The sequence below is a fragment of the Nicotiana tabacum genome, chromosome 6 (assembly GCF_000715075.1).
Source record: "Nicotiana tabacum cultivar K326 chromosome 6, ASM71507v2, whole genome shotgun sequence".
In the NCBI taxonomy this organism is placed as follows: Eukaryota; Viridiplantae; Streptophyta; class Magnoliopsida; order Solanales; family Solanaceae; genus Nicotiana; species Nicotiana tabacum.
In genome coordinates, this window is record NC_134085.1 from 183,656,099 (window position 1) to 183,728,187 (window position 72,089).

The window sequence follows — 72,089 nt, forward strand, 5'->3', positions numbered from 1 at the left end:
TACCCTTAGTTCCAGATTTCCAATGGTTACTTACCTCAAACCGGATGAAATACTACTCTGCAACGCCTTTGCCTCTCTCCCCGGCCTCAACTCGCGCCGAATCTACCCAAAATCAGAATCATAACATTAGAATATGCTAGGGATCAAAGCCCAAGCAAAAATAATCAAATTATACCAAAAATCCCAAAATTGGTCCAACCCGACCCTCGGGCCCACATCTCAAAATTCGATAAAAATCACATCAATGGAATTCTTATCATCCCACGAGTTCATACATACCAAGAATACCAAAATCTGACCACAAATGTCCCCTCAAATCCCTAGATTAAAATCTCAAGTTTCCAAGCCCTAACTCCCCAATTTAGGCTTCAAATCGCCCAAATTTCATATTTAATTAGGTAGAAATCACAATAGGATCGAGTATTAAGTCCAAAATTCTTACCTCCAATAAGTTCTCTTTGATTCCCTTTTCAATCTCTCTCAAAAAGCTCCAAAACCGAGTCAAAAATGGTGAACTTAGGCCAAAAATCGCGAAAATGGCCTTTTAAACATTCTGCCCAGCGATCCTTCTTCGCGAACGTGGTCAAAGCCTCGTGAACGCGACCACCCCTTCGCGAACGCGATGCCTCAGTAGCTCAAACCATCGCAAACGCGTCTGCCATCTCGCAAACGCGATGCTTCCTAACTCAAAATTTTCGCGAACGCGGGACCTCCCTCGCGAACGCGAAGGCCAAATTTCTAGGCTCTCATCCTAACCCTTCGCGAACGCGAGGGCCCAATCGCGAACGCGAAGGTCAAAAGTCTGCAACAACTGAAGCCAAAAATCTGCAACTTCTCAACTATGCATTTGGTTAGTTTAACCACCCGAAACTCACCCGAGGCCCTCAGGACCTCAACTAAATATGCCAACATATCCCATAACATCATTCAAATTTGTTCCAACCTTCGGAACATTCAAAATAACATCAAAACACTAAATTTGCATCGGATTTAAGCCTAAGAATTCCAAAATCATCCAAATTCCGCTTTCGATCAAAACGTTTATCAAACCACGTCCGAATGACCTGAAATTTTGTACACACACCCCAAATGACACAACGGACCTACGAAAACTCCCAAAATTCCATTACGACCCCTATATCAAAATCTCGCCTATCAACCGGAAAACGCCAAAATTCCAATTTCTCCAATTCGAGCCTAAATCTACTCTGAACCTCCAAAACGCATTTCGATCACGCTCATAAGTCCCAAATCACCTCCCGAAGCTATCTGAGCCCTTTAACACATAAGTCAACATCCGGTTGACTTTTCCAACTTAAGCCTACTCAAAAGAGACTAAGTATCTCAAACCTTACCAAAACTTCTCCGAACCAGAACCAATCAACCCGATAACATATAATACAGCTGAATAGAACAATAAGAAACAGAAATGGGGAAAACGAAGCGGTAATTCATGAAACGACCGGTCGGGTCGTTACATTTATAATTTCAAACACACCTTTCATCAATTTGGTTCTCTCAAATAGTAGTCAAAATATTACAAGTTTGTAGCTTAGATTGTCCAATCTCTATGGGACGATATCATAAACTATACTAGAATTTGACAGAGTACGAGCAGAAATTAATCCTATACACACAAGCTTCTTCACACGCCCCACCCTACATAGCATCAACACTCGCGTTCACTCGCCCCGCATCAACACCTGCATCCACCCGCCCCGCCCCGCCCCACTATGCAAAAAATTTCCTTTATTATTTCTTTCAATTTGTAATATTTTATTTAATTTTATTTTCAATTGTATTCATATATGTACTGCCAATCTGAAGTTCCTGTTGGAATCCTAATTGCAAACCAACGAAGGCCAATTTTGAATAGTCATAACTATAAATCCTACGGAATGCAATCAGTTTTAATTTTTAACTGTGTTCGGTTTTAAAGTTTTAAATATGCTTATTTTTTATTTTAAATGCATCAGTATTGGAATTCAATTGATATATCAATATGTCATTTCTAATGATTCAGATGTATCGTACAAGGTAACGAGATCAGATACATGAAAATTGAGTCAATTAATTATCTACTTGACCCACATAAAGTAACTATACAGTTAAAGTAAGACTTTAAAACACTACAAAAATGTAATAGAATATTTTCTTCCTAGAGATGCAAATAACAAAAAAAATATGTATTTACAGTCAACTAAACAAATGTCCAAAATGAAATAAATACCTCGTAAAAACCAAATTAGTTTGAGACTAAAATAATTAATGTATAGGAGAAAGGAACCACAAGTTCAAAATTGAAAAAGGAAATATTCCCATGTTGTAATAATATTTGCAATAGTTGAAATATTATAATTTTATAAGAAGTTAAAACTCGAACCCGCACCGTATCCACAAAGAATTTTTATAAAATTATTTTCACCCGTACCGCGCAACTTGTACCACCCTACACCCACACCGCCCTATTGTCATCCCTAATTTATGCATCATGTCATACACAGAATCACTAGAAGGCTTAATATGACACCTCTTCATTATGGGAATTTGGTCCGGAGTACTCTAAAAAACTTGTAGTCGTTGTAATTTAGTTTTCAACGATTAAAGCCAGATTTAGAATTTTTAAAATATGGGTAAACCACTAAAGAAATGAGCAAAAAGAAAGTAGTAAGTGGAACTTGTTCCTTTGGGTGAATAACTAAATATTCAACCGGGTGTGTCATTCAACGTTATTGGAATATTAAGGCGTGCTGACAGATAATATTATCTCAATTTTAAAAAATAAGTATATAAAGTACCTAGTTTGATGGGACAACGAGTCCACGTACACCATAATTTGGGGATAAATCCGCCCCGCCCCCATCCTAGCTTGGTCAATGTGATTTTTTTTTCACAGGACTTAGCTAGCTTTGTAAATTGAACTTCATTGCTTATTTGATTTATTGATTTAATTCTTTTATTTTGATGCTAGAGTGATTGAGTATTACATTAATGAGTGCATATACAAACAACCTTTCAAACTTATCAATAAATTTTATGTAGACACATTAAAAGAAACTATGACTTATTCGTCACACGTGGTATATATCCAATATGTTCTTATTAGATACGAGATCGAGAGACGGTAAAAGAACACATGTATTTCACATTGTAGGGGGAGCCTAATTAGGATGGGCACATTGGGTGTTGGAATCGAAATGGCCATTAAATTCAAGGCTAGTAATATGAAAACAAGCAGATTTAAGCAACAAAATACTAATTCATCAAGGGAGAATTAACCTAAATAGTCGCTTATAAAACTTGTATAATTTTTGTATATAACATACAAAATATATATATATATATATATATATATATATATATATATATATATATATATATATATATATATATATATATTGACTATAAAAATTAAACAACAAATCTGACCAGTTATTTATATAAAGATCCCATACATCAATCGGGCATGAGGAGATATTTACAATACTACTCCAGTATTAGGGGTGTACATAAGTCGGGTTGATTCGGATTTTTCAATTACCAAACCAAACTAATTGTCTTGGATTTTCAAATTTATAAACCAAACCAACAAAAGTTGGGTTTTTCAATCATGATTTTTCTCAGATTTTTCGGTTTTCTTGGATTTTTCGGATTTTTCGAAATTGTTTTGACAAAATCTTCATAGCATAAAATTTATAATTTGTACTCTAATATTTCTTAGGTCCTAATAGGATAAAATTATATAAGATGTTACCTAATAAAATAATACAAAACAATAGGAGATGAGTCATGATTATACTAAAATACTCAACAAATTGCATAAGATAAATATTGCTAATTAATAAGTCATAATAAAAATAAACATAATCTAAAAGTTCTAAGTCATGTTAAAATAAGTGTGATGACTCAAAAGGTCATCACTTGATTTGCAAGTAAATTATGTGTTTCGAGGCCTTAGAAGCCTCCTTTTTCTTCACCTCGATTTACATGCACGGTCCGAGCGTATATCTGGAACACTTTTATGTGAAAATTTGATGAAAATATTAATTTGGCCTTTAAAATTTAATTTAAGTTGACTTCGGTCAACATTTTGAGTAAACGAATCCGAACCCATGATTTGACAGTCCCGTAGGGTCCGTAGAAAAATATGGGACTTGGGCGTATGCCCGGAATTGAATTCCGAGGTCCCAAGCCCGAGAAATGAATTTTTGAAGAAAATTATTTAATTGAAATTTCAAGAGTTTTTGGAAATTTGAATGTACTTGAAATTGATGGTATCGGACCCGTATCTTGGTTCCGGAGCCCGGTACAAGTCTTATATGGTGTTTAGATTGAGCCTGTAAAATTTGGTAAGAAACGGACTTGAAATGACGTGAATCGGACCCTCGGTTGTGAAATTTGAAACTTAAGTGTTCTTGAGATTTTTCTTTGATTTTGATGCTAAATTCGTTGTTAAAGCTGTTAATTTGGCGATTTGATCACACGAGTAAGTCCATATGATGTTTTTGAATTAGTATGCATGTTTGGTTTGGAGTCCTGAGGGCTCGAGTGAGATTCGGATAGGTTTAGGAAGGTTTTTATACTTAGGAAAAGTTGCAGGTTTTCAGTTTCTGGTATTCTGGAGTTTTGTTCTTCGCGTTCAAAGAAGGACTCTCGCGAACGCAAAGGGTAAGTCATGCTGAAGGACAATTCCTTCTACTCGAATGCGAGAAACAGGACGCAAACGCGAAACCTTGGGTGTGCTACCCTTCGCGAACGCGGACCTGCTATCGCGAACGCGAAGGCCTTTTGGCCGGGACAGGGGAAAGGGATTTTTGTTCTACGCGAAGGCAACTGGGCCTGACCCTTCGCGAACGCGACAGGCCCTTTGTGAATGCGAAGAAGGCCTGTCCAGTGAATTAAGAACAGTAGCAAATCGGGATTGAGTCCATAACTTCATATTTTCAAAACTAGAGAGCATTGAGGTGATTTTCAAAGAAAAAGTTCTTCCCCAAAGCATTGGTATATGATTCTAAACCTTTTTCTTTCGATTTCCCATTGCATTTCATTAATTTTCATCCAAAAATCTAGGGTTTTTATGGTAGAAATTAGGAATTTGGGTAGAGTTAGGGCTTTTTGAATAATTGGAATTTAGACCTCGTTTTGGGGTCGAATTTCGAAACTAATTGCATATTTGGGCTTGTAGGTGAATGGGTGATCTAGTTTTGGTCCGAACCTCGAGTTTCGACCAAGCAGGCCCGGGATCGATTTTTGACTTTTGGGAGAAAATGATAGAAAACCTATAATTAAGCATTGGGTATGAATTCTTTAGCATTTATTGATATTGTTAAATTAATTTGGGATAGATACAAGTAATTTGGAGGCGAATTCTAAAGGAAAAGCGGTGTTTGAGGCTTGAGTTGGCCGTGGAAGTTTGAGGTAAGTGTTTGGTCTAACCTTACCTTGAAGGATTAGGAGTTGTGTCTTAATTGCTATGTGTAAATAGTGGAGTACGATGTATAGGCATGGTGACGAGTATCTATACGTCGGTGTCAAGCATGCCTGTGAGTTTAGTATTCTAATTGTTGTGACTCTGTTGTGATTTATTCATGCCTAATATGATGACTATCATTGTTGGTTCCCTTGTCGGGATGTTATTGTTTATGAAATTGTCTCCCTTGTCGGGATGTTTTTGATTATGATATTGTCTCCCTTGCCGGGATGTTATTGTTTATGATATTGTCTCCCTTGCGGGGATGTTGTTGTTATACTTTTGTTCCCTTGCCGGAATCCTTTTATAACTGATGTTGAATTGTAGATGGGAGCGGGTTGCACGCCTGCAATGAGAAATATGAAATGGGATCGGGTTGCACGCCTACAACAAGATATATGAAATGGGATCGGGTTGCACGCCTGCAACAAGATATATGAAATGGGATCGGGTTGCACGCCTGCAACAAGATATATGAGATGGGAGCGGATTGCACGCCTGTAACGAGATATATGAAATGGGAGCGGGTTGCACACCTGCAACGAGATATATGAAATGGGATCGGGTTGCACGCCTGCAACAAGAAAGAAATAAAAGTGAATATTGTGTTTGTTTTCCTCATTATTGTTGGCAATTAAATTCTGGTTTCTTTACATTCCTCTTTGGTATTTTGTTGTTATTTGATACTCCCCGTAGTATGCTTTCCCTCCCCATCTTTAAATGTGAATATCTACTTTTATTTTTCGTTTTATATGATTTATCTGCACAGGTCTATTTGGTAGTCTGGTCCTAGCCTCGTCACTACGTTGTCGAGGTTAGAATAGGCACTTACCAGCACATGAGTCGGTTGTGCTGATACTACACTCTGCATTGTATGTAGATACTGGTACCGGAGCGTTTGGACCACAGTGAGGTTGCTGCCTTCATTCCAACAGGCGACCCGAGGTAGTCCTGCAGGCGTCCGCGGGCCTTGGTGTCTCCTTCTATCATTTCTTTTCTATTTTTTTACTTATTCAGAGACAGATTCATGTATTTCTATTCAGACTTTATTTGTAGTATTCTTAGACAGTCTGTGAAATTGTGACACCAAATTTTGGGTAGAGTTGTATTTAGACTTCCACAGTTTGTATTAAGTTAAATCATCAGATTTTGTCTTCCGCTTTGTTATTGATATTATTATTTTCGATATTTGATATGTTGTTTTGAAATTATAAGGACTTAAAGACTTGAAAAGGGTAATTAAATCAGAATAGTTGGCTTGCCTAGATTTCACGGGTATACAACATCATGACTCCCGAGGGTGGAAAATCCGGGTCGTGACAAGTTGGTATTAGAGGTCTAGGTTACTTAGGTCTCACAATTCACGGACAAGCTTAGTAGAGTTTGAGGGATCGGTATGGAGATGTCTGTATTTATCCCCCAGAGGCTACAGAGTTAGGAAAAAACTTCACATCTATTCTTTCCTGTCGTGCGGTTTGGTTTCTCAATGCTAATTGATTTTCTACTCTGTTCTTTCGCAGATGGCGAGAACACGCGCTTCCTCATCCGCTGATCAGCAACCCAAGTTCCTAGGAGCAGCTCCCACGAGGGGCAGAGGGCGAGGGCGAGGCCGTGCTAGAGGCCGAGGTAGAGGTAAAGCTCAGCCCAGAGCAGCAGCACCAGCGACAGAGCCTCAGGTTAAGTTTGATGATGAGGTTCCATCCTAGGCAGTTCCGGTGGGCCCAGCTCAGGTCCTAGAGGGGTTCATTGCTACCCTAGTACTCCATGATGCTCTGGTCCATCTAGTAGGCCTTATGGAGAGTGTCACCCAGGCAGGCTTGCTTCCTGTAGCACCAGCCGTCTCTTAGGCTGGAAGAGGAGCCCAGACTCCTGCTACCCGCACTCCGGAGCAGATGGCACCCCAGTTTCAGACTTCAGCAACTCACAGTTGGAGCAGTTCAGCCGGGTGTGGTAGCTCAGACCGGTGATGGAGAAGCTATGTCTGCTGATGCTTTGTGGAGATTAGATAGGTTCACCAAGCTCTTCACTACCACTTTCAGCGGTGCATCTTCTGAGGATTCTCAGGATTATTTAGACAGATGTCATGAGGTTCTCCAAAACATAGGGATAGTGGAGACTAATGGGGTCAACTTTGCTTCTTTTCGCTTATCTGGATCCACCAAGACTTGGTGGAGATATTATTGTTTGGCTAGACCAGCTGGGTCACCAGCTTTGACTTGGGATCAATTTTCTCAGCTATTTCTGGAGAAGTTTCTTCCTATCACTCAGAGGGAGAACTATCAGAGGCAGTTTGAGCGTCTCTAGCAGGGTTCTATGACTATTACTCAGTACAAGACCAGATTTATTGACTTGGCCCGTCATTCTCTTCTTATACTTCCCACTGAGAGAGAAAGTGATGAGGTTCATTGAGGGACTCATTCAGCCTATTCGATTGCAGATGGCTAAGGAGACATGGAGTGAGATTTCTTTTTAGGAGGCGGCCAATGTGGTTAGGAGAATTGAGATGGTTCTATCACATAGGGGTGGTCAGGGGTCAGACAAGAGACCTCGTCATTCTGGTAGGTTCAGTGGTGCCTCGTTTGGAGGTAGGGATTCTTTTGGTAGGGGCCATCCTCCCAGGACATTTCATTCAGCACACAGGTTTCTCACGGTGCCCAGCAGTCTTATAGTGTATCGCCAACTCCAATCAGTGCACCTCCGCTTCAGAGTTTTCAGGGTCGTCAGTCCCAGCAGTCGAGGGCTTGTTTTACTTGTGGCGACACGAGGCATATTTCTAGATTTTTCCCTCGATCATCGAGTAGTTCTCAGCACCAGGGTTCCCGTGCCATGGTTCAAGCACTGAGTGTTCCATAGCCCGCTCAGCCAGCTAGAGGTGGAGGTAGAGGTATTAGAGGTGGAGCTCAGTCCGCTAGAGGTGGAGGCCAGCCAGCAGGAGGTCGTCCCAAAAATGTAGTTTAGAGTGGTGGGGCCTAGCCCCGATGTTATGCTCTTCCAGCCAGGCCTAAGGCTGAGGCTTCCAATGCAATCATCATAGGTACTGTTCTAGTCTGTAGTAGGGATGCTTCAGTGATATTTGATCCAGGGTCTACATACTCTTATGTGTTATCTTATTTTGCACCGTATTTGATCATGCCTAGTAATTCTTTGAGCGCTCTTGTATATGTGTCTACACGGGTGGATGATTCTATTGTGGTAGATCGTGTTCATCGTTCTTGTATAGTTGTGATTGGGGGCCTTGATACCCGAGTAGACTTGTTACTTTTGGATATGGTTTATTTTGATGTCATATTGGGGATGGACTAGTTATCACCTTACCACGCTATCTTGGACTATCATGCCAAGACTGTAACCTTAGCCTTGTCGGGGTTGCCTCATTTGGAGTGGAGAGGGACTCCTGGTCATTCTACCCGTAGTGTTATATCATATATCAAGGCTAAGCATATGGTTGAGAAGGTGTGTTTGGCCTATTTGGCATATGTTCGTGATTCTAGTGCTGAGGTTCCTTCTATGGATTTTGTGCCTATTGTTCGTGAGTTTCCTGAGGTATTTCCTTTAGACCTGCCGGCTATGCCACCCGACAGGGATATTGACTTCTGCAATGATTTGGCTCTGGGCACTCAGCCCATTTCTATTCTGTCGTATCGTATGGCCCCGCCTGAGTTGAAAGAATTGAAGGAGCAGTTGCAAGACTTTCTTGATAAGGGCTTTATTAGAACTAGTGTCTCGCCTTGGGGTGCACCGGTGTTGTTTGTTAAGAAGAAGGACGGATTGATGAGAATGTGTATAGATTACCAGCAGTTGAACAAGGTTACAATCAAGAATAAATATCCATTGCCGAGGATTGATGATTTGTTTGATCAGCTTTAGGGTGCCAAGGTATTTTCGAAGGTTAACTTGAGATCTGGCTACCATCAGTTGAGGATTAGGGCATCCGATGTCCCTAAGACAGCTTTTCGCACTCGATACGGGCATTATGAGTTCTTGGTGATGTTATTTGGGTTGACAAATGCCCCAGTAACTTTTATGGATTTGATGAACCGAGTGTTCAAGCCTTACTTGGATTCGTTCGTGATAGTCTTCATTGGTGATATTTTGATTTATTCTCGCGGCCGAGAGGAGCATGAGTTGCATCTGAGAGTGGTTCTTCGGACTTTGATAGATAGTCAATTGTATTATAAGTTTTCGAAGTGTGAGTTCTGGTTGAGTTCAGTTGCTTTCTTGGGTCACGTTGTATCAGTAGAGGGTATTCAAGTAGATCCGAAGAAGATAGAGGCAGTCAAGGACTGGGCTAGACCCGCATCAACGACAGAGATCCGGAGTTTCTTGGGTTTGGCAAGCCATTACCGTCAGTTTGTGGAGGGATTTTCAACTATTGCAGCCCCATTGACCAGGTTAACCTAGAAGGGAGACCAGTTCAGGTGGTCGGACGAGTGTGAGGCGAGCTTTCAGAAGCTCAAGATGGCTTTGACTATGGCACCGGTGTTAGTTTTGCCCACAGGTTTAGGGCCATGTACAGTTTATTGTGATGCATCTCGTATTGGACTTGGTGCGGTGTTGATGCAGGAAGGCAAGGTCATTGCTTATGATTCGCGTTAGTTGAAGATTCATGAGAAGAACTATCTGGTTCATGATTTGGAGTTAGCAGCCATTTTTCGCGCATTAAAGATTTGGAGGCATTATCTGTATGGCGTGGCATGTGAGGTGTTCACGGATCACAAGAGTCTTCAGTATTTGTTCAAGCAGAAGGAGCTAAATTTGAGGCAGAGAAGGTGGTTGGAGATATTGAAAGACTATGATATCACCATCTTATACCATCCGGGAAAGGCCAATGTGGTGGTCGATGCTATAAGTAGAAAGTCAGCCAGTATGGACAGTCTTGTGTATATTCCGGTCGGTGAGAGATCGCTTGCTTTGGATATTCAGGCTTTGGCCAATCAATTCGTGAGGTAGGATTTTCCTGAGCCCAGCCGTGTATTAGCTTGCACAGTCGCCCGTTCTTCTTTATTGGAGTGTATCCGAGATCGGCAGTATAGTGATCCTCATTTGTGTGTCCTTAGGGACATGGTGCTGCACGATGGTGCCAAGCAGGTTACATTAGGAGATGATGGGGTTTTGAGGCTGCAGGGTCGAGTTTGTATGCCTAATGTGGATAGACTCTGAGTGTTGATTTTAGAGGAGGCCCATAGTTCCCAGTACTCTATCCATTCGGACGCCGCTAATATGTATTAGGATTTGCGGCAGCATTATTGGTGGAGGAGGATGAAGAAGGATATTGTTGCATATGTGGCTCGGTGTTTGAACTGTCAGCAGGTAAAGTACGAGCATCAGAGGCCTGGTGGTTTGTTTCAGAGGATTGAGCTTCCCGAGTGGAAGTGGGAGTGTATCACTATGGACTTCGTTGTTGGACTCCCACGGACTCAGAGGAAGTTCGATGCAGTGTGGGTTATTGTTGATAGGTTGACCAAGTCAGCACATTTCATTCATGTGGCAGTCTCTTATTCTTCCGAGATGTTAGTTGAGATTTATATCCGGGAGATTGTCCGTCTTCATGGTATGCCCGTGTCTATCATTTCGGACCGAGGTACGAAGTTTTCCTCACATTTCTGGAGAGCAGCTCAGCGTGAGTTGGGCACGCAGGTCGAGTTGAGAACAGCATTTCATCCTTAGATGGACGGCCAGTCCGAGCGCATTATTCAGATTTTGGAGGATATGCTCCGAGCCTGTGTCATTGACTTTGGAGGATCGTGGGATCAGTTTTTGCCTTTAGCGGAGTTCGCCTACAACAACAGTTACCAATCGTGCATCCAGATGACTCTTTATGAGGCTTTATATGGTAGGTAGTGTCGGTCGCCGGTTGGATGGTTTGAGCCGGGAGAGGCTCGGTTATTGGGTACGGATCTAGTACATGATGCCTTGGACAAGGTCAGGATTATTCAGGATAGGCTTCGTACAACTCAGTCCAGGCAAAAGAGTTATGCCGACCGTAAGGTTCATGATATGGCATTCATGGTCGGCGAGCGAGTGTTGCTTCGGGTGTCGTCTATGAAGGGCGTGATGAGATTTGGAAAGAAGGGCAAGCTTAGCCCTAAGTTCATTGGCCCGTTTGAGATTCTTGATCGAGTGGGGGAGGTGGCTTACAGACTTGCGTTGCTGCCGAGTTTATCAGTCGTGCATCCAGTGTTTCATGTGTCCATGCTTCGGAAGTATCACGGTGATCCATCCCACATGTTAGACTTTAGCACTGTCCAGTTGGACAAGGACTTGTCCTATGAGGTGGAGTCGGTAGCTATTCTACACCGGTAGGTGCGTTAGTTGAGATCGAAGAGTTTCCCTTCTGTTCGTGTTCAGTGGAGAGGTCAGCCTGCGAAGGCATCGACTCGGGAGTCCGAGTCCGATATGCAGAGCCGTTATCCCCATCTTTTCCCCTGCTCAGGTACTTCTTTCTTATGTTCGTTCGAGGACGAATGGTTGTTTTAGAGGTGCAAGTAAATTCTTTGTTTCGAGGCCTTATAAGCCTCCTTTTTCCTCACCTTGATTTGCGTGCATGGTCCGGGCGTATATCCGGAACGCTTTTATGTGGAAATTTGATGAAAATGTTAATTTGGCCTTTAAAATTTAATTTAAGTTGACTTCGGTCAACATTTTAGGTAAACGAACCCAGACCCGTGATTTGACAGCCCTAGAGGATCCATAGGAAAATATGGGACTTGGGCGTATACCCGGAATTGAATTCCGAGGTCCCAATCCCGAGAAATGAATTTTTGAAGAAAATTGTTTAACTAAAATTTCAAGAGTTTTTGAAAATTTGAATGTACTTGAAATTGATGGTATCAGGCCCATATCTTGGTTACGGAGCCCGGTACAAGTCTTATATGGTGTTTAGATTGAGCCTGTAAAATTTGGTAAGAAACGGACTTGAAATGACATGAAGCGAACCCTCGGTTGTGAAATTTGAAACTTAAGTGTTCTTGAGATTTTTCTTTGATTTTGATGCTAAATTCGTTGTTAAAGCTGTTGATTTGATTTAATCGCACGAGTAAGTCCATATGATGTTTTGAGTTAGTATGCATGTTTGGTTTGGAGCCTCGAGGGCTCGGGTGAGTTTCGGATAGGTTTCGGAAGGTTTTTATACTTAGGAAATGTTGCAGGTTTTCAGTTTCTGGTATTCTGGAGTTTCGTTCTTCGCGTTCGTAGAAGGACTCTCGCGAACGCGAAGGGTAATTCAGGCTGAAGGACAACTCCTTCTACGCGAACGCGAGAAACAGGACGTGAACGCGAAGCCTTGGGGGTGCTACCCTTCGCGAACGCGGACCTGCTATCGCGAACGCAAAGGCCTTTTGGCCGGGACAGGGGGAAAGGGATTTTTGTTCTACGCGAAGGCAACTGGGCCTGACCCTTCGCGAACGCGACAAGCCCTTCGTGAATGCGAAGAAGGCCTGTCCAGTGAATTAAGAACAGTAGCAAATCGGGATTGAGTCCATAACTTCATATTTTCAAAACTAGAGAGCATTGAGGTGATTTTCAAAGAACAAGTTCATCCCCAAAGCATTGGTATATGATTCTAAACCTTTTTCTTTCGATTTCCAATTGCATTTCATCAATTTTCATCCAAAAATCTAGGTTTTTTATGGTAGAAATTAGGAATTTGGGTAGATTTAGGGCTTTTTGAATAATTGGAATTTAGACCTCATTTTGGGGTCGTATTTCGAAACTAATTGCATATTTGGGCTCGTGGGTGAATGGGTGATCGGATTTTGGTCCGAACCTCGAGTTTCGACCAAGCTGGCCTGGGGTCGATTTTTGACTTTTTGGGGAAAATGATAGAAAACCTATAATTAAGCACTGGGTATGAATTCTTTATCATTTATTGATGTTAAATTAATTTGGGCTAGATACAAGGCGAATTCTAAAGGAAAAGCGGTGTTTGAGGCTTGAGTTGGCCGTGGAAGTTTAAGGTAAGTGTTTGGTCTAACCTTAGCTTGAGGGATTAGGAGTTGTGTCTTAATTGCTATGTGTTAATTGTGGAGTACGATGTATAGGCATGGTGATGAGTATCTATATGTCGGTGTCAAGCATGCCCGTGAGTCTAGAATTGTAATTGTTGTGACTCCGTTGTGATTTATTCATGCCTAATATGATGACTATCATTGTTGGTTCACTTGCCGGGATGTTATTGTTTATGAATTTGTCGCTTATGCCAGAATGTTTTTTATTATGATATTGTCTCCCTTGTCGGGATGTTTTGTTTATGATATTGTCTCCCTTGCCGGGATGTTGTTGTTATACTCTTGTTCCCTTATCGGGATCCTTTTATGACTGATGTTGAATTGTAAATGGGAGCGGGTTGCACGCCTACAACGAGAAATATGAAATGGCATCGGGTTGCACGCCTGCAACAAGATATATGAAAATGGGATCGGGTTCCACGCCTGCAACAAAAATATTTGAAATGGGATCGGGTTGCACGCGTGCAACAAGATATATGAGATGGGAGCGGGTTTCACGCCTGCAACGAGATATATGAAATGGGAGCGGCTTGCACGCCTGCAACGCGATATATAAAATGGGATCGGGTTGTATGCCTGCAACAAGAAAGAAATGAAAGTGAATATTGTGTTTGTTTTCCTCATTGTTGTTGGCAATTAAATTCTGGTTTTTTTACATTCCTCTTTGGTATTTTGTTGTCATGTGATACTACCCGTAGCATGTTTTCCCCTCCACATCTTTAACTGTGAATATCTACTTTTATTTTCCGTTGTATATGATTTATTTGCACAGGTCTATTTGGTAGTCTGGTCCTAGCATCGTCACTACTTTGTCGAGGTTAGGCTAGGCACTTACCAGCACATGGGGTCGGTTGTGCTGATACTACACTCTGCATTGTATGTAGATACTAGTACCGGAGCGTTTGGACCGCAGTGAGGTTGCTGCTTTCAGTCCAACAGGCGACCCGAGGTAGTCCTACAGGCGTTCGCGGGCCTTGGCGTCTCCTTCTATCATTTCTTTTCTGTTTTTTTTTTACTTATTCAGAGACAGATTCGTGTATTTCTATTCAGACTTTATTTGTGGTATTCTTAGACAGTATGTGAAATTGTGACACTAAATTCTGGGTAGAGTTGTATTTAGACTTCCGCAATTTGTATTAAGTTAAATCATCAGATTTCGTCTTCAGCTTTGTTATTGATATTATTATTTCCGTTGTTTGATACGTTGTTTTGAAATTATAAGGACTTAAAGACTTGAAAATGGTAATTAAATCGAAATAGTTGGCTTGCGTAGCTTTCACGAGTAGGCGCCATCACGACTCCCGAGGGTGAAAAATCTGGGTCGTGACAATAAGTACGACTAATAAGTACTAAGTATTTATTATATGACTAAATAATATTAAAAGTGAATTATACATTTTCACTATCTAAATAAATGCAAAACTAAAAAAATAAATATCCAATACTATTGTCATTTCGAGTATTGAATTGAATTTTTTTTGTTAGCATTAATATTAATTTGATTTTGCTTTGGGCTTTATTTGAGTTACTAACTTTTATGGGCTATAAAACATATTTGGCCATTCAAAAGTTCTAAGCCCAAGCTAGATATAATATATTAAAAGAGAGAACTATTAAAGAGTTTAAATTATATTTATAAATTACATTACAATAACTATTTTTATGTATAAAATATTTTTAAAACTTGTATACATGTAATGTCAGGTTGGTTTGGTTTCAATTTGAATTTTATTAGTTAAAACCAAACCAAATCAATTATGGTCGGGGTTTTTTTTTTTAACACCAAAGCAAATCAAACCAAAGCATAGTCGGGTTTTTTTTCTCGATTTGACTCGAATTATCTGTTTGGTGCGATTTGTCGGTTTCCTTTGTACACCCCTATCCAGTACTTTTCATCCATTGATTTACTCGTTAGCTTAGTTCTTTAATTTTCTTGGTCCCTTCATTAGATATATCTTGTTTGCTAGTAGTTAATAATCTAATCACATCTCACTCAGGTCTCAAGGTGTGTTTGGTACGAAGGAAAACATTTTTCGGAAAATGTTTTTCAATTTTCTCATATTTGATTGGCTTAAATATTTTAAAAAATATTTTCCTTGTGAATTTATTTTCCTTCAATTGGAGAAAAATATTTTCCTTATCAAGAGAAGGGAAAATATTTTCCAAAATTCCTTCTCAATCTTCCCCACCCTATTCCCCACCCTCACCAACCCCCACACCCACCACCCAATCTCACCCCATCCCCTCTCTCCAAAAAGACTTATTTTTTCAAATTACATTTTTTTTCCGTCACCACCCTCCCTGCTCCCCCTCCCCCACCCCCCCCCCCCCCAAAAAAAAATATTTTTTTAGTGTTTTTTGTAATTTTTAAATTTCTGCTTTTTCGTTTTTCTGCACCACCACCCCACCCTACTGCCCCCAAACCCCGCACAAAAAAAATGTTTTTTTCTTTTTTTACTTTTTTTTAATAAATTTTAAATTTCTGTTTTTCGTTTTTGCACCATCCCCCACCCCGCACACAATTTTTCAGTCTTGATTATTTATTTTTCTCGACGCGAAAATTTGTTGTTACACCCTTCCCCCCCTCCCGATTTTTTTTTTTTTTTATATTTTCAGTTTTAGTTTTTTCATCTTTCGGTTTACAGGTTCGAAATTTTACAAGTTCCAAAGTTATGAGTTCGGAGGTTTATATGTTTGAAAGTTTACGAGTTTAGAAATTATAAAGTTTACGGATTCGAAAGTTCGCAGTTTCGAAAATTTAGCGGTTCGGAAGTTTATGAAATTTATGGGTTCGGAAGGTTGTTGGTTTGAAAGTTTATGGCTTCATTTTTATTGTATCTAAATTATTTATGAATACTCTTGAGAAGTTGTTTTCCTTAACTTGCGTACCAAACACCAAAAAATAAATAAGATTACTACTTGTTTTCCAAGAAAATATTTTCCACGGAAAATATTTTCCGTTATACCAAATAAGTATAACACACCCTTAGTGTTAGACTTTAGTACCAAATAGCTAAATTCTCATTAGTCAATTCAATTATCCTAATAGTAATTGCTTTCCTTGGGATTCCGACCTCCAATTCACGTTCAGAGGAATATATTTGTTTGAAATTTACACACCTTAAACTATAAGGTGTGGTCGAGTAATATCAACCCCGAACTATTCACGGCATTTCAGCCCATCACAACCTTGTCAATATAGAACAATAAATAAAATGTGATCAGTTAGTTGTCCACTGTAAATAAACTTGCAAAATATTTCTGTCGTTTCTAATGTGTATTGGAATTAAATTGGTTGGAATAGTAGATTCGACAAGGTATAAATTGGTTGGAGTTATCAGCTAAGCATTTTAAGATTACAACACAATACATTAGGCGCTGGAAAAATTGAGGCAACAATATGGTATATAAAAAGTTCCTTCACCTATATCAGGAGAATCTGTGAGGATAGGGTATCAAAATCAGCAACTCTTTCATGTAAAATAGGGGCATGCTTAATTTGAACTCTTTCTCTTCTTTCTTGATTTAGTGGGCTTTTCTGCGCTGTCCTTGTTAAGCAAATGTTCATAGTCTTCAAGGCTAGCAAATGGGGATTTTCCGGCACGCTTGTCTGACTTCCTTTTCTTTTTTCTTTGATGTACAACATCATCTTCATCTGCCTTTTCTGCATCATTTTCGTCATCACTGCCCGAATTAATGTCAGCTCCATCATGTTCCAGAAGAGCATTCATCTCATCATCGCTGTTATCACCAAGCAACTCGTCATCATCTTCGTTAGCAACCTCGTCCAAATCACTGTAATCATATTCACCGTTTGCTTCCAAGGGAGTCCCACCGGACTCTAACATGCTGTCGACTTCCTCATTTTCACTCTCATCAGCAGCATCTTCATCAATCTCATCTTCGACATCGCTACCATCCGCAGTCAAAAACTCCTCAGCAGCCTCATCCTCTGGCGTCTTCTTCTTTTTCTTCTTAGGCTTCTTCGACGACTTCATCTTATTTACGTAGAATTTATGGAAGACAAGATCCTCAGGGGGTACATCTGTTTCAGCCAAGGAGAGAATTTCTGACCCAATCAACTGCCCTTGCATGTCAAGCTGCAAGAAAAATAAGATAAATGTGATGAAACAAGAGATATTAAATAATCACGTCAAACTTTCGTGCAAGCAGTGACGGAGTAAATCAATTAAAGCCTGAATCAAAGTGGTATTGGTAAATATCCTTTGTTATCTATAACAACTAACCTTCTTAGCCGGTTCAATCTGGGAGGCACCGTGCCAAGTGTTTTGTTTTGGTTTCTTTTCCATGAACTTGTCGAGGAAAGCATTCAGCGAAAGATCATTCAGGGGGTTACCATTATACACAATGGTTGCTCCTGAAAGAAGGGTTCTAGCCATGGTAGCAACTGATGGATGTGCATGTGATGCCAGTACCATCAGCTCCCACCAGCTAACACGATCTGCATTGCTATTTATTTGTACAAGTCAACAAAGAAAAATTACATTTTCTGTATACTCAGAGAAGAAATTGATAAAATATTCTATTATTTTCAGTAAAGAGGTTCGCGTGCTGGCAACAAGAGTGCAATAATTAGGATATCCCCATTTACACAAGGGCAGATATACCAACTATCAATGACTTCGTATTTCTAAGGTGTATTCTACACATATTCCCTCCATTATATTTAATGACACTCTTTCGTTTTTTTATCCATTCCCACCTTTCTACATCTAGAAACTCTTTAATTTTAGTATATCTTTTTACCCTAAATGATGTCCTATTTTTTTGGACAACAGTGGTTTCTTGGCCAGCTTGCGTATCTGAATGAGAATCTCTTACAGGAATGACATGGCATGTTGTAGACCAAAAGACACAAAGGGTACTTTTGGTATGTTTCCAAACAACCACTTTCATATAAAAGGAAAAAGAGGAAGTAACAGAACTTATATTTTTACGGACAGTGTCTTTTTTATGTAAAAAAGTTATCTACCTTTGGGAAGCCAGAAGCCAAAAAGGAATCATAGCCAATTCAAATGAAAGCAGCACGATAAGCAAGATAGTCTTTGATCTTTGCTCGTGACATTTCACAGGCTTAATAAATATCTAAGGCCAGAAAGAGGGCAATAACAATATCTAAGGCCAGAAAGTGGGTAATAACAGTACCTGAATGAAGGTTCTCTGTGCCGTGGATCATATCCTCCGGGCAGTAAGTGCTTTTCATTTGAACCTTCAGGTAGAAGTTTGTTAAATCCGGACAGCAATGTAGAATCCTTTGGTTCATCTAAACCACCTCTAGCAGGCGACAAATTAGCTTGGAGTGAATCATCCTCAGACTCGGAAGTAGAACTACCATCTTCCTGCAGGGAATGATTGCGAATTTGCAAGTGGTTAGATTCTAGAGCAACTTCACTTGCATTATCTGTTCGATTTGGTGGATTGGGTCGATTTTCATCTTCTTCTGTAATATCCTTAAAATGCTCAAGATCTTCATCAGCAGACTCACTCTGCAGCATCATGTTCCTGCATGAAAAATGTAAGACATTTCATGTTGCAAGAAAGATCCTTTAGCCATGTCGTAAACTTCGTCAATGGCAACATACTATTCCTACAACCCTACCAGAGAGTTGGTCTTGACTTAAGGACCTCGGACAGAAGAAACAGACACCCACATGCGTATTGAGGCTGCTGCTGAATTGCAACCTGTTAATACCAGACACTCGATAGTAAGGTGTAAGAATGAAAACAAATTCTCAAGAGGGCAAAACCAGTATGTGGGCTTTTTAAATCAAATAAAATGGAAATTCAAGCACAGGACCAAAAGAGTACAGCTCCTTGATGGAAAAAAAATATGAAAGAATATAATATACAGCTTCGAGTAGCTTCTTTTTCCCTAAACTATGTTTGAATCAGTGTGGTTCTTCAGTGAATTCGAATTAGCTATTTGATAGTCTATCACACAAATTTATATAAAACCAATGGAAGCCTAAACTTGATATACTTGCAGGAGAATACATGACAAACATCTGCCTCAAATTAAATACACCTAGCATACTTGCTCTTTCATATTGCTGACATTGCAAGATTTCACATAATAACAAATTTACACCTTGAACAAACCTGCAACAATCGCTTTGAGAATGCAGCAACTCGCTTCACATTTACATCATTTTTCATAGCCCTCAGTAGCAGGCCAATAAACATTTCCTCCTGCAGATAAAACCAGAACACGCTCAGACATAATCAGGTAAAGATTAAGGTAGCAAGAAAAAAAACAGCCATTTCACTTAAGGTTAGATCCTAACTGAAGCACAATTGGTCATCAATTGAATGAATACAGGTCATAATCAGCATTGCCATAAAGTGATGCATTATGACAAAATTTAGTTCAAGACAACAAGAACTCTTCCATATGTTTTCCATTCTCGGCAGGAGGGGGTTGCAGCAGAAGCACAACTAAGGCTGGAAGTACTGAAGAAATAATGTCTAAAATTACAGGTCTGATAAAACTTCTTTTAATAAAGCAAATGGGAAGTTTATCGTGTAACCAGGTAAAGTAGCAGCAAACTTCAGAAAGGAGGACGACCTAATTCCTCACAACTTAACCTTCTCAAGATCTGTGACAAAAAGAGCAACATGATGCAGCTACTAAATACAGGGATGGCCAACTTTTACAGCTCACTTACTTTATACATCAATAATATTAGCTTCACATTCATATGGCGTATGACATCCATATAAGTTGCTTCGGATATTCATTCTCTATGACTTCGATTTTCTGGTGCTGGGGCTTATTTCCTCTATAAATCGAAGGATGTGTGCAGCAATGACTACCTTAGTTCTTAGTTATGAATGTTTATGGCTTTCTTCAGAGAACATCTTGCAACAAAATATGGATGCTTCACCAAAACTTTAGTTCACTCTTGGAATTTTCAATTTTTCTAATCTCATTTTCTCTGCTTGATATTGTTTTCAAAATGAAGGTATCTCTAAACCATGGCATTTTTGCTTAAGTTACCTAGTAATGACCAAGCACGTTACGGTTAGATAGTGAAGTCTAAATTGTGGATAAAAGTTATACTCAATGTAAGAGCTCCATCAATATGTCACCACTATGGTAGTCCACTCTCCTACCATCAAAAGTTAGAGAAAAATTTTGAATAATGGGTCATCGGAACAAGAGCCATGCTATCCGTCAAGTTTTCAACAAAGGAACTAACATAGCATAAAAGCAGAAAGTGAGAAAAGGGTTGTATCCAAGACTCTAATACAGATCTCAACAGCCAGCCATCAATTATTTGATTTTCACAACCCCCTTCATGCGCAAGAACCCATAATTCATACCAGCCTCAGCCAACAATGAAAAAAGCAAGTAAGAGGTTAGCTCAAGCAACTGCCTCCCCACTTTCTTGCAAATTCTGCGGGCCATAACATTGACGACTGTTTCATAGCTTTCTCCGAAGTTGGGAATGGAAAAATGGATACCACCAAGATAAGCATCATTTAATCTTCAAACTTGCTGAACCTAAATATCAACCTTGAAAAACTAATCCATAATCCTAATTATAATCATTAATCACATCAAATCTCTAAGTACACTATATGCCTTTGATCCCATAAGATTGCAAATCAAGTGTGCATCTAAAGCTTACAACAGACAAGACCAGACACCAAAGATTACAAAAGAAAAGGAACTAGAAGCAAGAGCAGGACCACACAGATCTTGACCTCAGCAATGCCAATACAGAGGTTAATCTACCACTCTCTCTTTCTTTCCCTGCCCCCCCCCCCCCCCAAAAAAAAAAAATCCTAAACGACATATGTGTTAATTGAAGACAGTTCTAACTACTATCACCCTGCACTTTCTACAAGAACTTCCTAAAACAGAAAAGTGATTAAACAACGAACCTTCTTTTTTTGGTTCGAGAGCGGGAAGGGAATTCTTCAAGTGTATATGTTTGTCCTATCAAAAAAGCTTAAGCTGAACCAGAAAGCACAAGAATATAATTATGAACGTTTCCACATACCTTGGAAGAATTCATTGCAGCTGGTAGAAGGAGCTTAGCATACAAGGCACGATAAAATCGATCACTAACAATGTGATTTTTTGCTGAGATCTTATCTAGGAGCATGAGAGCTTGAACTCCAACATTAAAGTTACTTGAATGAACCTGCACATTCCAAGCAAATTATAAAAAAGATAAATCTATTCAACAACATCAGATACTTATCCAACAATCGAGCGAGCAGTCTTCCACAAGAACTTCATGACCAATATCATAAATCAGAGCTTACCAGCTGAAACAAGACGGGTGTATGGGCCTGAATGAGATCATCAGCTTCATCACTTGAAACAAAAGGGAATGCTCTGTTCACACCCTGCAAAGGAGAAAATTGAGCAAATGGAGCAGATCACTATTTTTTCCAAACCAGCAGAAACGTGAAGCATAACAAGCACTAATGCAAGAAGCTGCAAAGATTGAGCAAGCTCGAGGAATCATAAAGCGAAGTTGCTGGACATAGAACGTAAAAGGGGCAATGTGGTTGTATGTGGAAGAAGAAAAAGAAGTGGGGAAAGGAAATTTATTGAAAATAATATCTTTAAAATATAAAAACTGTCATATTAATTTTTTTAAAAATTATAATAGAACTTTGAAAATGTATATATATTGATTTCGGTTCAATCCATTTACTACTATTTTAATCCAAATAGATTATCTAATCTTAACACAAAATTGTAAATTCTGAAAGATTATATTTAAAAGTCAAATTAATTAACCCTTTCAAAGTCTAGTTTAATTCTATTGTGCTTCTCTAAAATATCGAATTTCTAGATGTGTAGTTCCTAAACTGTAATCAAATGAAACTACTGGTAGAAAATGAGTATTAAATTAGGGTTGGAGAAAGGAGCAATATAAGGGTATTTGGGTCATTTACACTACATGCGCTCCATTCCAAATAAATAAAATGGTATAGCAAGCTAATTATTAGAATGATTTGGTGCATCCCTACGTTCATTCACGCACATACCAAGCTCTATCAGTTATCTGCATAGGAGAAAGGTGGAAGGTAACCAGTGGATTACTCGTGGTACATACAAACTGGGTCGAGCACCACTGTTACAGTTGCGCTCATCTTTCAACAATAAACCTTAGTTTTTTTATCTTAAAAGAAAGAATCCAGTAAATTATGTGAATTACCAAACATCTGCATTGTTGACTAGAGACTAAACGAGCTACCTCAATGAAACAGTTCCTAGACAGATTTTTATATTCTAACCACCACCAAGTCGACAAATGCAAATGCTCCTTTGAGAAATAGAAGTGTTACTCTTTGTGCAATCCAGAAGAATTAACAAAAAAGAAATAGAACTAGACTAGCCAACACAAACCGTAAGAAGTGCTGATAGCAAGCGTGAATCCATTTCAATATGAGATTCTGATGAATCTTTTTCTTTCTTCTCTTTCGAAGTGCCAGAAACCTCTTTATGTCCCTCGCTCTTTTTATTCATCATCCGTCCATCCCCTGCTTCAGATATTAAGACCTGAAATGTTGATTCAGGATAAAAGGAGGTAAAGAAGGATGTTACATGAAGTTATGCAAAACACTTGATGAGCTTCAATAATAAAATATGAAGCTCTCAGCTCTACTAAGACAAAAGAGGAAAGATGCATAGGACTAACTTATTGGACTATGACAGCTCTAGATCATACCTTAAATAGAGCAAAATATACATCTATCAAACGCTTTGCCACCTTTGGGCCATCCCCCCTGTGACTTAAACGAACTTGGCTTAAAAAGTTAACCTGTTACAATTACAGATAAGTAGGACGTTAGGACTACATATTCTGCATCAGCAATATCTAGAGATGACGACTTTAAAACTACACATCTGCATTAGCATATTTAGAAATGTCGCTAACAGCAAATTGGAACAATAAATAAATACAACATGACTTGCCACCTGAGTTTATTGTTGTATACTTATAAACAGACTCATAAAGATATTCTGATCAAATGGCCAAGTCGGGAGATTAAAGCAAAAGTAAGTTTCAAAAATAGTAAAGTTCAGAAAAAAGACAAGGATCACATCAATGTGTTTACTGAAAACAAGCAAGCAGAAAAAAAGCTCCTACCTAAGAACAAACCACAATGACATTTAAAATTAGGGCTTATTGGTTTGATTTATCTTAAGGAATCAGGTTTTACCGGTTCAATCAATTTCATTAACCACATACACCAAATTTTTGGAGCTATTACTTCGAGAAAAGGATTGTTTTAATCGGTAATGTTATAGTCACTTATATACAGTAACAGTTCTCATAATCCAAACCAAACAGAAGAATTTGGATGGACACACTCTGTAGAATAAGATTTATCATATCGCAAACAAAAAGAACTTGAAGAGGACAAAAGGTATTCGCAGTTGAAAATACAACCACGAAGTACCTAGTGTGACATGCAAAAAAGATAGCAATAAAGCTTCGACATACAGCATGATACTTGGCTCGCAATCCCAGATGAGGCCGGAAAAGAAAATTATCAACTTCATCAATCACTACAGCCTGCACAATAAAACAAATAACACGTTAAACAACAAACTTTCATCAGGAAAAGTATCACAACAGAAATCATAACTGCACTTCAGTAATGCTAAGGCATGTGCTTCCTAACAGCTTGTCTATAGTCCAGCTGACTCTCTAAGACATTGATGTAATAGTACCTGCCCACCAAACCATCGTGTATGCTTAAGAAATATAGTCCTTATTTCAATATGCATTTCAAGGCATAATATTCTAAAAATGTAACCATTTTCAAAGAGCACATTATCCTGCTTGGTCTTATCCGAACATCACAACTAAGTTAGATTTGTATTTGCACAAACTTCTAACAATTTGAGTTGTAACAGAATAACGACTACACCGGCACTCTCCATTTTAAATGGGATAGATTATGCATGAACAACATCCTTCAGATGGGCTTTCAACAAGCACTCTTGAAAGTAGCTTTTTTCTTTTGAGGGACACTCCTTGAAGCCAACTTGCAAATTTAGAGATAGCATCATCCCAAAGCTGTTTGCTTTATTTTTTTCTTTTGAATAATTAAGCTTTTTGCTTTATTTTTTTCTTTTGAATAATTAAGCTCTTTGCTTTACAATCGTGGACCTCACAACATGAAGGATATACAGGCTAAAGATGTGATCAATATAGTAATGTCAAAGCCAACAAACGAACATTTATCAGTTTTAAAAAAAAATATTGTATGTCCGAGCACCTTTTTTTATCAGTACTTGTATGTCTAAGCACGCTCAACCAAATACTTTGTTTTACCTTCATATTTGAATGGTCAGCCAAAAGCTTTGATAGGTGATAATCAGCATTAGATGCAACCTTGTTTTTAGGATCTCCTAGCTGCAAGAAAGTGAAGAGGTATCAGCTGGAGCTCCACGGTCCCAAGAACTCTCCAGAACAAAGTAAATGGCACCAGAGGCAATGAGGTAAAGCAGCACCTTGTTTACTAGGGCAGCAAGCAATCGACGCTCTTGTTCTGGTTTGCACTTAAGCAAAACATAAACTGTCTAGAAAACATAAATACAAAGATAAGTATTTCCCCACTTTTTTGGATCACATAATCGAAGTCTTCCAACATATGGACACTCAGAAAATATCAAACTACAGGAAACCCAATTGCAGTGCAGATGCAACACCAAAATCAACACTTCAGACTGAAATACCGAGTGCAACTACTATGAAAGGAGCAAAATGAGAAACTTAAAAGCAAAATCTTGACAAGTAATGAAGCTATCCAAATTTTGTAGAAGCTTATTAACTCTATTTGGTTGAAGGTAGCGTCCTAATAAATTGGTATATTCAGAGAAAAAGATCGGTGTGATCCTCCAAATACTTTGAAAGGTAATAACAAATTATGTGTAGGTTAGCAGTTGCTGAGTTTCACTCAATTTTTAGGTCTCGATTTGACATTTTGAAGTCAAAAGTAAGATTTTCTCAAAAGTAAAGCATAAACTACATTGTCATAATAAATTTGAACTTCCTAATGAGGTTAAATGAATGGGGAGGCACATGGTCACCAGTGAGTAGTGAAAATAAGCAGTTCAATTGGCTTAGCGCAAAGAGCAAGAAGGAATAAAAGTTTCTCTCATGAGTCATTCTTTTCTCCTTTTCTAAGAGACAATTAGCTAAAAAAACGTTGAAGAATAATTTGCTTTGAGGAGAAACATAGATAGGCAACTATACAGATGTGCAATAAAACTGTCAATAACAACCTTTAATGCCTTGTCTTTGAGTATATCTAAGACATCTCTTGACGCTTCCTCAAGAGAAGTGATATACCGCTCATACCTGAAACAGAAAACCTTATTCAACTGAGAATCAACATCTTTTTTTTATATGGGAGAAAACCTTATTTAGTTGAAAATCAACATGGTAACAAAATAAACAAGCATATAATAAAGTGAATTATTGAAAAAAGATTCTAACATGCTCTATGAAATCATCAAATCGGGAACATTTAGAGTTCTATCAAATATATCCTAGCGCACAATGTCTATTCCCCACATTGATGGTATCATGATATTACAAGCACATGGGACCTATCAACCTAAAACCTATGGTGAATCATGGTCAACCTAACACCCACATCTATAATAACTCGTATACTTACAAACTGCTAACCGTGAATGCAGCATATAGGAGTAAGCCTGCTCGATTACCAAAAGGAACAGAGGAGTCCCACTTAGGTATCTAACCCTTTCTCTGATGCACTAAGATGAGGAGAGAACACTCAACAGCCATCAACCACGCAGGGCTATGGGTCAACTTGGGACACTCCCCCAAAAGTTGGCTCAAGTTTTAAAACAATGCTTCACATACACTACCATATTTGGAGCTCAAATAATCGAACCATGAAACACTTGCCGAAAAGTTTTGGCTTAAGTGTACCTTTGCTTCAAACATTCCTCCCAATACCAAAAGAGTAGAAGCGAATAACCATCTTTATTATCCGGAATATGATCTATCGGCCGCTGAAAGAGTGTCTTCAGCTTGCGATCAGGCAGCAGACTGGATAGAATAAATTCTTCAAAGTCAAATAATGAATGAACTAAGCATAATAAGGACGATCAATATGGAAAGAAAAACAAAGTTTAGCGCACCTAGAAACAAACAGTTCTTTCAATGCTTCAACACCTGCCAAAGCATGGCGTTTTCCAACTTTAGCTGTCACCATCCCTACATTGTCATTTTATCTTGATTAGAAACAAGCTCTCGCGACAAACAAACCCGGAGATAGAATCTTAATACTTCAGCCCCTTCAAGGCAGGACAAAGGAAAGGTTAAAAAGTTAATAATCTTGGACACAGACCAGATGAAAAACTAAGTAGGATAAATAAAGTCACAAGGCAGGAGGGCAAGGTCTGCATAAACCCTACCCTCCCTAGACCCCACCTATAGGATCACACTGGATATGTTGTTGTTGTACAAACCAGATGAAAAATTAAGTAGGATACATAAAGTAACAATAACAGAAAGTTATTAAAAAGAATCCCAACTTTTAGTATGTATAGCAGCAGGCGAATGAAAGTAAAGAATGGGTACATATGAATAGGATGCAAATTAAGGGGGATGGAGGAGAGGTGAGAGTTATATGTTTTACTTTGGTTGGTTTGGGGGAAGTGGGAGTTGATAGAAATAAATCTGAACCCCTTCTGCCAAACCAAACAAAGAAAAAAAAAACTGAACTAGAAAGGAAATATCAAGTAGCTACAACTATGTAATTCAAAACTTTCGTATTATTTCTTTCCTCTTTCCTTAGGGACCAGTCAAGGAAAAGGAAGAAACTCTAATTAATCCTCCTTCCCTTTCAGTGATTCACCTCACATTATCAGTGCAAAGTCTAGACCTTTTCCTTTCCCATGCCACTACACCTAAAAGTAACCTCCTTGATTGAAATAACCATATCTTTCTAGACTCAAAATCTGACAAAATGAAGTATTCTTACATTAAAAATGATTAGCTTCCATGAATTGTATTTCCTGTTGAACACCCATGTTTAACTGTGCATAAATAAAACCTCTACAATGACTCAATGAGTGCTCAAAATGAGTATCTCTAACTGCAAAGTTCAGCTCTTTATCAGTCATTTGCCTCATTTTTGTCAAGATCTGACTCCGCTTACATTCTTCTTCTTCTTCTTCTTCATGAGTTAAAGTTTGCAAATTCTTCATCAAATAAAAAAGCAGAGGAAAATAAACTGTTTTGACAAATGGACTTGAAAAGATATGTTTTTTTTTACAATATATGATACTAGCCTATAGCATGAGTAGCAAAAAAAAACCATAGTATGGATAACAAGCCATTAGTCCATCAATTCCCCAGAAGAATTTAGCTATAACCAGCAGAAAGTTCGAGAAGAATAAATACCTAAAAGAGCATCAAGTGATCTCAAATTGGCAGTTGGATTATCGCCAATCATAACAGAAAAGGCAGACACTTTATCAGCAGCAGTTCCTGACCTTAACGTGGTAAGTACCATCTTAATATCTCCACTTTGTCCTCGTGACGACTCATAGTCCATTGCATACTGCGCCAATAACCTCTCCCCCATTTCCTTCTTCTTTTCCACTTTCTTTTTCCACTCCTCTAAATTCTTAATCTCAACATTTTTCTTCTCCCCAATAACTTTATCTTCTAATTCTGCAGCATCAACGTACCATACCCCCGACGCGCTCGCTTTCACAAGCGGAAGCTTAGGCATGTTCTTGTATTTGCTGTGCGTTGTATTCCATAAATTATTGTCGATTTTTTCAGGTTCGGCTTTAGGCTGCGGCTTGGGATTTTTTATGAATTTATCGTTGTTATTGATTTTCTTTTTGTTGAACTTGTTTTCCTTTTCATGTTGAGAGCTTTTCTCGGTATTGGTATTATTATCATTTGTAGGTGGCTGTTTGATGCGACCTTTTTTGCGGAAGTCAGAGTCATCGAAGCCTGAAGACGGCGTGGAGGTGGCAAGACCGAGTGAAGAAGCGAAAGAAGCTACATCTGACTGGAGTGCTTCAATGTCTGTAGAATTTTTAGTCTTTGCCATTGCAAAGAGAAAAGAGTAGTGAAGTTGCAGGAGGGTTTTCCGAGAAGAGAGTGGTGAAGTTGCAGGAGGGTTTTCCGAGAAGAGAGAGAAAGGTTTAGCAAGAGAGAAAATTGAATCGGGCCAAAATTCGCTTGTACCTATTGGGCCTCCTCCAGCGTTTACAAAGGTTGGTATTGGGCCATCTACAAAATCAGAAGTAGCCTAATTTACTAAAAAATGAAAAAATTACCTTCTATAGCCCCTCAAAATTTTAATAGCCCATATTTTTACCCACTTACACGAAATGGCAATTTATTTGCAACTTGTAGCTATTATCTATTTTCAATGCATTTATCTTACCAAGATAACATTTAATCCTAGCATTTTTATCTTTCTTTCATTCTATCTAATGTACACCTTTTTATCTTTCTTTCATTCTATCTAATGCACAGATTTTTTTCCCATTACCATTTTCATTCCTATCCTTTTTTTTTCTATGTCTTCTTCGTCTTCCTTTTATCTTTTTTTGGTTTTTTTTTCATTTTCCTTCCCTTCTCTATCTCCCATTTCAGATCTATATTTTTTCTCTTTATCTTTTTTACTTCTCATTGGAAAAAATTGTTTGTGTACCTAGAAAAATCACAAAATTTTTAATTCAATTATTAAAAAGATTTACTCAATTACGATACATGATACAAGAGTAGCAGCAAAAGCCGTGGGGTTTTCTAGTCACTTTTCTGCTTATTATTATTATTATTATTATTATTATTATTATTATTATTATTATTATTATTATTATTATTATTATTATTATTATAAAATGTATAAAAATTGTATATATACTATTACATTGTATAAATTTTGTATATAAAGTGTATCCTCTATATTTTAGTGTATCCCTAATGTATCATTAGTGTATATTCATCGTATAGTGATAGTCTGTTTTATATATATTTTGTATAGTGACAGTCTATTTTGCATATAAATTGTACAGTGACAGTCTATTTTGTATATTTTTGTATAGTGATAGTCTATTTTGTATATTTTTTGTATAATAAAAGTCTATTTGTACATATTTTGTATAGTGAAGACTATCCATGAGATAAAAATTAAAGAAAATTGAGACCTAAAGTTAGACTATGCATTAGTTTCCATCATCTTTGTTTCTCCTGTAAAATGCAATAAATCAAAAACCTTCAGCTCTATTACTGTTGCTATGGACACAACAGCTCAAAGAAACCTCTCAATTTTCTACAGTAGAAGACACTTCACCGTCGTTGGAGCCAAAGTCGCAGGAACGAGGTCTCCGTCAGCATCAGAGATTGGAAACTTACTCGTCGTCGCTTCAATTACAAAAGCTTTGACAGCACCAGAAGGAAAAAGTAACCTAGAAAAATACAACGATTCAATTCCCCTATGAGAAACCCTAGTCCCTTAAATCATCCTGGCTTTAGGTATGTATAATACGACGGCATTGAAGATCTCAAATTTCTGCTTCTTATCTTAGATTTCATTTTTCTATTTTGGAACTTGAGTTGGAATTGGAGAAGAGCGGTTTTTGGATGAAGGACGGAAGTGTGTAAAGATGGGATTTGAAATATAAGGAAGGATTGTGTTTCGGTGATAATTGGGTCAGTGGCTAGCCTTTTAATTAGTTTTGGGCTATAAAATGCATACTGCAATTATGTGGCTAGCGGCTGATATTAGTTTCTAGCGGTTGGCCATAAATGAAGTTTGCTCATTGAAAAATAGTCACAATTTCAAAAGTAATTAAAATCTAGTCACTTTTTATATAAGATAAAATTTAAACAAAAACGACCTTTAAAATCCAGAAAAATTCTAGCATAATATGTTGGAGTTCGAATTTTGTATACATGAGATTCCAGTATAATATGTTGGAATTTCATAATATGCTCGAACTTTATACGCATAAACTCCAAAATTCAGCATATTATGCTGGAACTTTTCGTGTTTCAGCTAAAATAGTGGTTATTTTTTAATTATTTTGCAAATGCTAGCTATTTTTTAATTATCAGTCTGAATAATGGCTAGCCCATACAATTTTACCCAAGTTAATTGATAAGTAACCACAATTCCCAGTTGATTTAAATTTAGCCACTTTATAATAAGTGGACAAACATATCCTCAACTAAACATCAAAACTCTAGTTTCTTTTTCTCTGCTTCTTCTTTTTCTCTTTAATATCCCCTATAAAGCTCATATGAACCTTGTGGGAAAAGTAACACATATTTAAGATATGTTCGAATACCTTATTTTGCATTAAAAAATCTAAATGTATAAGACTTGAAGACTGTATTTTTTGGAACTTAATGTTCTCTCTTCGCTTTTACTTTTTAGTTTCATTATTATAGAAACATATTATGTCGTTTGTTCTTCTTTTTATAGAGTTTGAACCGTGAAAAATGACGAAGTACATGTAAAAATGTTGAAAGTTGACGATGGATTTCATGAAAAATGTTGGAGCTATTGTTGGAGTTCAGGAAAAAAATAATAGTATTCATTAAAAAAATATTGGAGCTACTGCTGGATTTAATGAAAAAAATATCGGAGTTCATGCATAAAACGCGAGCGTTAATGTCGAAGTTCATGAAAATATATTGAATTTGATAAAAAAAGATATTGGAGTTCAAGCAAAAAAATATTAGAATTCAAGGAAAAAATTGGAGTAAATGGCAGAAGTTTAAGAAATATGTTGGGTTCGCAAAAAAGGTTGGAATTGGAACTTCTAACAAATAAAATTCACGTATAGTATCATGGAATTTAGAAAAAGCGAAAAAATGAAAAACTAGAACTCTCATCATTTCATATTCCAACTCCAACATAATATACTGTGTAAAAGTTTACACTCCCGTATAATACTCGAGTTCGAAATAACCAAAAAATATGAAGAAGAGGCCTTCTTCAGCATTTACTAAATTGGGAGTATTTTTGTTCAAATATTATTTTGAGTATTTTTGTTCAAATATTATTTTCGCTTGAAAAAGTGTCTATGTTTTAATTAGTTTTGAAATCGCGACTAATTCTCAATTACCGATTCAAAAAAATGGCTATTTCTTAATTTCTCGCGTTTTTTGAGAGGAACAAGTTCTAATTTTGGGCTTGCACTTTGAATTTTGAAATACCATCACTTTAAGGAAACTACACATTTGGTCACCCGATTAAATTTACATTTGGTAGTCAATATACATATGTTATATACTAATTATACACATATTGAATATTGGCACTTAATTTTTCGGGTGGGCAACTACACAGTGTAAAAAATTCCTTATTCTTTGAGAAATTTACACAAATATCCCAAATAAGTCTCAACTTACTAACTTGTAGCCATTAGTTATAGATTTACCAAAACTAGCCAAGCACATATAAAAATTTAAAAACCAAATAATAAAGTTCTTTCTCTCAAAGAATCGCATGCAAAAACCACCTTCTATATTTTTAAGCGTTACTAGCAACATTAGATGCAAGACGAAAAGAAAATTCCATAGTAGCAAATAAGATGATGAAATACAAAAAAAATATACAATATTCCAAAAATCTAAACAAAAAAAGGAACTTTTTCAATGGGTATAGTTGAAATTCACTGAAAACATATAAATAAGTCAATATATAAAATTTGAGGAAGACTGGAGATGATTTGGACTGGTTTTGTGTTAAAATTCGTAATTAAATCGAGTTCAAAAAATCATTGTGCGACACATGTACACGTATCACGCATATATCTCATGCACATGTATATATGGATATACATATGATACACAATTGATATAAATATGATACATACGTGATACACATTGTGATACACCATATCATTTTTTTTCATGTTCAGTTTTTATTTTGAATTTTCAATTCAAACCACCTCAAAATTTTACCAAACTATCCCAAAATTAAGATTCAAGCTTCTTAAGATGTACCCAATTTATTTTAATAATACTCACTCAAGAAAAAACAAAAATCTAATATTTTTTTGCTACAAATAGTTAACTGGCTAATATTATTAATATTTGGCTAATATTAGTAATATTTTATGAATTGACCAATTTTTGTAATGAACTACTTATAAATAGAGGTAGCCGGTAGTTTCCCTTCCCTTCATAGCCCCCGGAAAATAAATTGAACTTGGGTTAAGCCTTTCAAATTCCAATGAGCCTTTCAAATTCCAATGAGCCTTTCATATATTTATACTTTGATGAGTTCTTTCAAAAGCAATCTAACGAGTGTATAAATTAAATATAAATGACATAAATAATTCTTGAAGTGTACCTATTTAATTTTGTGACATTAACGACTTAGTTAGAATGAATATGACTTTTTTAGTAAAAGTTTTGTTTTATTGTTTAAATTAAGGCACAAATAAGCCACAAAATATAACTCCTATTTTTCTTATATAATACATTATTATAATAATGATGGAGTCAAAAAGTTTTCCGTTTGACGATGATAATAAAAATCAATGTGCCAATTAAGACTAGAGAGTTTGCTGCCATTATATTTTAAACCGAGGGAGAAGAACAATAGCCACAAAGCATCACAAATTATAGAGAGCCAGTTCGTTTCAAAATAAAGCAGAAAAAAGTATAATATACAACTAGTAGTGTTCCCAGCTTCAGTTTCTCCATCTTCATTAGTGAGCATTTTCAATTTAGCTTATGGGGTTTAAAAGTTGTGGCTTCTTTTGAGTTCGTCAAGGAAAACAAGAGCAGATTGTGCTCATTGTGTCCTGGTCTTTTATTTTAGGAAACAATCGTGTCGTTTTTTTGTTTTTGTTTTGGGGTTGGAGCACTTTTGTGGGAGTCACATGACTTGAACATTTTGTGGGAGCTATTAGTTTTTAACATATCCTAATGGAATGATGAAAGTACTCTGTTTCGAATACTTGAAGGAAAATTTAGGGAAAACTATCCTCTATACCCTCTCAAAATTTTAATAGCCCATGTTTTGTTCTACTTACAAAAAATGGCCATTCGGCCCAAAAGTATTGCATATAGTAGCCGAAAGGAATGAATATGATAACATAAGCACCTGTAGCTTAGTGGATAGAGCGCATGTTTCCTAAGCTGAAGGTCGTAAGTTCGACCGCTGCCTGGCGCATTATATAAATATTTATTTTGCAATGTATAAATATTGTATCCTAGTACGACAGTGTATCCTTGGTGTATATTGAGCCTATCTCGAGTGTGTTTGTGTATCTAAAGTGTATATATTTGTGTACCCCAAATGTATTTTGTGTCGTGAATGTATAATCTGTCTGAACAATGTATCAAAATTATATATAATGTGTATTTTCTAATATGTAAACATAGTGTATATAAATTATATACAATTTTGTATGTGTAATGTGTGCACACTGTATATTTGGAGTGTATCATGTATTTTTGTATAATGACAGTCTTTTTTGTATATATTTTGTATAGTTTCATCTATTTTGTATAGTTACATTTATTTTATATATTTTTTGTATAGTGACAGTCTATTTTGTATATTTTTTGTATAGTGATAGTCTATTTGTATATTTTTTGTATTTGTATAGTGACAGATTTTGTATGAATTTTGTATAGTGACAAATTTGTATGTATTTTGTATAGTGACATATTTTCTTTTCAATATTCAAAAAAAAAATTGCTCTCCAATCTAATATAGTCTAAAAATATAATACATGGTCTATCTCTACATTGGACAAAATAACACAATTGAGAATGATTTTCTATTAGTGGATTCAAAAACATAAAAAGGTAAATAAATAGGAAGAAGGAGAGAAGGAAAGCCATCAGATTGAACCCAAGTAGAAACCTAACGACTTGCACATTTGTAAAAACATAAAAAGGGACGCTTTACTTGGATGGAAGAACCGAACTTTATCGTGAAATTGAAATCAAAACCCAGTCAGTCTAACCCATTGTGCTCGATCTCGTTGGCTTTAGATCTGGACGGAAACTCAAACACCGGCGACCCTCCATTAAATCTGGCGACTCTTTCTTCTCGTTTTAGTTACTATTTTGGGGATTTTGATATTATAAAAATCTAGATCTGAAAGATGGTTTGCTTACTAATTTGAATTTCGGCAGTATATAGCTTTTCCAACGACCGTGAAGTTTTCCGGCTAAACCATTTTGGGCCGGAAATATATTTCTCCAGTGAACCTGTGTTTGTTTGTGTATAGTTGTTACTATGAACTTGTTATGCTGGAGATTATGGGATACCTTGAATATTACTTTTGTCGGAATCCAACCCACTAACGATAAATAGGGCCCGATTCTGCCGCCTACATTTCTACAAGAAAAGAGAGGAAAATCTACATTATGATTAATTGAAAATTGAGAAAGTAAGAATTGGAGTTGTGAAAAGGAAGCTACTTTTCTCAAAGGAAAGAAAAGATTTGATTGTTGCTTTTTGTAAGCTGACAAATTGGAGCTGGAATTTGTTGGAGAAAAGGGTTTCCCATTGGAGTTGTAGGCTAGGGACAAACCTAGGGCCATTGATGAAGAGCTTTGAAGGCATGTGGTGCAGATATATAGTTCGGTGGCTAGCCACTAGAATTATTTTTGGGCTATAAAATGCATATTGAAATTTTGGGCTACCGGATGCTATTTATTTTGCCCGATGAGCTATAAATGAAGTTCTCTCGAAAATTTAAGGATGTAACTTAAGTTTGGGCTGTAGATAGGGGTGTACATAGACCAAATTGGTTCGTTTTTTATCAAAATCGAATCAAATCAATTATATCGATTTGGATTAGTTCGGTTTTGTCCGAATTTTTAGGTTTTTTTGGGGGGTTTTATTTATATGAATATTATTTCAATCTTACTTTGTTAAATTCTTTATATGTTTAGTAAAAATTGACAAACATATGATATATTAATATCTTCTTATGAGAGAATTTTTTTAGTAACATGTGATAGTTATTTTATTAATCGTCTGGCAATAAATTTTCGTTGATGTACACTTTCAAGGTTAATTGAATTTAATAATTAAACATAAAAATCAATATGATACTTATATATAATGATATGTTCTATTTAATTTTAAATTATGAAAATACGACTTCAAATTAAAAAAGATGTAAGAATTTAATAGATCTTAACATAAGAAAATGATCATACAACCTATTATTTAAAATTAGTAAAACTAGAGCACTTTATATTTAACTAAATATTACATCCCATAAGAGAATCGTAAATATTTATAGAGATTTTTTTAAAAGAAAAGTCTCAAAAGTACATATAAAAATTATATATTTATATGTCGGTTTGGTTTGAATTTTTAACTCAATACCCAACCTAATCAGGGTTTTTAATCAGTTTGATGCAATTTTCCGGTTCGGTTTGTACACCCTAGCTCTAGATTAGGGGTGTTTTTGGCCAAAAGCTCTTCTAAATCACTGCAAACCATGTCTCCACGTGCAATATATCTTTTCTCTTTCCTATTTAAAGATTTAAAAAACATCTATGTTACATTGTTTACTTGCTCCACCAATAAGTGATGTAATAAGACATTAAGTAATGTGACAGAAATAAAAGAGCGTAATAGTGCTTCACCCACCTTCTCTCTTTTATCACTGTAATATCTCCCCCTGTACACACTTATTAAGGTAATCATGTTTATATTTGTTTACAACAACTAATACATCGAATAATAGTTTGGACAAAGATTAGCTATTTATATTTGTACACCATGTATCACACTGTATTATATACATGTGTCAGTTTGAAGATGTCACAGAACTCAAAAGATGGGACTCAAAAAAATCGTGCAGAATCAAGTCTTAGAAGGCAAAGAGTGAGCTTTCTCAATAATGAGTACTGGAATATACTCAACAGTGAAAATGAAATCTTAGTGATTTTCTTTACCTAATGAATTAGGACTATGCATCAAAGTCTTTGTTGTACTCCACTCTCACAATATTTACTACAACATGAATCACACGAAAATAGATTAGAAACCTCGATGAAACGCTATCCTCATATGCCAGCTCAGTTTTGACTCTAGCCTCTCATATAACTCCATATTCTGTCTATTTGTCATTCCCTCCTGAATGTGGTATTGAAAGGAATTAATCGTTTTTTCAACTACAAGCCGCAAAAACGAATGTTCTTGCTTACAAAAATATTGTACTATGTAACACACAGAGAGAGAAAGGAAGAAGAAGAAGAACGGGGAGGGGGCAAGGGAGGAATCACTAAGAAGTACGAACAGAACTATTAAGGCGGATCGAACAGCACCAGAAAAGATCAATGCTAAGAAACTACACCTTCACACTCAGGGAGCACCAGAAAAGATTAATACTAAGAAACTACACCTTCACACTCAGGGAACAAGGATGATGGACCCACTATAGTACTTAATCTCATTCTATTGCTACCGTACTTCATTTCTGAAGAATAGATAAATGCCTATCAATGGCCAGCCCTTCTAGCAAATTGCAGGGTAGATAACTAAAGATATTCTTCATAAAAGAACACATGCTTTTAGGCTAGGAGCAGTATAAAGGTGGGATAAACCAAACCACTATAATTTCTGCCATCAAAGCCTGAAAAGCAACGTCTTTCTGTCAACATAGCTGCAAAATGGTTAAATAACTAATAACAATGGTTAAGAACACACAGTAATTCCTCTGCCAAATCAATGTATTAGGTGCTGCAATGAGGCAACCACTCAAAGCAGTCCTCTGCTTAAGCCAGAGGCATTTTGGGAATATCCCGGAAACCATAAGAATTTCCAGGTGATGCTTTCCCTAATACTAGCTACATTGATCACTGTTGCGATCACAACCTCATAGTATATAAGTATATCTAAATTTCTCCTCAGCTACATGCAAGAATTCAAATTTTAAACCATGCTACATGGTAAAGATCAGCTTTTATACAGAAAAGAATACTGGAGCTCCAACTTATAAATTTGTAAGAGATATTTACAGAACTGAAACCTACAAAAACAGTTAGAAAATGAAGGAACAAAAAACAACTGAAAGAATCATCTGCTTCTATTTACTCTGTACTTTCTATATCATTTTCTAAAGTGCTTCAATTTACAATCTCAATGGCTTTGTTTAGGCATATTTTCTCTAACAAAATTCATTGTTCCGCTCTTACCTAATCAACATCACCTGTCATTTATTCGGTAAGTAATCCACATCCTTCGGATGGTTTGATTGAATGTAATTGTCTGAAAGAATACAGCTTCAACGAGACCGGAAATGACCTCAAGGAAAAAGCATATCTCCATTGTTAACCCAATGCACAAACATCTCAGAAAATTCATTAATACTTTTACTACTTCCTTCGGCATCAAAATTGAGATCTCCACTAGTTTGCTCCTGCCGCTAAAATACCAAGATTGAAGAAGCAAAAGGGATTACTCATGCGCGTCAGTATTATTATTAGAGATGTAGAGAGAAGCTAATAACAAGAGGCACAAAATAAGAAGGTATATTTAAGATTCTTCATATTCTAACCAAGGCTTCCAGCTAAAAGCAAGACCCAATTTCGTGCACTCCCCCCCCCCCTCTCCCCACAAAAAAAAAAAATATTACTACATAAGCGGAGTTTTGTGTGGACTGACCTTCAAGCTTGACTCACTTGCTGAAAAGCTTATTTCAGCTTTAGATCCAACTGTTACACCATCTGACGAGACGACACCAGATGGTGAGCTTATGATAGCAGATCTGCACGAATGGAGCTAAGTGTCAAATTTAAAGACCAAAGTCTGAAAACACGGCCAAGGAAGCATTAGCCATTAATCTAGTTTTGACTTGGTCGTTCATAAGAGCAATTTATTTGATCAGAAATGTGGAAAGCAGGCAGTAAAAGAATTAAATACTCCTTCCTTTTCTAATCGTCCTGCAAAGACAGACATTCGATGATTCGAAGAGTCGTTTATTTTCTTTCCTCATAGTGGAAAGAAGTCTGTAAAGGAATTAAATACTCTTTCCTTTTCTAATTGTCCTGTGAAGACAGGCATTCACAGAGTCGTTTCTTTCTTTCCTTCAATAAATAGTTCGTTTAAGATTTTCCCTTTTGCCTGTACTAGGTAATAATAAGCCTGAGCAAAAGAGTATTCAAAAAGTCACACTCCACCGAGTGTCAAAGGTCAATTTTTTGAAGCAGATCTGAACAATTATATTATATATAGAAGTGCAAGAAGTCTCAACACAACCATCAACTTCCTACTTCGTTTTTGCGTCATTAAGTCACTAACTTAGTGAGATAATCCGAAAGTCAAGCCTGAACCCCTAGCTAGTCTCTATAATGTCTCCTTAAATTTATTTTAGTGTGGGCTATTTCAATGCAATAAGCTGCATAAATCTAACGTTTTGGTTCTGGCAAAGTGTTGTGGTAATATTGGTGTGAGAACCAATGAAGCAAGCATTGGTTGATATGATACGTTTTCAACCTCCTGACTCTAGTGATCCCACCAGGACTTCTTTGAAAGCAATGGTTTAAACCAAGTATGCGGATTCAATTCTATCAAAGCTTTAATCAATAGGAAAGAAGATACCTCTCGTATGTTTCTTCTTCACATGAATTTCCGGATGAAGAGAGCCACTCAATATCTAGGAAATTTGAAAAATCAACTGAATCAACACGTTCACGCAATCTAACACTTTCATTGCCGAGACACTGCTCTAACTGCATATCCAGGAAAAGCTGTCTACCAGACATTGAGGGTGTGTACCTATTAAAAGTGAGATAAGCACCAATCTACTATGAGAAAACAAGAAATAAGGCAAGAACGAGATACACAACCCTTTCAAAACGCATTGCCACTCGACGTCAACAAAGAGAGGAAGCAACAGAGAAATTGGAAAGAGCCAACAAGAATCTTAAGAGTGATAACATTTGGTTAGCACACATTTGTCCATGAATAGTGTAGCAACCTACCTGCTATTAACTTTATTTCTTAAAAAACATAAAATGCGATACTAGACAATAAGAAGCTCCTTAAGAGAGAGGAATTGATTAGTACGTCTATTTTGGCTATAAATATAATAGCCACTAACCTGCTAAATTTATTTCTTAAAAACACAATCATTACAGTCTTCATTGAAAAGATACATATAACATTCAAAAGTTGCAGTGGTTTTGTCAATGGGAGTGGAACCACATTTAGATACAACTCTCACAATGGTCAGCACTTAGCATCCATTCAATCGAAGGACTTTTGAATCAACTGATGTATTCTGCTGCAATAAACAAATCTATGCAGCAAAGAAATTTAAACTAAGCTACCTTGTAAATGAAATATCAGTTTCACAAGTTGAGATTTCTGGGGTGGACTCCGAAAGACCCTTACTACCACCTTTTGCACTCTCAGGCAAAGGTTGGTCAGAGTCATCAGTCTGCTCCGTTTCAGTCTCCTTGACAGGAGAGCTGCTTCCACAGATCAAATTTCCTTCTGATAGCGACCTTTTAATAAACGACCTGCACATGAAGAAACGGCTTCAGAAATAGCTTTGGGGGTTTTTGAACTCGTCTGGCTTAATTAAAGTATTTTTCTCTTTTGGGTTTTGACTTTTGACCAGAAGTTGAAAACCCCTAATCAGTTTTTTGTAAGTGAATTCTCCAGTACATCACCAATTAACTTTAATATTCATCTCAGATAAAAAGGGCAAAAAAAAAAAGCAAGCTTAAGGTAAACCATGAATTTTGCATGGACGAAGTGGGTGATAGATGATGGTTGTAGTATGGTACAGAGTTTTAGCCTTTAGCTAGTAAAAGGCTGGTCGCTTGGGCAAGCTCACTTCCCTAGAATGTATCACATATATATAAAGTCATAAACCGCAGGGTCACTTGGGACTCACTTTTGCAACTTCACAACTCAACTGTCTTAAGACTTCAACTTGATAGTAATTCACTTGATGAATTTTAACACTTCAATAACAAAATACTTAATATTCAAAAACTTTGTACTAATAGAAGTATTGACACTGAGGAAGAGACAAGGGAATGATAAATTAAAGATCCGGTTACCTAGAATTCTCCATGGCTAAACTCGATCCATGCCCACCAACATTATAGTGCTGGTCTGAATCCAATTCCCATAGAGCTGGCTTACCTTCTTGCGGTCGGAAATGTCCCAAGAACCTGGAATTGGGACCACATGTATTTATTTTAATTTGCCTTCATCTGTCGAAAGAACAGATACAAGAAACATACTGTAAAGAAACTAATTCACGTACACATTAATGGCATCTTGTTTCTCAGCGTCCATGTAGGCATTACTGTAATAGCGCTGAAGTGTCCTAAAGAGCTCCTGAGACTGAGTTGCTGCTTTCCATTGGCCTCGCCTTTCTGAAAATATCTGTTTGATCAAATCCATCAGTATAGCATACAGAACCACTAGACTCGTTAGAACTTATCAGCGTGTGCATTTACTGGTCGAATGTAATTAGCCAATTTGAACAAGACATCCGTAGATAAAATTTCATCATATTGAATTTCCAACTTTAGATATCCAGAAAAGGAAAGAATTTATTTCACTGGCAAACTAATCATAGATTTCAATTTAAAACATGATCAGCAGTCAACAGATGCCTCCTACTTAGATCTTGTAATTGAAAGATATGGTATCTGCAGATCATCTCAGACTTGGAAGTTACTTAAAGATCCTTGCTCACTACCAACTTATTACTAGAATATCCTGTATCCATCAGCATAATAGAGAAATAAATTGCAGAATTTTGAGTGAACAAACAAGGCAGAATTACCTTGTTATGTGCAGCAGACCCTCCGTATTGTAATGCAAGTGTGTCGCCCATTGCTTCATAGAGTTTCATTAGATTATCTGCTAAAGCTGAATCCAAATCAATGTTCTCCACATCTATAAAGCCCAAGGCATGCAGCTGATGGCCCAGGGCAACCAGCCCATAGGCATATTGGGCAACATTTGTGCGATCCAAACAGTCTATGCAATTAGTTCGTAATACCCCTCTTTGTAGTGTTGAAAGCTTGACATAGTAATCTCCACACAGATCACCACTAGAGGAGTTCGATTCAGCTCCCACTTCACAAAGGTCTTTTCCAGCTTGATCACCAGTATTGCTACAGAGCAATAAACAAAATCAATGTGAAAAAAAGGGTTCAGACGCTGTCATCGCTGAGAGAAAACCCATATAGGACATAGAATTGCTAGGCAGAAATCTTGGACAGCACTTTCAAGAATATTGAAGCCTACACATAGAAATCAGGTTAGTACCAAATTTAGCTTTAGCATACATCCATCTCTCTCTTTCGTACATCCATCTCTCTCTCTCCCTCTCTGACAGTGGTTATCTCACATAGGTTATTTCAATTGTTTAGGCAAATGAAAGTTCAACCAGACACAAAAGGTTACTATGTGGACCTGCCTGAGGTTCAAATTGCCTAAGCCTCAAGTTACAACAACACATATCAAAGGAGAAAATGCCGACAAAACCCACAAGAACAACTGAGCTCTTTAGCCCAAGCTAAGTGTTGGAAGCACTCTCCTAATTAATAAAGCTAATTTGAGAACTATCAACTCTCGTGAACTGAGATAATCAAATCTCGCTGGGAGGATTTGGATTACCAAACTTACCCAGTGGATGAGAATTTAAGCAATTTCCCAGACTTTGAGGCAGGGATAAGTTGACAGTGCAGAAAGCCTGTTAAATCCAACGCAGTAGCTGCCACCTTGCCCAGGAGTGTCAAGACATTTGTAGCTTTGCTGGAAAAGAGGTGTCATGTCATCAGCAACCCATCGGACCAACATACAAGAAAAAGAAAAAATAACAAGTACAACAATTTCGGAAGCAGCAAGCAGACCTCCTAGAGTGTTTATTCAGGTCCCAGTGAAGAAATCTCAAGTGGTTCTCCTCAGAAAGATCTTTATTTATAAACTCAATAGCATTAGCAAATGCTGCACGAAGAATTGTTTCTCTTGGCCTCTTCTCACGAGTCTGTTTAGCGTCAACATTAACAACAAATACAGGGGAAAGATGAGCAGAGAAGGTTAGACTACTGAAAATGAAAAGGCAACATAAATTGGATTCAGATTCCCTGATAAAGTTTACCTTAATCAAATTCAATATTATAATTGGATTTCCGTATCTCTTTACAAGATTCTCAAAGTGACGTTTGGTGGCTTCAAACTTCAAATCCTTCCTGGAGACTATAAAAAGAAACAATCATGAAAATTGAGAATATTGCATACTTCATAATAAAATATGCATCTTTTCTCATACGTATGATGTCAGGCTTAATATTCAAACGTGAAGTTTCTTGCGACCAGAAAAGAGGTATTGAACCCCGGTTCTGCACAACAGCACTTATTTGTACAGGGAAACCATCACGCATATCTTCAAGCACAATCTGTTCCGTTTCCACATCATTTGCTACGCGACCCTTCTCATTTACACCTCTTTTTAAATATCTGCATAACATAAAAGGAAAATAACTCAACAACTAGGAGATGAACCATGATCACTAACTGAAATACTGAATTTAAATTTACTTATACTTCACATGTATCTGATCAGACAAAGATCATTTACATGAAAGTAACTGAGAACACTCTTTTGAATTTTCTTCATCTTTAAATTCAACTTAGTCATAGGTAAATGCCAAAATTACTCAAATGGCACACTATTGCTGGAGTAATAGATCTACCAGAATCCGATGAGATAAGTCAGCATCAGATAAAAAAGGATATAGTATTAAAGTCAATTAGACGAACCTGGTACCGGCATAATGACGAGAACGTCTAGCAATTAGGGTCAACACAAAATCCCGATTAGAAATAGAAAGCGTCACCTACAAAAAGCATCAGCTACATGATAACATGTTTAAAGTTGTATCCTAGCAATGGCTAAAATATCCAAGTCATTTAATGGGTAAAGCAATCATGAAACATCACAATACTAAAGTCTGAGAATGAATCACAGGTTCCTTTCAATCTGAATATACCATCACCTAGTACAACAAATAAGTTGGTATCATATCTAAAAGGAGCATCTTCCCCACTACATTGAGGTCAAAATTCAGATTTCCCTTCGGTTTCATATAAACCTCTGAAACAATTTCAAGTAAAAAAATACCTGTTTAAAGAATCCATATACTAAAGCGACAGTCCAAAGAGTATTTTTGAGCTGATAGCGAATTCCTCGGGTTAAGAACTCATTCCATACGAACATTGTGTCGTAAAGGGTGAGTCCAGTCTCACAATTGCTCAGATTCTTTTGAAGACTAAGCATAATATGATAGGAGTAGCTGAAAAAGAAGTCCTTTGTGAGATCCACCGTGCGCAGGAGCTTCTTGTATCTATTCCCAGAATAAAAGGAGAAAGAGAAAGAACCAAAAAGCAAAAGTGAGTTAATAAAGCAGATGCAGTGCCGAAAAAGGAAAAATATAAAGAATGAGGAAATGCTGATGAAAGAAACTATGAACAAAAAAGGCAAGCATTTGTGCCACTGAAATCCTGATGGTACCTTGTCTCACTCAACATGTAAAATTAACATCAGAACACCACTGTAGTTTGCCCTGTAAATTTGCAGGAAATAAACTGGCAATGGGCTCTACAACAGTATAGCTACAAAATGTTCATCTATAATGTTCTCACTATAGTTTATACTGTCCACGCAGCTAAAACACTGCAGGGGCTATTGGCAAGATAGTATAGAGATTACCTCAAACGTGAGACAAGTTTAAAGATTACAAATCTCAGAGCAGTCCAAATAAAAGAAAACAAAATAAAAATGAAACAACCACATCTAGGATAATATCTCATAAAGATACAAAGAAACTAGAAGTAATGTTATTTCCATTATAATGCCTTCTCAAAAGTACTATGGACATTTTACATTTACATGCAGAATTGACAAAAGACCTGTTCTCATTCTTAGAATCCATATTGGATAGCACAGTTGAATTGGGGATTGGAAACATCTCGCTCTTCGTAATGGCATAAACCGCATGACCGCATATCATTCCGACTTTCCTTCTTTTTGTAATAAGCACCATGTAATAAGGTCCCAAAAACTTTACAAAACCTAAAATCCACCAAAAACAAAGAGTTGCATTACAAATAAAAAAATCCATTCAGAAAGAGAATGAAACTTTAGTGGTATAACATACCAACAATTCCGTAGCAGGTCGAAACAAATTTAAGCCCTCCAGTTGACTTGTTCCCTTCATGTATTCTTTTGAGGAGGTCAATGCATTCAAGTTCTGAGTATGTGGCAGAATCTTCATACATGATTAGCTCCGACGGCTCTAACCTGTCAATCTTCAAAACTTTCCAAAAAGTCCTAGTTTTATCCCTCCCAACCATATAGAAGTTCTGCGACATGTAAAAGTAAGTTAACCGTTGTGACAATTATATAAAAGCAAATTAACTTCATAATCTTCATCCATATTCAGTATCCAGTACAATCAGCAGAAGGAAAAAAAGGAATAACTAAGGATATGTGACTATGCACAGATATATGCTCCAATCCCACATAGTTAATAAGGTCAGCATGAAAGAAAGAGAACCAACTTATTGACACACACACATGCGCATATATATATATGTATATGTGTGTGTGTGTATATATAGAGAGAGATTCTATGCAACTGGGGGAATAATTTAAGTAAAAGATTTTTTTGACATTTAGTCCTGAAATCTCGGAGAGTGAATGTACAAAATAAAAATGGAATAAGGCTACAACACGTGTGACTTGAAGTGAGGACAGAGAACAATTTTACTTGAAAATGCTTACTTGGAAGAGAGATAGCTGACTAAATTGGTTATTGGCAAAATCTACAAAATCTCAAGTACACACCACGTAGGAAAGACAAAAAATTCCCTATTTGGCTTTACTTTTTTGAATAAACTAAATCAAGCTATATTTTTGCATGATGGAATAAGAAGTGCAACAAGCATCTCTTTAGTTATCAAAGTCGACCTAAGATGAGTTTAAATAAGTATTCTATTCTGTTTTACACATTCCACTTATTACCAACAAAATGGTGGTCAAATAGAAAAACGATAGGCCAAACATTTTGGGATGAAATGAAATATTGAACATTTTAAGCAGCATTCTATTCAAGTAACTTAACAAGTTCTGATCCAAAATGGTCTAACACCTGACACCAACGAGACAAAATATGCTTAACAAGCCTGTACTAACAAGAAACAATCAACACGAGACAAAATATGCTTATCCTTTAGCTAAAAGGGAAGAGCTTGATGTACATCATATCATCTGTAGCTTGATAGAAATACAATATAGCATTGGAGTCTGACTTCCCCCCTTTAATTGTTTCATAAACTCATTGACATGTTGAGATTGTTAAGTTATCAAGTTCTCTGTTGTTTGAACTTGAGAGAAATAAAGAAAGACGCCACATTGTACTAGTTACTTTCTTTACTAAAATGAGGAGTCTTATTCATTTAGCACTATGGGAAACAACCTCACGCGAGTCACTTCCCTTAACAATGTGATAAACCATATCATTTCCCCTTCTACATGAAAAATGAATTTCCCTTTGGAAAATAGACAAGCAATTTGGAGTTAAATACAAACGTGAAAATTTCCATTTTGAGACCAAGAACCTGCAATATTAGCCATGTAAGATCCAAAAGACCATCCACAAGCAACAAAATTATAACTTTTTTTTCATATGGTCTAAAGGTTGTATCTTTATAGAGATGCATCACACAAAATATATTCATATGCTTTGCTTTTGAATGTAAACATTTGCTTTGGAGATATTGTTCTAAACTGACACACACAAAAAAAATATTGAATCGAAATCATAATTAAACAAATCGTAAACCAAGTCGATAAGCATGTAGGTAAAAATTAGGAGAACTAAAAAAGCAGAAAACTTGCTCGGCCAACAAGCTAAATAACCAAATAACGAAGTTAAATGACATCTTTGAAATACTAAAAGTTACTAATACATGATCTAAAGGAAAAAAAAACTCTTGCAATCTACAACTGGAAAATAAACATATAGCAGAATTTTCCAGTTTAATAACATAAAGAGAAAAAAAAATCGAGGAAGTAAATCAAATCGTCAAACATATACCGAGCTAGTCTCATAGAGCCGAAACTTCTGGAGATATAAGGGTCTCGAGTCGTGTTGCTCATTGTTTTCAGATTGTTGACTGCTCTCTGAACCCATATTCTCCGATCCCGAGCCTCAGGACCGGCAGTTTTATCTCAGTTGAGCATAAAATAGGAAAGAATTCGCTGGTCAACTCACTACCAGAAACCTTAACTGGTAACCTTCTTCTCCAAATATAAATAACCTGATATTCTAAATCACAAGCGAAAAAAAAAACTTTGGAAACTAAACTGTGGAGTGAAAACAAATCAGATATCAAAAAAAAACAAAATATGGAAGCGAGAAAAGCTCAAAAAAAAAAGGAAAAGTTAGAGCGAAAAGAGAAGTCAACACAGAGAGAAACTCTAAGAAGAGAGAAATAAGGAAGATTTGGGAAAGATTTCAGATCGGAAGAGGTAAGCAAGGGGACTAGAGCTCCGGCGTCTACATCCACATAAAACACGCAAATATTATTTATATTTATTATTTATTTGATTTGTACATATACAGCTAAGATATGCCGAAATTTTCAAATTGCCTACTGTAAGGCCTCCATGATCTTGTCTTTAATTCCTTTTTTCTTCTTTTATTTCCTTTCTTGAATTTATGGTGGTCTTTTTTTTTTCTCTTTTTCTATCTTTCCTTCACTAGTTATCAATTCGAGTAATATATTTCCTCCTTTTTATATGTTTAATAGATACGAAATTAAATTACTCTTGACACTTAATAAAATTACCCTTTAAATTCTAATCTTAAATATTACTATAATATTTTCGTGGTCTGAGGCCGAATTTGAAAGTGGCGGGAGCACCATTATCAAATAAAAGTTTGAGCAAATACTAAAGTGAGAGTCAAACCCAAACAGTGCACTAAAAGTCAAATTGTGCCCCTCAAATCGACCATTGCAGTTGCATAAGCTTTAAAATATATATATATATATATATATATTTATTTATTTATTTTTAGTGCTACGGGATCGATGACTCCTACCGTGACGGTAGGTCCGCCTCTATTTGTGGTCACAAGAGCATATTATTAAGGGCTTAATAACTTATTTTAGTTTATGTGAGAATCAAATGTTTCCTCTTCCATGTAAGTTCTCAAATTATATTCACCCTTTCCTCCCATCAATATTTTAAGAATTACCTCATAATTAAGGAAAATAATGCTTTTGGTAGAATCTAAAAAATGCACTTGGGTTGCAGTGTCAAATTCATATCAAGCACATATATTTATTCAAAATCGTGACTTTCAAGTTTCAATATTGTATGTAGCAATTATTTTTATAATTTGCAAAGAAATTACTAGGTGTATAACTACACTAATCAATCAGACTCGAGGAGACAACTAACGTAGGCATGCTAACAAAATGATTGTGGACAACATGATCTTAAGACATTGAAAATAGGATTGTTTCTTAATTGTGAAATAAAAATTGACCTATGATTACTTTAATTAGCATTTCTTCTAAAGTCTTTGGAGTATATATAACAACTTGGAGGAATGGTATCAGGTATGTATACATACAGCTATGGTCCCTCCACTCGGAAAGTAATGCCAATTTTTCAATGGGAATATACCTATATATATGCCGTCCAATAATTGATACTTGATCTTATTCACTATTCAGCAGCTAAACTACAGGATTTAGGCTTTTTCTTTTTCCCTGGTCAACTATACAAAACTTATGAGGCAAGAAGAAAATGGAGAAAAAATTGGATGGTAATGATAGAGGATTTAAGCTTCTTGGTTCAACTTTTAGAGTTCTTAGCTTTGTACTTGTTCTATTTTTTAAGTTATAAGTTCATATCTATTATATGTTATAATTTTAGTAAATTTTTACGTCTAAATTTATGCTTTGCACATAAAAGACTGGATTAGTCCTGTAGAGAAGAATATATATAAATTTTTACGTCTATTATATATATATATAAACTGATTTAAATATTAAAAATATAAAATATAGTCTTTATGTAGAGAAGAATATAAAATATAAATATTAAAATTCAGGTCGGCCTTTATTAAGATTATAATCTTCTTCTTAGATGGTATGATTGATGATATGATAATATTAAAATTATCAGATGCAGTTGTTTTCTATATATATCTGAACAAATACTACTATTTTGTTGTAGGTATATAAAATGTACAACTAAATATATTATCGAATAAAATCCGATTTCTACATCTAGTTTAAACTCTTCTAAACTTGAGGTAAGGCTTCTAGCAAATATTTCTGCATTATTATTGGTACTTAAATTAATAGACATTAAAAAATTCTTTTTGTTTTTATGGTACGGTAAAATTTATAAGGTAAAAAGGTAAGGATTTTTTGCGGTAAAAATATTTTTTGTGATTAAAAACTTATGTTGTAAAATCCTACTCGGTACTCTCTCTCTCTCTCATATTCTATAGACCTGTATTGTTACAGTATTATCTACATTATGAACTGAAATTACCCCTACCCCTTCTATACTCTTTTTTTTCTCTCTCTTCACTCTGTTCATTTCTTCTTCCTAGCCTTTTAAAGAAATAAATCTATTCTTAATTCTTTTTTCTTTAACCTCACCCTGGCCACGGTTAAACACATATACCCATTCTTGGTTAATTTCGGGTTTGACTTAACCGGTTTCTCCTAGGAATTTATAGGTTAATCCATCAAAATTATTAAGAAATTGGAAAGATAACCATATACTAAGAGTAATGTCTAGTTATTTACAAACTAATAATTGAGGAATAATAAACATAAAACTATACAAAATAACATAAAACTGTAAAAAACAAGGGTAATATCTAGAAACATAATTTAGATAAAAATAACACACACACACACACACACACACACACACACACACACACACACACACACACACACACACACACACACACACACACACACACACACACACACACATATATATATATATATATATATATATATATATATATATATATATATATATATATATATATATATTGATAGCTAAAAATTAATAAAAATATTGGATTTCCTCGAGTAAATTGTCACGACCCAAACCGATGGGGCGTGACGAGCGACCGAGTTCTACCTATCGAACACCCCTAAGCATACATCTAAGATATAAACATGAAATAAGTGTAGGTCATGCATAACATATAGTAATAAAATACTGAATCATGTGAATAACTGTCGCCTATCGTGGTACAAGGCAAAGTTGAACTCAACATCTCAACACAGTAGAAATTTTAAATAAAGGTGAAAGCAGTTAATATTAAATAAAACCTTTTAGAATAAAATATAACTCCAACAGTACTAAACAATCCATCCCCAAAATTCGGTGTCACTGAGTGCATGAGCATCTAAATGATAACAACATCCGACTGATAAAATACTGTCTGGAAATATAGAACAGTACAACATGAAAGGAAATGAGAGTCAAGATCAGCGAACGCCATACAGCTACCTCAATAGTCTCCTGAGTCTGACTCCTCAATCAGCAACCGCCATGACCAGAAGTGTCTAGATCTGTACACGAGGTACAGGGGGTAACGTGAGTACACCAACTCAGTAAGTAACAGAAATAAATAAGGAACTGAGAAGTAGTGACGAGCTATGCAAATACAGTTATCTCAATAACTTTCAAATAAGAGTAGTCATACTTTCAATTTAACAGTTTAAGTCTCATCAGTGCGTACTCAAATAAACCAGATATCAAATTTGACTGCGCAGTAAGTAATATCTTTCAATAATTTTCAAAACAGTGATATGACATCTGCGATGCAACAGTAATGAAGTAAATGTATTTTCTCAAGATAACAGTCACTTTGTCCTCCCATTCACTTCAAGTTCACAATCACTCATTCCTCATATTTACTCATTCCTCCCAGTCGCTCAGCACTCGCACTCAGCAGGTACCTGCGCTCACTGGGGGTGTACAGACTCCGGAGGGGCTCCTTCAGCCCAAGCACTATAAACTGCATAGACAACTCATGTGTTGTACGGACGACTCATGTGCTATAATATAATATAGTATCTGGATCCGCACGGACAACTCACGTGCTATAATATAATATCTGGATCCGCACGGACAACTCGCGTGCTGCACGGACAATTCACGTGCTATAATATCAATAACCTCACAACTAGGCCCTTAGCCTCACTCAGTTATCAATCTCTCCAGTCTCTCGGGCTTTCAAAATTCATATAAACAGCCCAAACAGAGGTAATGTCATGTATCAACAATGAACAACAAGAGACAGAGGCATAATAAGCAATAAAAGCTATGACTGAGTACAAAACAACAATTAGCAACTAATTCAGCAAGTACACGACCTCGCAGGTCTCAACAGTGATCACATAAGGCCTAAACATGATTTCTAACATGAAGTACAGTCAATTTCTATGAAAACAGAGGGAACATGTATTAAACAGTAGGCCAATTAATTCCACAGTCTCGCGGGACGGACCAAGTCACAATCCCTACGGTGCACGCCCACACGCCCGTCACCTAGCATGTGCGTCACCTCCAAAATAGTCATACGACACAATGTTCGGGGTTTCATACCCTCAGGACTAGAGTAATAACTGTTACTTACCTCAATCCGAGCAAAATCTTTCTCCACAATGCCCTTTTATGCTCAAATCGACCTCCGAATGCCTTGAATCTAGCCACAATAATTCGATTCAGTCAATAAAAATTATAGGAATTAATTCCATATGAAATTCTATATTTTTCATTAAAAATCCGAAATTGCACTAAGAATTTGCCCGTGGAGCCCACATCTCGGAACCCAACAAAAATTACGGAATATGAACCCTCATCCAACCACGAGTCCAACCATAAAATTTTTACCAAAATCCGACAACAATTCGGCCTCCAAATCATCAAATCTTATTTTCAAATCCCTAGGCCCAAATCCCCAATTTACACATCAAAAACATGTAATCTAGTCGGATTATTTGATGAAAATTTAATATTATTGACTAAAAATGATCACAAGGGATTGACCTCAAGAATTTCCATGATTTCTCGCTCAAAATTGCCCAAAATCCGAGTTTGAAACTTAAAAAATGAGAGAAAAATGGACTGCTCGCCCTTTAACTGCCCAGAATTTTCGGGGGTACTGTTCACGCGTGCGGGTACTGTTCACTCGTACTGTTCAAGCTGCTATAAAAAATCCAGTTGATGTCCAAAACAATTTCAGCAGCTTTTCTTCAGTCTGAATTAATCCGTTAACCTTCTGAAATCCACCCGAGGCCCTCGGGACCTCAACAAAATACATCAACCAGTCCTAAAACATAATACGAACTTAGTCGAAACCTCAAATCGTATCAAATAATGTTAAAAGCGTGAATCACACCCCAATTCAAGCCTAATGAAACTAGGAACGTCCAACTTCTATATTCGATGCAAAAACCTACCAAATCAAGTCCGATTGACTTCAAATTTTGCACACAAGTCATAAATGACATAACGAAGCTATGAAAATATTCAGAACTAGATTCCAACCCCAATATCAAACAGTCAACTCTCGGTCAAACTTTTCCAAAAATCTTCTATTTTTTTAACTTTCGCCAAAATGCGCCGAATTGTCCTACGGACTTCCAAATCCAAATCCGAACATGCGCCTAAGTCCGAAATCACCATACGAAGCTATTGGAATCATCAAAAATCTAATCCTTGGTTATTTGCTCAAAAGTCAAATCTCCGGTCAAACTTAAGAAATCTTTAGCCTTAGATTTCTAGATTCCGTTAAATGCCGATAATTTGACCTAGAGATCTCCGAATTTGATTTCGGACATGTGACCAAGTCCCAAATCACGATACGGAACTATCAGAATAGTCAAAACTCGGATCCGGGTTCGTTTGCTCAAAATGTTGGCCGAAGTCAACTCAGTTGAGTTTTAAAGCTCTAATTCACAATTTAATCCATTTTTCACATAACAACCTTACAAAAAAATATACGTACTGTGCACGCAAGCCGAGAAATTATTGATAGTGGTTTTCAAGATCTTAAAATACCGAGATAATTATTTAATTTAAAGATGACATTTTGGGTCATCACAAATAACATACGCATAAAAACATGCCCAAAAGACATATATACATATATATATGCGGAATACGACAGGGCTAGATGACAAGGACACATACTATCTAACTACACATGACTGTCTACAGACCTCTAATAGAGTGTACACTGTATAAAGGATGGGACTAGGCCCCGTCATACCCATATGTATACAAAAGTATCGTACCAAAACTCAATAGCAGCTCCGGATCAAATGGAGCACACCAACTCTCGCTGAGCAAGGATTCTAAGAAGGGGGACCGTTAGCCTATCTACCTGCACCTGCGGGCATGAAACGCAGGCCGACAGACACTAAGGGCATCAGTACGAATAATGTACCGAGTATGTAAAGCATAAAAATAAGTATATAAATGACATGAAAGAAACATGGAGTAAAAGACTCAACATGTAAGTATGGATAGCTCTGCAAATCATGAAACATTTATAATGTCATACATATGCGTATAAATGTCATGCCATGCATAGGTATATGCGTAGATAATATCATCAAGCCTCTGAGGGCATCCCATCATATCATCTCAACCTCCATGGGTAAAATCATAAATGTATACCAGTTGATCAGGTGGTGGTGCGTATATTACGCCATAACCTTTTTCCATACCACATATACATATACTATACGCGTATGTAACGGCATCTGGTCATGGTTCAATATAAATGTATAAATGGATACAATGCATAATGAAGTAAGTCAATAAGATCTCTCAGAACGTCATGAGACCCATGAACAGACGATATAATAGTAGGACATATGAAGAATCTAGAACATAGGCAACCCTAGTACTTCTAAGAATAGAATTATTTGTAAAAGTTGTGTGCTTGCTCGTTTCGTTGTATCATATGGATCACGCCAAAAGAAAAAGAGGGATAGCCTTCATGTACCTCAAGTCGTCAATGAAACTCCACAACAATCTTATGATAACTAGCGCGCCAACCCTATAACAAAGAAATACATGTACGACTTAGATGACACTAGTATATTACGTATCTCAAACGATAACTCGTTTCTAAAATAAAACAGGCAGTATCTCCCCTGATTTTACTACTCCCTCAAGACCACTATAGGCGAGATACAAACACAATACAATCCTCAACTCAAAACCAACCTAATTACAATTTGGGACCTTTAATACAACAAAAACCCCAAATATACCATAGCATACACAATCAACAACTTATCAATTAGCCAGAAAATGCAACGACGAGCGACCAACCTACTACCCTACCACATGTGGTGTTTATCCATGCCTTTTTATCCTTCCAAACTCCATAAATCAGCATCAAAATAGGCCAACACAAATGGACTACAAAACGGTTCACTAAAAGTGGAACAAAATCGAACGCACTGCTTCCAATCACCGTCCCGTGAGTTCTAACTATTAGAAAACCAATTTATCAACCTTCCTTGATATTTAAACACTTAATTACAGAAATTATACGTTTCTTAACAATGAAGTACCTTGCAAAAATCGAACTACAAAGAGAAAAGAGAGGCGGTATAATGATACTTACGTCGTAAGGATCGTTCTGATGTTATCACTTCTCGATTTCGTACCCTGGATGTTAGTATTCTTTGAAACCCTTTGGGGAGCTTAAGGAAAGGTTTTTATGATGTTCTCTGGTCGGGATCTATGTAAAAATGAAGAGAGAGATGAGCTAAAACCTAGATATAAACTTTTGAAAAGTCAAAGAGGTGCTAGCTTGGCACCCTCGCATTGGCCCATCATCCGATGCTTATATCTTTTTATCTAGATATCGTATAAATAAATGGTTAAGTTCATTGGAAACTAAATCCCAAGACCTTCAATTTGATATATAATATGTCCCAAAAAGACCTCATATAGTACACAAAATTTATTTCTCAAAAAGCTTTGATACAAGGCAAATCCCTAGTCGGTTTTTCTATCCACACATCATATATAGTCATATTACTACTTTAAACTCATTTAAATCATTATTAAAAAGTCTCATATTCATTAAACGTCGCCTTGGGACGCATAGGGTATAACAATCTTCCCCTCCTTAGAAACATTCATCGAATGTTAAACTCCCAGAGATCTATAGAAATTTTGGCAGAGTCTCCTCTGTAATGGTACCACTACCAACCTGTCAGACAGAAAACCCAACAATACAGAGCCACACAGGTCCACAATCATCAATAACACCAATGGCCTCACACGACCAATGACAATAACTAACTTAAGAATCAAGTACCATATACATACCTAAAGGCTGTGATATCTCAGGCCGGTCCTCCTCCGAAAACGGAAACAATTGAGGATACCTAGACTTCATGTCTTCTTCAACTTTCCAAGTCATCTCCTCCACATTATTGTTCCTCCAAAGTACTTTAACCGAAGATACATCTTTAGTTCTCAGTCTCTGAACCTGTCTATCTAGTATAGCAATAGGTGCTTCCTCATATGATAGTTGCTCTGTGACCTGAACATCGTCAATTGGAATGACTCTAGAAGGATCTCTGATACACTTACGGAGCATAAACACATGAAAAACTAGATGTACTGACTCCATGTTGGAAGGCAAGTCTAACTCATATGCTACTTGGCCTACTCTGCGTATGATCTTATAAGGTCCAATGTATCAATGGCTAAGCTTTCCTTTCTTACCGAATCTCATAATGCCTTTCATCGGTGATACCTTTAGGAATACCCAGTCATCTACCCGAAACTCCAAGTCTCGTCGTCGATTATCTGCATAGGACTTCTGATGACTCTAAGCTGCTAATAACCTTTCACGTATAAGCTTGATCTTCTCAACTGCCTATTGTACTAATATGGTCCTACTAACTTAGTTTCCCCAACCTCGAACCATCCGATAGGTGACCTATACTTCCGTCCATAAAGAGCTTCGTATGGAACCATCTGAATGCAGGAATGATAGCTATTATTATATGCGAACTCAATAAGTGGAAGATGATCATCCCAACTACCCCTGAATTCTATCATACAAGCACGTAGTATATCCTATAGTGTCTGAATAGTACGCTCAGCCTAATCGTCTGTCTGGGGATGAAATGTTGTACTAAGACTTACTTGACTCCCCAATCCTTTTTGGAAGGACCTCCAGAAATTAGTTGTAAACTGAGCACCTCTATATGAGATAATAGATACAGAGACACCATGAAGTAGTACCATATCCTTAATGTAAAGCCTTGCATAATTCTCTGCTAAATATGTAGTCTTGACAGGTAAAAAATGGGTTGATTTTGTAAGTCAATCAACAATCACCCATATAGAATCGAACTTACGCTAGGTACGAGGTAAGCCTATGATAAAATCCATATTGATTACTTCCCATTTCCAAGTTGGAATCTCTATAGCATGCAATAATCCACCGGGTTTCTAATGCTCAATCTTAACCTGCTGACAATTAGGGCACTAAGCAACAAACTATGCTATATCCTTCCTCATTTCATCCCACCAGTATACTTCCCTGATATCATGATACATTTTTGTCGCTCCTGGATAAACAGAATAACGAGAATAGTGAGTTTCTCCCATAATCTGTTGGCGCAGCCCTGCCACATTAGGAACACATAATCGACCTCGATATCTGAGGACTCCGTCTCATGTAACCTCAAATGGTGTCTCCTCCTTTTAAGGGACTGTATCTCTATAATGAGCTAGCAAAGGATCCTCATACTGGCGTTTCTTCACTTCAATTACTAAAGAGGATGTTGTCGTGTCCTGAATAGTAACTCATGTATCACCTGAATCTAGTAATCGAACTCAAAGATTAGCTAGCTGATGAATCTCATGGGCTATCTCACTCTTTTCTAGCTGTAAATATGATAGGCTACCCATAGATCTACGGTTGAGGCTACTACATTTGCCTTCCCCTGGATAGTACAAAATATCAACATCATAGTCTTTCAGTAGCTCCAACCATCGCCTCTTACGTAAATTCAATTCCTTTTGCTTGAAGACATACTGAAGGCTCTTATGATCCATATAGATATCAACATGGATGCCATACAAATTGTTCCTTCACATCTTTAGTACATGAATCACCGCTACTAACTCTAAATCGTGGGGCGGGTAATTCTTCTCATGATTTCTTAGCTGTCTAGAAGCATAAGCTACAACCTTACCATGATGAATCAATACACAACCCAATCCAATGCCCAAAGCATCACAGTAGATTACATAACCATCGGTACCCTCTAGAGTGTCAGAACCGATGCTGAAGTCAATTTGTCCTTCAATGACTGGAAACTCCGCTCACAAGCATCAACCCACTAAAACTTAGTTGTGTTCTGAGTCAACTTTGTCAATGGTGCTGAAAGAGAAGAAAAGCCCTCTACAAATATCTTGTAATAACCTGCCAAATCCAGGAAGCTACTAACCTACGTCGGTGTCGTGGGTCTAGGCCAAGTCTTCACTGCCTTATCTTCTATGTATCAACACGGATACCCTCACTTGAAATAATTTGTCCAAGAAAAGCTACATAATTCAACCAGAATTCATATTTAGAGAATTGTGCGTATAACTTCATTTCTTGTAGAACTCTAAGAACACTACGCACATGATCTGCATGCTCAGCCTCTGAACAAGAATAAACCAAAATATCATCTATAAATACAATCATGATTCATGAACAGATCTAGAAAGGTTTTAAACACACGGTTCATCAAATCCATGAATACTGCTGGGGCATTGGTCAAACCAAACGACATAACACGAAACTCAAAGTGCCTGTATTTGGTCCTAAATGTTGTCTTCGGAATATCTTTCTCTCTAACCCTTACCTGATGGTACCCCGACCTCAAGTCTATCTTCGAGAAACACCTGGCACCCTGCAACTAATCGAATAAATCATCAATCCTCAGGAGCGGGTACTTATTCTTGATTGTCACCTTATTCAATTGTCTATAATCAATACATATCCCCAAGGAACCATCTTTCTTTCTCACAAATAACATAGGTTCTCCCCACGGTGATGTATTGGGTCTGATAAAGCCTTTTTCAAGCAAATCCCTCAGTTGTTCTTTCAACTCTTTCAGCTCTGTAGGTGTCATTCTATAATGAGTAATAGATATCGGTTGAGTATCTAGTAATGTGTCAATAGAAAACTCAATCTCCCGCTCTGGCGGAAGGCTTCAAAGCTCATCGGGAAAAATATCGAGAAACTCACTAACCACCGGGATAGACTGAAGGGTTGGTGAATCTACTTTCACATCTTGTACCCGAACTACGTGATAAATATAGCCCTTTCTGATCATCTTCCTTGCCTTGAGATAGGAAATAAACCTACCTCTCGGCGATGCCGTATTACCTTTGCACTCTAGAATTGGCTCCCTTAGAAATTGGAATCGAACCATCTTTGATCTACAATCAACACTAGCATAACAAGAAGCCAACCAATCCATACCCATTATGACATCAAATTCTACCATATCTAGCCCAATCAGGTCTGCTACTGTAGAACGACTAAGAACTACTACTATATAATCTCTATATACCCATCAAGATATCATTGGATCCCAACAGATGTAGACACCTCAAAAGGTTTAATTAACTCAGGTTCTATCCCAAACTTGCTAGCAACCAACAAAGTGACATACGATAAGGTGGAACCCGGATCAATCAAAGAATATACATCATATGAGGAGACTGATAATATACCTGTAACAAATTCAGGTGATGACTCTTGATCCTGTCGACCCGCTAATGCATAAACGCAGTTATGAGGACCGCTCAAGCTAGATGCTCCACTTCTGCCTCTACCACGACCGGCGTGTGCCTATAAACCTTGCCCAGAGGGGCGTACTGATGACGATGAACCAGCTACAGATCCTGCTGGCTGAACTATACCTGCACCACCTCTCGTCGGACAATCTCTCATAATATGGCCTACATAACCACAAGTATAACAAACACCCAACCCCACGAGGCACTGCTCGTCATGTTGTTTACCACACTGAGAACATCGTGGCAAGGGTGGCCTCATCTGACTTGACTCACCCTTATATTGAGAACTAGAGGCCCTAGAACTCTGACTGGGCCCTGGATAGCTGGGACGATCAAATCTCCTACCGATAAACTAAGGAGGTGCACTAGCCGATGGCTGGGCTGGATATCTCGTGTACTGATGTCTCTGACTACCTTAAAACTCACCAGAATGACCTGAAGATCTAGCTCTCTTACTCTGGCCCCTATCATGCTCACGATCGGCCCTCTACTTCTGCTTACGCTCCTCTACACCATGAGCATATGCCTTAATACGAGAAATATCAATGCCTAGATGAAGTAAGACTGACATACAATCATTAAGCAGTTGCAGATCCAACCCCATCACGAACCGGTGAACTCGATCCTCCATCTTAGCTACAATAGTGGGAGCATATCTAGCCAAAGAATCAAACTGAAGGTTGTACTCCTGAACACTCATATTACCATGTCGAATGGTCTAGAACCTATCGACTCTGGCCTGTCTAAGCTCTGGTGCCAAATAATAACGAAGAAAAGCCTCTGTAAACTCTTGCCATACTACTGGAAGGGCATCCATACCTTTGGACAACTCCCATGACTCGTACCAATTAATTGCAACATCCCGAAGTCTATAGAAAGCTAGCTTACTGACTCAGTCACAGTGGCCTTCATTACCCTTAAAGTCCGTTGCATCCTATCGATAAATACTTAAGGGTCCTCGTTTGGATCTGTTCCACTGAATATCGGAGGGTCCAAATTAATGAAATCACGAATCCTCGCACTGATGGCATATCTGTATGACCAATACATATCTCCTGGCGTCGAGCCTGTGCAGCCACTAATCGAGTCAATAGCTGAATGACATCTCTCATATCCTGACCCGGTGCATCTGGCTGAGGAGTTGGGGGTACTGGAGAGGGTGCTAAAGCTGGTGCCTCTCGCATCTTCTCTGGAGAGGGCGGGGTATGTGAAGTCTGAGATGGAGTCTCACTATGCGACTCTCCCCGAGTCCTAGTAACTCGTGGCGCTCGACTTGTAGTCTCATCAGCCATGTACTTGCTATTCTAGGCGGCTGTAACCTTCTTGGGCATTGCTGAAAACATAACACATCGTTAGGAAAATGAATCTTTATATCGCACGATCTAAGATAAGAAGGGAGGATAACATCTTATATGTTGTGTAACCTCCTGTTTATAAGTGTGGTGCACAACACACTCATAAACAAGACTCTACTGGACACTGTCTATAGACAACCTTAGGATGGAACTGCTCTGACCACTTTTGTCATGACCCAGACCGATGTGGCGTGACGAGTGTCCGAGTTCTACCTATCGAATACCCCTAAGCATACATCTAAGATATAAACATGAAATAAGTGTAGGTCATGCATAACATCTAATAATAAAATAATGAATCATGTGAATAACATACGCGAAAAAAACATGCCCAAAAGATATATATATATATATATATATATATGGAATACGGCAGGGCGAGCCGACAAGGACACATACTATCTAACTACGCATGACTGTCTACAAACCTCTAACAGAGTGTACACTATATAAAGGATAGGACTGGGCCCCGTCATACCCATATGTATACAAAAGTATTGTACCAAAACTCAATAGAAGATCTGGATCAAATAGATCACACCAACTCTCGCTGAGCAAGGATCCTAAGAAGAGGGACCGTCAGCCTGTCTACTTGTACCTACGGGCATGAAACACATGCCGTCAGGCAATAGGGGCATCAGTACAAATAATGTACCGAGTATGTTAGACATAAAAATTAGTATATAAATGACATGAAAGAAATATGGAGTAAAAGACTCAACATGTAAGTATGGATAGCTCTGCGAATCATGAAACATTTATAATGTCATGCATATACGTATAAATGTCATGCCATGCATAGGTATATGCGTAGATATATCATCAAGACTCTGAGGACATCCCATCATATCATCTCAACCTCAGTGGGTGAAATCATAAATGTATACTAGCTGATCAGGTGGTGGTGCGTATATAATGCCATAACATTTTCCCCATACCCCATATACATATACTATACGTGTATATAACGCCATCTGGTCATGGGTCAATATACATGTATAAATGGATACAACACATAATGAAGTAAGTCAATAAGATCTCTCGGAACGTCATGAGACCCATGAACAGACGATATAATAGTAGGACATATGGAGAATCCAGAACATAGGCAACCCTAGTACTTCTAAGAATAGAATCGTTTGTGAAAGTTGTGTGCTTGCTCGTTTCGTTGTATCATATGGATCACGCCAAAAGAAAAAGAGGGATAGCCTTCACATACCTAAAGTCGTCAATGAAACTCCACAACAAGCTTATAATAACTAGCGCGCCAACCCTATAACAAAGAAATACATGTACGACTTAGATGATGCTAGTATATTACGTATCTCAAACGATAACGCGATTTTAAAATAAAACGGGCAACATCTCCCCTAATTTTACTGCTCCCTCAAGCCCACTATAGGCGAGATACAAACATAATACAATCCTCAACTCAAAACCAACCTAATTACAATTTGGGACCTTCAATACAACAAAACCCCCAAATATACCATATCACACACAATCAACAACTTATTAATTAGCCTGAAAATGCAATGACAAGCGACCAACCTACTACCCTACCACATGTGGTGTTTCTCCGTGACTTTTTATTCTTGCAAAATCCATAAATCAGCAGCAAAATAGGCCAACACAAATGGACTACAAAACAGTCCACTAAAAGTGGAACAAAATCTAACTCACGGTTTCCAATCACCATCCCGTGAGTTCTAACTATTAGGAAACTAATTTATCAACCTTCCTTGATATTTAAACACTTAACTACAGAAATTAGACGTTTCTTAACAATGAATTACCTTGCAAAAATCTAACTACAAAGAGAAAAGAGAGGTGGTATAATGATACTTACATCGTAGGGATCGTTCTGATGTTATCGCTTCTCGATTTCATACCCTGGATGTTAGTATTTTTTGAAACCCTTTGGAGAGCTTAAGGAAAGGTTTTTATGGTGTTCTCTGGTCGGTCTCTATGTAAAAGTGAAGAGATAGACGAGCTAAAACCTAGATATAAACTTTTGAAAAGTCAAAGAGGTGCTAGCTTGGCACCCTCGCATTGGTCTATCTTCCGACGCTTATATCTTTTTATCTTGATGTCGTATAAACAAACGGTTAAGTGCGTTAGAAACTACATTCCAAGACCTTCAATTTGATATATAATATGTCCCAAAAATACCTTATATATCATACTAAATTTATTTCTCAAAAAGCTCTGATACAAGGCGAATCCCTAATCGGTTTTTTTGCAACTTAAATCCGATTTTTTCCAAACTTTATATTTTCTATCCAAACATCATATATAATCACATTATGACTTTAAACTCATTTAAATCATGATTAACAAGTCTCATGTTCATTATACGTCGCCTTGGGACGCACACGGCATAACATAAATAGTTCCCAATTGTCCATTTCAAAACACACTAGTACAAATGATGGGGGTTTGTCATATAGCTTCAAGCTTTTCAAAAAGTTCATACTTTATTTCCTTTGCGGTATGCATGCTTCATATATTTGGGTAGCCTATTTCAGTTCACAATAATATGCATTCATTAGTTATGTAAGAGTAATGGTTGTATTCTTTTGTATGGCTGTTCATATTGCGATTTGACCCGATTTTTGCTGAAATTTAAATAAAAGCAAGCAAGGCATGTTTTTAGTATTCAAAGTTCAAACGGCTTTTTGTATCATGCTTAGGACCTTCTTAAGTCAATTTATTTCTATTTCTATTTCTACTTCACAAGGCATTAGTTCCATGCTTGTGTTTAGTGCATAAGTTTCAGCAAATATATTAGTAGCAAAAGAAATGTTCTTACTGAATCTGTTTTTAGTGCATAAATCTCAATATAGATTTTTGTTATATTAGATACATTGAATTTGTTCCCTTCCAGAGAATACACCTATGACTAAATTCAAACACATACGTTGTTTCCAAAAGAAAAGAAAAAATGCATGAGAGTAATCCTTTATCCTCTCCTAATTTTAATACTGTAGCGAGTATTAGGTATAGGTTCCGAACTTTTACTTAGATCCTATGATTCTATTAGAAAGTTTATTAAATATCTATAAATATTTAATTACGAAATCACTAACTAAGATCGGTTATAAGTACAGTAACAAATTCAGAACTCATAAACTTCAAATCTTGATTCCGCCTTTTATTACATGCATATGTCGGTAATCGGTATGTATGTTGTTTCGTAATTTTATTTTATTTTAATTTTTAAAGATGTCATGTGCAGAGTATCTCAAATATTAAATTCTTTTAGTTTTATGACGAATTGGTTTTAAGATCTATTAATATTAAATGTTTCAAAAGCAACGAATATAACATAATAATACAATTCCAACTTATCACTTACTTCGGAAATTAATCAAACGTTTGATTATATCTTAAAATCTATAATGGTTATCTCACAATAGATACTATACGATGAGATAACCCATCAAGATCACAGTACGATTAAATTCTTTTATATATAATTAAGTACTTACATTTTACTCACTCCGCCTCTAATAAAGTGATATGTGCATTACAACCTCTTCGTGTAGATATTACCCTTTATTCACGGTTTTGTAATATTATTATGCAACTTCCTATATGAATTTAGATTCTTTTGCTATTTTCATCCTATATATGAATTTGGATTATTAAAAGATACCAAACGAAGTTATATAGCGTTTGGACTCATTATTAAAACAAAAATGCGACCCACTAATTTGTATGCATGCAAAAAAAATAAAACAAAATTGATGATCTTGATAAGGAATACTAGCATGTTTAGAATTACTTCTTAAAAGATAAGATTAGGGGTGTAAAAACCGAACCAGAAAATCGTACCAAACCGAAAAATCAAACTAATCGATTAAAAAAACCCGACTAGGTTTGGTTTGGTATTGAATAAAAAAAAACCGAACCAAACCGACATATAAATGTATAAGTTTTATATATACTTTTAAGTCTTTTCATAGATTATTTCTTAAAAAATGTGTAGAAATATTTGTGATTCTCTTATGGGATGTAATATTTAGTTAAATATAAAGTGCTCTATTTTTATTAACTTTAAATAATGGGTTGTATGATCATTTTCTTATCAAGTATTAGTGAATTGCGCCAATCTCTTTATTCTTTCATATTCATATGTCAAGATCTATTAAATTCTTATATCTTTTTCGAATTTGAAGTGATATTTCGATAATTTAAAATCATATTGATTTTATATTTAATTATTAAATTCAGTTAATCTTAAAGTGTACATCAGCGAAAATTTATTGTCAGACGGCTAAAAAATAACTATCATATATTACTACGAAATTTCTCACATAAGAATATGTTAATAGATCATATGTTTGTCAATTTTTTTAATTTTTACTAAATATATATTTACTTATTAAAATTTTTAACAAAGTAAAATTAAAATAATATATTCATATAACAAAAAATCGAAAAACCCGATAAAATCGAACCAATCCAAATCAATATAGTTGATTTGATTTAATTTTGATAAAAACCAAACCAATTCGGTCCATGTACGCTCCTAGATAAATAAGTAGCGTATCAATATTCTTGTTCTCCAGAAAATAGAGCGCAATGACTGGTTGTGGTTAGTCGGGTCTCTCAACTCTTAATCAGCGGTTTTTGGATTCGAATCAGGTGAATAATTCTCCTTTAACAAAACTATGTAAGGTGAATCCGATTCAATTCAGTCCTCAAAGTGGATCGAATACCGAGCAAGACCTTAAAAAAAAAATAGAGCAGTGAAAAATACATAACTCTTTTTAAAGAAAATTCACAGTGATAAAAACTCTTCTGTCCAATTTTGCAATAAATTACAACCAAAAGTAAAATAAAAAGAAAAAAATATGGTCTAAGAGAGGGATATTATATAAGGTGAAAATAGTGACGGGGACGTGGCCGTGGATGACGTGGAAAATGTGTTGATTAGGCGGGATAGGTTTAAGCCGACAAAGGATTAGCACGTGCTTGAAAAACAGGTGGGTTAATACTTAATCGGGACAAGCAATTATTGGCATAGAAAATGCCAGAAAGTGGTAGCGGCGGGTCTCGGTGGTCCGCCCCATTGCCATACATATACCAGGTTAGTTCGGTTTTAACAAAATTAAATCAAATCAACTATATAGATTTGAATTGGTTTGATTTTACTAAATTTTTTTATTATAGAAATATTATTTCAATTTTACTTTGTTAATAAGTAAATATATAATCTATTAAGATATTCTTATGAAAGAATTCTCTTAGTAACACATGATAATTATTTTTAGTCGTCTAACAATAATTTTATGTTGATGTACACTTTCAAGATTAACCAAATTTAATAACTAAACATAAAAATAAATATGTAATTTTAAATTATCGAAATACCATTTTAAATTCGAAAAGATATAAGAATTTAATAGATCTTGACATATAAATATGGAATAACAAAGATATTGACGCATTTTACTAACACTTGATAAGAAAGTGATCATACAATCAATTATTTAAAGTTAATAAATATGGGGCACTTCATACTTAACTAAATATTACATCCCATAGGAGAATCACAAATATTTCTAGACATTTTTTTTAAAGAAAATTCTATAAAAGTCTTAAAAGTATATATAAAAAATTATATATTTATATGTCGGTTTGGTTCGGATTTTTTAACTCAATACCAAATCAAATCAAACCAAACCTTATCGATTTTTTAATTGGTTTGGTTTAGCTTTTCGGTTTGATGCGATTTTTCTCGGTTCGGTTTGTACACCCCTACTTCTCGGTAAAAGAGATGGTTTTTGTTTACCCTCAAAAGCGTATAACAATTGAATTTATACGCGGTTTTAAGGATACGTGATACAACTTGATACAAATTAAGAAAATTAATTAATATTAAAATTAATGATAAGAAAATAAATGCAAACCACACAAATTGAACAATCTTGGTCTTTGAGTTTGATCACCCTCGAGCCAAGAAATTCCTCAACTAACGTTAGAACATAATAACAAGATGATTATAGCTAGAAATAACAGTGTATTGCTTTTTGTTGCGTATTACAATGTGTTTTACAAATGATCAAACCTCCCTTTATATAGTAGGGGAGTCCTACTCTTGATACAATTCTATAAAAGGTAGCCAATCTCTTGATTTGCTAATTAATTGGCCTCACCTTTATACATGCAGAGAATTTCGTTGTGATCGCTAACTGATCCCGGATATTTCGACCTTCCATTATTTGGCTCGACAAAGTTCCCTCGATCTTGTTCTGTCCAGGAGTCACGAGCTCAACGATTTAACTTTACGCCTTGGTTCGATATAACCCGAGCTCGAGCTCTGACCTGTCACGTTTCAGCATCAGCTGGTCATACAATGGACAAATCCGGTTTTGACCATATATAGATAGTCCCCTTGTTTTTCGGAAAGAAGATGACGAGAAACGATATGAACTTTCGAACCTCGCTTCGATAGATCATGATGTAAGCGACAAAAAGTCACTGAAATGTCCCGTCAGTCCAGTCTCCAAGGTATTAAATATGTGTCAGTTGTCGGTCGGCCACTATGGGTTTTGAACTGTCATTAGCAAACTATAAATATCCCAACTTTCATTCATTCAAACTTTATGTTCAAAGCTCTTGTTCTTCAAGAATCTCTTCACTCTACAACTTTTGTACCCAGATTTCTTGAACCTTTTACAAACCACTAAGCGTACCTTCTTAATTTCCTCTTCTTCATCTCTGCTTTAAAATGGTGAAAACTTCTAAAAGACTATTCCACAAAAGGAGACTGTCTCTTCATCACAACCTACCGGTGACAGGACTGCTGCGAAACCACATCCTGAAGAATTCGTTCCTGGAGGGTGCTCGACCGGTGCTGATTTCAAGGTAAAAAAAACTTCCACAGTACCGGGTCAATGCGAGCCGATCTCGAGATATATATCTTCGATCACTGATGATCTCCTCTCCAAGGTCAAAGAGGATCGCAACTGGGCCCATAAGCACGTGGTGGTGCCTTCGCCCGAGAAAGCAATTACTACCCACGTGGAGGGTTTTTTAAGTGTTTACACTTACCCCTTCACGTTGGGTCCTTTAGACCCAATCATTATCGCCTTCTGCAAGAGGTACGAGGTGACCCTCGGCCAAATTCACCCCTCCTTCTGGAGGATAGTAATTTTTCTCCGTTTTTTGTAAACAAAATCTAAGGGTGTCCATTTACCCTCGATCATCTCATGCGCATGTACAGTCCCCAACTCTATCGAGGGTGATTAATCAAACTTGCTCGCCGGGCCAGTAGGGTCCCGTTCTCGAGTATAGATGAGGATCGGGGACCGAGGCTGGATTGACCGATTCATTCGAGTGAAGACCTCGGACTTGATCCTTGCCGAAGACATGTCATTTCCCGAGAAATGGAACATGAAGCGTAAGTATAACTTTGCCTTAAAGATTTTATTTGTTGTTTCTCCCCCTTTCTCCCTTCTTATCGGTGTTTTTACGGTGCAGTTGTGGCTTGGATACCGGATGCAGTTCCTCAGCTCAAGGAGTGGGTCGAGGACCTTGTGTCACAAATACCATATTTTAAGTGCGCATGGCACGAAATGTCGAAGGGTCAGTAGGAAGCCCGTAATCATGGTAAGTTTTCTTTTCTGATTTAATAATATTTGACTTTGTCCTCGCGTTGTCGAATTCTCATCGGTTCTATTTTATTTTGTAGGTCTCCCCACAGATGTTGCTATGATGCCTCTATCCAATGATGTGGATGTGCCTCTCGAGTTTCCTGCTCTGAGGCAGGGTAATAAGAAGAAAAGGAAAAGTGCCTCGAGTTCTTTGAACTCGGGAAAAAAAATCAAGGAGGAGGCGGTGTGTAAACCCAAGGGAAGCATTGGCGATCTACCCTCGGACCCAGTCCACCGGCTAAGAGATGAGTCCGAAGAAGAAGAAGAAGAGAAATCCAAGCTGGTGGCCCGCGTGCAGGCAGGTGTCTTAATACGAGAGGCCTCCGAACCGGCAAGGTGTTGAAACTTAATCGTCTCGGCTTGAGGAGGTCGATGAAGAACTTTAACTGAAGCTCCCGAACCTCAGAAAGGGGTGAGGCCACTCCGCTTCGAGATGAGGAGGCCGATAATGAGATCGTTGCCAATTTTTCCCGAACAACAAATAATGTTTCGAAAGGCATACCCGGAGTAATAGACCTCTCCGGTTCGCCTTTATTATTTTTTTAGTCTGTGATTGCTGATGCTTAGGCGCTAAAAGAACGATCCACCGAAGAGCCACAAGTGGCGGTAGACACCTTTAACAATTTTTTTGATGGTGTAGACTCTACCGCTATGGAGGATGTCATCAGGTTGGGTGATATACCGATGCCGAAGAAGAGTCCATCGGGTGGACCTGCCTCGAGCCCAAAATTAGTCAATCAATTCCTGGCACCGAGTTTGAATCCTGACTAGAAGCGGTCAATTGTTATGTCCATTTCGAAAGATGCCCGGGTTCTCTCTTCCCCCTGTGGGAGTGGCCAATTATCTTCGGTGCTTGGTGATCGAGGAGGATCAGGCCAAGATGAACAAGGTGGAAGTGCCTTGTTTGTTCAACGAAGCCCAAAAGGAATTAAATCGGGTAATCCCAAGTACCTTTTAATAATTTCTAGTGTATACTTAGATTATTTGTAGATGATTATAACTCCTTTTCTTGTGCTTGTAGGCTTCGATACTCCACCATGAAATATTCCTCCGCTATCGGAATGAGCTGACCCAATATGAGGCCGAGGTCTCACTGAGAAAAGAGACGCTTACAAACTTCTTAGTGAGCAAAGAGAAGAGGAGGCTAAGGGCCTCCGGGCTGAGTTGGAGGTGGCTCGAAAAGAGCATGCCGACCTGGGTGAGCAGGTAAGAAGAATTTATAAAGTTGGTGACGACGAATCGGACATGGTGAGTAATGGTCCGAACTCGTATGAAAATCGGGCAGCTCCGAGAAGAGGTAAATGCGGTGAAGGCTGAAGCCGAATAATGGAAAAAGAACATGGATTGTAGCCTAAAAAAGAAGACTGCCCGAGCCCAACTGGCTTCGGTAGAAGTCCAACTCCGAGGTATAATAGAGAAGTTCTTGGCGTAGGCTAGGAAGATCGAGGAGCTCCAGTCTCTGTTAAATTCGGCCATCTCTGATTGAAAAGGTTTAGCCACTGAGCTTGAAGCGGCCAAATCGGAGGCAAAATTAGTTAAGGCCAATGCAGAAGAGATGGTTGCCATTTATAAGGCCGATGCCGATGTGACTTAGGTTCGAGCAAAAGACATCACCGAGCATGCTAACTAGCAATCTCGAAGGGAGGCCCTTGAGGAAATCCATGCTCGAGGTTTCGACCTATCAGCTGAGATCGAGAACGCCAAGGAGCTCGAAGCTAAGGCTAGAAGGTTGGCTTATCCTAAGGATGACAATGAATCCAAGGGCTTAAGTGAGTCCGAAGTCGGGGAAGATCCTAAGGGTAATGCTGCCTCCGATGAGGACCAGGCCACTTAGGCCTTTAGATGTTTTTATTTTTTGCTTTTTACATCTTTTTGAGGTTGTTTTGGCCGTTGTGGATTTCTGTATTGGGCTCATTCTGGCCTTTATAAAAAGATTATTGTATATATATATATATATATATATATATATATATATATATATATATATTTCTTTCCCTTTCGACTTTCAAATTTTTCCTTTTCTTGATTACTTGTATTCACAAAGGCCGGAATACCTTAGCATAAAATAGCTTAGGTTGTATTCGAAAGTTCAAACAAACTGTGCATTTACATTACTCTGCTTTGAGGCGTCTTGGGGGTTCGATGTTACCAGAAACTTTCTCCCAAAGTAAGTAATTCAGATTATAGTTTGCCGAGGGTAGCTTTTAGAACCGGTTATGAAATTTTTTCTTTTTTGAAAGCTTATCTTTTGTTACGGGTCTCGGACGTCTCTGAGCCGTGTTAATATGATCGTAGCCTTTTAGTTCGGGAGTTGCCTAGTGGACTTGTTTTCCCGAGTTATCTGGGCTTGCCCAAGATAACAGTGTCCGAGTGGAGATGGTCGTGGCCTTTAAAATTTGGGGATTGCCTGATCGGTCATATGCCCCCGAGATCTAGTGGCTTAGGCCGCCTGAGTTTATTTTCGAATGAAAGTCCCCAAGTGAGGGAGTGATCATTCGAAATCCGGTTATAAGCGGTCCTTGAGCTCGTTACCTTTAGGAGATCAGAAGTATGAAGTTCTTTAAGGGGTGTAAAGGAGAAAGAAGAAATTTTTAAAACATAAAATGATTGCAATGAAGAGATTTCACTTTATTCTTGTGTAACATATGTATACATACTTTGTGTTAGGGTTCTGCATGGTTCGTTTGACCGTTTGGCCGTTACAGTACATTCTACCGATCGATACCCTTTTGCTATGAATTTTCTTTCCTTGCTAATGTCGACATCTGAGCGTTATGCCCCCAGTATTCGAGGTTGATTGTAGAGGAAACTTGGATGCTGTTAATGCCAGCTTTGACAACAATTCGTGATCGGTCCTTGATTCTAAGTTAGCACGATCCACTGTTGCCTCGTTAAAAACCTTGCCGAAAAACCCATTTAGGACAAAACCAGTTCAAGGAAAAAAGAGTGCAACACGTGCTTTCAAACCTAAAGACTTCGTGCCGCTTCTTATCGATCACCTGCAAGTGTTAGTCCAAAAAATTAAAAACAATGAATGGGGTCGTACTTTAGCAGTAATATCGTTTTAGGTGAGTTACATTCCAATTGCTCGATAGTTGTTACCCGTTCATCGTTCCGAGCTTATAGGATCCTTTCCCGATGACCTCGAGAATTTGGTACGGTCCTTCCCAGTTCGAACCCAACTTCATTCCGTTCGGGTTTCGGGTGTTTAGTGTGATCTTCCTTAGTACTAAGTCCTCGGTATTGAAATATCAAAGGTTGGCCCTTCGATTATAATACCTCTCGATCCATTGCTTTTGAGCAGCCAATCGAACAAGGGCAGCTTCACGCCTTTTATCCAATAGCTCCAGGCTCGTATTCATGGCCTCGTCATTTGATTCCTTTGTTGCATATCAAAATCTGATACTTGGCTCCCCAACTTCGACCGATATTAGAGCTTCGACGCTATAAACCGATGAGAATAGAGTAGCCCAAGTACTGGATTTCGAGCTCGTGCGATATGCCCAAAGAACTTCGGGTAGGATCTATTTCCATTTTCCTTTAGCATCGGTTAACCTTTTCTTAAAATTTTGGATTATAGTTTTGTGGGTCAATTCTGCTTGTCCGTTTTCACTAGGGTGATAAGGTGTCGATAAGATTCTTTTTATCTTGTGATCTTCGAGAAACTTGGTCACTTTGCTACCAATAAATTGTTTCCCATTGTCACATAAAATTTCAAATGGCATCCCGAACAAACATATGGTGTGGTCCCAAATAAAGTCGATGACTTCCTGACCTTCTCGTATGCCTGTCTTCAACCCACTTAGAAAAATAGTCAGTCATAAATAAGATAAATTGAGCCTTACCCGGTGCCTATGGAAGAGGGCTGACGATGTCCATTCCCAACTTCATGAATGGCCATGGTGACAAGATCGAATGCAGAAGTTCCCCGGGTTGATAAATCATCGAAGCATATATTTGGCACTTGTCACATTTTCGTACAAACTCCTTCACATCTTTTTCCATGTCAATCCAGTAATAGCCGGCTCTGATCACCTTCTGAACTAATGATTCTGCACCTGAATGATTTTCGCAGGTTCCCTCATGAGCTTCCCTCAGAACATACTCGGTATTTTCCAGTCCCAAACATATTGCTAGCGGGCCATCGAACATTCTTCTGAACAAGGTTCCGTTCTCGATAAGCTGAATTGGGCTACCTTATTGCGCAGGGCCCTCGATTCTTTTTGATCCGAGGGATGTTTATGGGTATTCAAATACTCTATGTCACACCTCTTTTTTACCTACGCCCGTAAGGGCATAAGGGAGTTTTTCCAATTAAAGGACAATCGAAATTTAATTTCTAATGTATTCTTTTACTTTATTCTGGGCTGTAATAATTTTGTAATAAATATTTGTGGTTGATTAGTGAAAAAGGCGGGTAATTATGTATGCAAAAAGGGTAGATACCATGTCTATAGGAATTCTGAATTCTGCATTCTCACATAGATACCATGTCTATAGGAATTCTGAATTCTGCATTCTCACATAGATACCATGTCTATAGGAATTCTGAATTCTGCATTCTCACATAGATATCACGTCTATAGGAATTCTGAATTCTGCATAGATACCACGTTTATAGGTTTTCGAATTCTGCACATTCAAATTCATATAGAAGCATGTCTA

The 72,089-nt window shown here is 37.2% G+C and overlaps 2 protein-coding genes across 2 annotated transcripts; both read right to left on the minus strand.

The window, feature by feature from the left end:
* Window positions 1-16,740: 16,740 nt before the first annotated feature.
* LOC107819648 (protein SLOW WALKER 2) lies at window positions 16,741-28,719 on the minus strand. Its single transcript, XM_075256101.1, has 16 exons — window positions 27,915-28,719; window positions 26,648-26,723; window positions 26,436-26,555; window positions 25,760-25,835; window positions 24,986-25,054; window positions 24,807-24,887; window positions 23,970-24,041; window positions 23,190-23,282; window positions 22,868-23,020; window positions 21,772-21,855; window positions 21,504-21,647; window positions 19,597-19,686; window positions 19,097-19,179; window positions 18,643-18,999; window positions 17,724-17,946; window positions 16,741-17,576 (listed from the first exon to the last, which is right to left on the minus strand). The coding sequence occupies exons 1-16, from the start codon at window positions 28,576-28,578 to the stop codon at window positions 16,971-16,973; spliced, it is 2,991 nt and encodes a 996-aa protein (XP_075112202.1). The 5' UTR covers window positions 28,579-28,719; the 3' UTR covers window positions 16,741-16,970.
* An 8,700-nt stretch (window positions 28,720-37,419) lies between these two features.
* LOC107819653 (phosphoinositide phosphatase SAC2) lies at window positions 37,420-47,278 on the minus strand. Its single transcript, XM_016645786.2, has 16 exons — window positions 46,605-47,278; window positions 44,664-44,868; window positions 44,416-44,578; window positions 43,628-43,850; window positions 43,267-43,343; window positions 42,776-42,963; window positions 42,605-42,702; window positions 42,357-42,490; window positions 42,130-42,258; window positions 41,282-41,615; window positions 40,754-40,875; window positions 40,545-40,658; window positions 39,804-39,995; window positions 39,073-39,249; window positions 38,137-38,239; window positions 37,420-37,897 (listed from the first exon to the last, which is right to left on the minus strand). The coding sequence occupies exons 1-16, from the start codon at window positions 46,698-46,700 to the stop codon at window positions 37,778-37,780; spliced, it is 2,475 nt and encodes an 824-aa protein (XP_016501272.1). The 5' UTR covers window positions 46,701-47,278; the 3' UTR covers window positions 37,420-37,777.
* Between the last annotated feature and the right edge of the window lie 24,811 nt (window positions 47,279-72,089).

What these genes read in the sequence shown, in the direction of transcription:
- LOC107819648 (XM_075256101.1), bottom strand. Translation starts at nt 28,578, where the DNA reads ATGGCAAAGACTAAAAATTCTACAGACATTGAAGCACTCCAGTCAGAT. An exon ending in GAGGAATGTTTGAAGCAAAG is followed by an intron (nt 25,836 to 26,435) that starts GTACACTTAAGC and finishes TTTCTGTTTCAG; the next exon opens with GTATGAGCGGTATATCACTT. An exon ending in CTGACCATTCAAATATGAAG is followed by an intron (nt 24,042 to 24,806) that starts GTAAAACAAAGT and finishes TTTATTGTGCAG; the next exon opens with GCTGTAGTGATTGATGAAGT.
- LOC107819653 (XM_016645786.2), bottom strand. Translation starts at nt 46,700, where the DNA reads ATGGGTTCAGAGAGCAGTCAACAATCTGAAAACAATGAGCAACACGAC. An exon ending in TATTAAGCCTGACATCATAC is followed by an intron (nt 42,703 to 42,775) that starts GTATGAGAAAAG and finishes TTCTTTTTATAG; the next exon opens with TCTCCAGGAAGGATTTGAAG. An exon ending in ACTGATATTTCATTTACAAG is followed by an intron (nt 39,250 to 39,803) that starts GTAGCTTAGTTT and finishes CACTTTTAATAG; the next exon opens with GTACACACCCTCAATGTCTG.